Source organism: Centruroides vittatus, unplaced genomic scaffold (assembly GCF_030686945.1).
Source record: "Centruroides vittatus isolate TY-2023 unplaced genomic scaffold, ASM3068694v2 contig_754, whole genome shotgun sequence".
In the NCBI taxonomy this organism is placed as follows: domain Eukaryota; kingdom Metazoa; phylum Arthropoda; class Arachnida; order Scorpiones; family Buthidae; genus Centruroides; species Centruroides vittatus.
The window spans coordinates 1,080,180-1,137,292 of record NW_027122490.1 but is presented as its reverse complement, the minus strand read 5'-3'; the positions used below and the strand labels follow the sequence as shown (position 1 = coordinate 1,137,292).

Sequence of the window (57,113 nt, the reverse complement as noted above, 5' to 3'; positions counted from 1 at the left end):
TAATGTATATTTTTATTTTGAAAGTTTGCTCTTTTATTTAATGATAAAACGATAATAGTTTTTTAAAAATTTGTTCAGAATTAAAGAAATTTAATAAACAAAAACATTAAAAATAAATATATATTTTGTTTCATATAATTCAAATTATTCAGTAAAAGCTAATGGAATAATTCCAAACAGATTCACAGAATCAACCTGAATTATCATCTTGCTCTATGGCAACGATAGATAATACCTCCCATAAGTTATCGTGTAGTACAACTGTCATTTATGATAAATTATCGTGTGTAATTATGAAAATAAGAATGAAACATAAGAACCTGGCATTCGAAATATAGCAACATTCGTTAACTAAGTCATTTTATGTAAATAAGAATCTGAGTGAAAATATCAAATATATAAAATTTATTATTAAAATTAATTTATGTTAAATTATGATTATTTTAATACAAGAATTTGTATCAAAAGTAGAATTTTTAAATGAAAAAAAATTTAAATCTTTTCTTGATTCAGCTATCTTAAAAGAAATCACTTCAAGGATTAAAGGTTTAAATTATGTTTGTAATAGCTTAACTTCATACTTAATAACAATAAAATTGTTAAATGACCTGGATTTAAGAATAATTTAACTTTATAACGTTCAATTAAAGATAACATTTTGTCGAATGAAGATAAGATTATTAACTCAAAATTGAAAAATTAAAAAATGTTTTTAACCTATTTTTTTAAAAAAATTTCCATTTTAGTGTGAAAAATATAACAATTTATAAATATTTGGTTTCTTTTAAAACTGCATTTTCATACAGAAACAATGTAAATCTTTTAATTAATATATAAATATCTTTAATTTTTAAAGACGTGTAATAAAAATATATCTTTTAAAAATTAAATATAAAATGATATTCTTTTAATATAAAAATATATTAATTTAAATTTAAATAGTACTTTTAAAATGAAATTAAGAATAAAATGAGATAATATCTTTTTAATAAAATATTTTTTATTATTATTGTGCTATTGTACTGCAAATTGGTATGGTTACAATAAAAATGTACTATAACTATTATCTTTTTGTAAAGATTTTAAGGTAAATATTTACAGAAAGATAATCGAATAGAAATATATTGATCTATATATTAAAAATCTTTTCTATAATATGCAATATATCAATAAATATAGTGATATATTGTAGGAAAAATGTTAAAAAGTAAATCAGTCAATGTGATATTTAATACAGATTAATAAAATGTAATAATTTTTAAATATGTGTGTACTATTATTTGTAATATAATAGCTTCATTTTTCATCTATTTACATGTGCTAAATAAATTCTATTATTTTATTAATTAATGTAATGTCATCTTACGGATATTCCTAATAAGTTACTATGAACTGCGTAATAACGGTGATTATCTAAGAAGTATCTTTTCTAAATTATAACAAATGCTAATAAAAAATTAAATATCAATACCAGTATAAATTTTAATGTTTTATTTAAATATAACAAATACTAGCCTTTTTTATGTATCAATATATTATATATCAATTATGTTGCTAAATGACAAATTGTATATATACTATATATCAATACTGTAAAGCGTTATCCGTAACTCATATTTTACAAACTATTTGCCATTATATATAATTGATATACTGTATAATGTATGTAAATTTTCATATATATCAAAAATAACATATTATGTATACATAGCATACATTGATGATTTCTATATGAGTTAATAAATGTGATAACTATTATTTGCATTATATAGTTATTTATTAATTAATTAATTACAATATACTTAAGTTTTAAGTGATTCGTTATTTTTAAATGATAATTTTATTTCTTTCAAGTCGTGTTGTGACGTATTCATTAAAACGAGCGATTATTTATTGTGACATCGTCGCAATGCTGGGCTACAATTTTTAATTATACTTTTAATTTATCCAATTTAAAATATATGCTCTCTATCTCAAATTAGTGTAGCAGTATTTTGCCCCTGTACATCATACTTTTCCTTTAACAACAGAGTGGTGCCGGTCATCTATTAACTACTTTCAGGGGAAGTTTTGAATTGAAATATTGTGATTTTCAGTTTTCTTCGGAAGTTCATATATAGTTAATTAGAGCCTTCTGTATCTAAGGTTTCCATATTTGGTCTTGAGTTTCATCTATCTAATTTCGTTCTCGAGGTTAAAGAAAGACAGACGGACGAACGACAGTACAAATGTATAGTTCTGCAATTTTTTCAAATTGTAGCCCAATTAATTTCTCAAATTTGCATAAAAATATAAGTAGGCCTATACAAAATATAAAATAATAGTCTTTTGTAACTGTTCACACAACAGTGATAAGAACTTCATGTAAAAAATTGCATCAGATATTTTAAAATAAATTTTAAAAAATAAAATAAAAACGAAATGTATTATTGTTGTTATTTTCTTATTTTAAATTTTATTCTGCGAAGAATAAATTATCTCAACATCTTTTCTACCTTTATTGCTAATTTTGTAATTTTTTCATTTTATTTTTATTTCCAGACGTTTTTCTACAGAGAAAATCAATTTGAGATATTTATTAATACATAAAATTTCTTTCTTAAAATATATTTCAAAGAAAAAAAATCAGGCGCATTAATAAAACAAATAAAAACAAGACGTGATTTTTAGAAATTTATTTACTTTTCGATATGGCTATAAAATTAGCATTTATCTCAGTAAACTGATTGATATAATTACCATTGTAAAGGAGATAATAGGAATCGATTGTATACTTGTTAGTGAAAGCATCAAAAAAGTTACACCCTTTCATTATTGAAACAGTTATATATACTTTAATAAACAAATGTTCAGAAATTTTTCTAATTTATTTAATATTCATTTTTCACGGGACTTGGTTATTACACGAAATAATAATAATTTATTTTGTAGTAAAAATAATCAATTATTCAAATTATAATTTATACGTTCAAAGCCTAGAATTTAAATTGAATTTATTTTATCTCCTTTTGAACTCCCAAAATATTAAATATATCACAAAATACTGTTTTATTTTTACTCTATTTTAATAAATCCTTACTTAATTATTAAGAAAATAAAAGTTTATATGATTATATTTTACTAAATTATATAATTAATCTAAAATAATCGAGCGGAAATTAATTTACCCCTATTTAATATAATCTAAAGCCGTTGACCTACTTCTTATCAGAGGAAAGAAAAATAAAATATCGAAAAACCTTTTTTTTTAAATTAATTAAAAGGTTTATATATAATAAATATTTCATAAAAATTATATATTGTTTTTTCTAACAAACTTTTATTGACTGTGAGGCATTTGGTGCACTCCAGAAGCAGTCATTAAGCATTTACGTCTGTACATCCAAAGTTTATTAAACTTTCAAATGATGAATTATCGATAAATCGATGATAGTTATTAATTTATCGATTTATTTATATATACTTTTGACTGGAATAAAGATTAAACTTAATTTAATTGTATAAATACTATATTCTACGTATGCAATATCAATTCCTTAACACTATCTAAGTAGTCATCGTAGATATAAAGTTTTGATATTAAATTTTATGGATGTTCATTGGCTATACACGAAATAGATATCTGGTACTGTGTCTTTATTTCGTCAAAGCTAATGAACGATCCATCAATTTTTTAACCAATGCTTGTTTTCATATTCTTAAATTACGTCAAAAAAACAATATGGTGTCTATTTAACCAAACAAGATGAGTATATCTTATCATCTAAACATTTACAAAAACTTACTCGATCTAATTTCATTTAGTAAACACGTTAAATACTTACATAACGAATCAATAATACGTTAATGAAAAATAATAGTTAAACTCTTGAGTACTAGAATTTATTTATTTACGATATATCAGATTTGAATTGGATTGGAATTTAATATATATAATTCCAAAGAGTATATGTATAATTATACTCTTTTTCTCCTTTTTTTTAAAATAAATCTTATAATCCTAAAATGATGATAACTTAATTGCCTTATAAACTTCAGATAAACATGTCCTGTGGTAATGACGATAGTGGTGCACTAGTTCAACACTAAAAACAACAAAACTTGGATTTTCTGGTTGAAACCGGTCACAATTACGTCTTTGGTATAAAAAAATACACAAAAATGTACGTTTTTAAAGTTAATATTATTACTTTTCGCTGTTAAATTTACCAATATCTCAATAATGGCATTTTTATCATATATGTTTAAAAGGAACTTTATACATTTTAATTTTAATTAAACTGCAATTTATCATTAGATTTAATGTAAGGCAGGGGCTTCATTATGGCCCCCTATGTTATATATATATATATATATATTTTACTTTAATAAATCGATTTACATTTTAATGTCATAAATTCATATCATAGATGATACGAAAAAACACAAAAATATATATTAACAGAGAAATTTAAAGCGTGAAAAAATAAAATAGCTTGCGATATATTTTTAAAATTCTATACACGTTTTTAAACATTTTTAAGTGTGCCTATTAAATATTTTATATGAAATTTATTTATTAACCGTGCGAATAACATACTGGTATGTTTTGAAAATACAATGAAACCTCTTTAGATGACATCCCTGTAAGCCAACCCGTTTAGATGACCAAATTTTCTTAGAACAAAATTTTTATTTCACAGGCTCATTGTTTTTAATCTTCCTTAATTAAGCTGACAACCCCTTTACTTTACCAATGACCACCTGGACTTGTAATCCCTTTGAGTGAAATATCCTCTTTGAGGTGATTAGTTTTTGTTATCCCAGATGGGGAGATGAAATTGAAACCATGGACATTTACAATGTACAATGTTTGGCATGTTTCACCGTTATGTCAGGATAAAAAATTGAGATGAACTTTTACACCTAAGTTCAAAATCTCCATTTTCTCCTATTTTGTTCTATTATGGAAAATATACGTAATTTCCTGTCAATATCCTCAACAAATTAGCCTGTACTTTATTCTTATTAAATAATATAACAGAGCCAGTGAATTTAGTCTTTCCATTAATAGGGAAAGAAAACATGATAATTGATGATGACAAATTTGAATGAAATTTGGGCAGTTTTTGGAGTCCATCTGGCCTGAAAGAGTGATCTTGTTTGACCAAATGGAAAGTAAATACTATAGACAGTATAAAAACAGTTAAAACAGAGAAAGCAAGTGTTGTTTCAGATACATTAAATCAGCATTTACGACTGCATGCATTACATTTTCATATATTGTGCACAAAATTATATGTAATGTACTGGTATGTACAGTACATTAAACGATTAGTTGCGGGTATAATTAAAAGGGCTTATCACATCAAGTCGAGAAGGAATGCAATCACTAAATGACCAAACCATTAGTGATTATATTCCTTCCTGTTTTGGTGTGATAAGCCCTTTTAATTATACTCGTAACTGATAGGCTAACCGTTTAATATACAGTTAACTTCGAAACTAGAAGCGTATTTAATTATATATAATGTATTACATTAATAAATATATATTTTTTGAAATATAGTGTTAATACGTAACACTTTTTAAACAGCCTTTGCTGTATTGTGCACACAGTAGCCTGTATAGTATTACACTAGAATACTATATGTACGATGTAGTACTACTGTACAGATAACTATATACAATACTCTATATCCAATATATTTTTTGTCATCCCCTTTAACAAGATCACCCATTGAGATGATCAGTTTTCCTAACTTTTAGGGTGATCATCTTAAAGAGATTTTACTATATATATTTTAAATGATACTGTATATATAAGTAAAAATTGCTTTACATTTTTCCTTTAATTAATTAAATTATATAAAAAATGATTAAATAAATTTTAATATAAAATAAAAGTATATTTTTAAAATTTAATATTAAAAATTATTTATTTATTTATTTATTTATAATATTAAGATAATTTTTCAATTTAATTTTAAATGGTTTCAGTGAAAGGAAGAGAATGATTTGAGGCAATATTCTTCAATAAAGTGCGGTATCTAAAAATGATTTTAACTGGCTTTCATCTGAAAAACTCGAAAGAAATAAAAATATACAGTTGATATTAATTGATAAGAGAGGTCAATATGTCGTCCTCCGTTACTGCACTTGATATTCTAAGAATCTTTATAATCAACAATCTCTGGACTTTCATTAACTACATGTATAAACATAACCTACCTCAGAGAAATCTAAATTTTATAATCTAGTTTCTAGTTATGTTTTTTGGTCTAGCAAAAAAGTATTAAAGTAAAAAAATATATATATTATATATTACTTAATAATTAGATTCTGTAACATCTAATTTATGAGCATATAGTTAGAAAATGGATTTATGGAAGCTTTCAGCACAATCTACCGTTTTATCATATTATTATCTCAAATTGCTTAATTAGAACTATAAATTTTCGTTATACTGTATAGTATAAAATGAATAAATTCTATTAAATTATATTTTTTATTAATTTCTATATCACAATCACGAAAATTAACAAAAAGAACCAGCTAATAATGAATATGTATATAATAAAATTGATTATATATTAATAAATTTAACCTACAGACAATTTGTATATTTTGTTTATAAAGTCAATATATATAAATATCATTTATTACAATAAAAATTTAAAAAATAATTTATGAAATGTCAACAGACGTATCTAGAATTGTTTAATGAGTTATATATATGTCAGCTAATCAAGGTATAAAAATAATTTCGTTTCCTTTACAAAAGAAGATTCACCTTATAATCAGTAGAAATGCCAATCAAAGTGAAATGCGACCAATAAGAGGAATAACGAACTTATTTTTGTTTTTGTTAGCAACAAATCATAAATTGATTCTTTAGCCAAGTCACATATTGAACTTCTACACATATTACACAATCAAAATATCTTTCGTCATGAACTACTTTAAAATGATAATTTTTTTACGATATTCTATTTATTGATCTATTAATATATTGTTACTATAATATTTTAGTTCAGTTACTGATCGTCGTCTTGATATAGTTTTTTTAAATCTCGTCATAGTTACTGTAACCTTAAATCTGTGCAAATTTAATACAATATTTAGTTTTAAAAATTTTTAATTAAATAATTCGGAAATCAAAAATAAAAGTATTTTAATGCTTCTTTAAAGCGAATTAAGTTCATTTTCTTAATAGATGAATTAATTTTGTATCCGGTAATAGAATAATTATTAAAGAATATAATAACTGTAGTTATATTTTCTGACTTTTATTTCTAGTTTATACATTATTTGTAATTCTTTGAAGGATATAAATGAGTTGTGTAAAATCATCCTAACTGTTAACAATTTTTTTTTTCTATAACCTTGCTCTACTTTCTAAATAGTAGTCTTTCTTCAGGACCAGGAACCTTAAATTTCTGAATTCTAAACAGAACTTCTGGAGAAGTATCTGAGTAATCATTCTATTTTCCTTCTAGTAGATGCGGTCAACAACCTGACCTTTTTCCTTCTGCTATTTATCCAGTTTCCGATTTACAAACGATACGTTGATAAAATTCCGAAATTTTGAAGAATAACCGTTTTATTGTATATCCCGGTAATTTTATTATATTTTGTAATCAAATTTATAAGCATCCGAAGCAAATTTATTAATTATTTATCCTATTGACTTATAAAATTTTAACGTGTACTTGTAATACTTTAAAGAATGCGGATGGAAAATAAAAAGCTTGTCAAGAAAATTAATTAGTTTACTGAAGTTTTTCTAATTATAGTATGCGTACACCTTACAATTTTTACGTTAAAATGTACGTTTGGTGCCGTTTTATAAAGAATAACTTTTAAAATTATTATAATTCAACGAAAAGAAACCTTATTAAGCGATTATGCTCGATATCTGATTTAAAAATAGACATTTTGCAAACTCTTGAAATTGTAAAGTTTGTTGCTAGCGGTCACGAAACCTTGTAAAAGAACATCGATCTATGACATGTTGCCAATATAAACTTTGGGGCGGAGTTGTTTGTGAGTATTGTCGTTGAGTTACAAATCTGTGTGTCGGTGAAGCCTTCTACACACGCCACGAATTTAGCAAAGAAGCTTGTTTGTTTTCTCCTTCGGGTTTACTTTCAATTCCAAAACGATTGTGTAATTTACAAATGCACCCTACGATCCGATATAGCATATATATACAGTATATAAAGTGCAAATAGCTCTACTAATCTTTGCATATATATAGGCTAATTTCTATAATTAAAAATATATTACTTGATCATTTAAAACATTAGACTATGTAATCATACTGTTAGATTATTTTAATCGATTAAACTAGCGTGTAGTTTGAGTATTATATTTAAAATATATTTGATTAGATTACGTATCCGTGTGTTCTGATGAACATTTTTCATTAATAAAAATTAAATAAAAGGAAAAAAAAATTATGTAAACAACAAAACAATTGAAGAACTATATTTCAATACGCTCATTTTATAAAATGGCATAAGTATTATTATTATATAAAATTAATAATTTAATAATATTTAATTGAAAACTTGTATTGATTTGTATGAACTCGGTTTTCTCTTTTTGAATTTTTAAAGGTATTGTACAGCCTATATTTGAATGGAAAAATTTTATGCAATCATATTTTTGTTAAATGAAGTAATATACAACTAAAATTTTGACTTTATTTATATCGATTCAAAGCGATACGAATGACTGACATTTTTTTCTTTATTTTTAAACTTGTGAAATAGTTTATATTCAGCAGTAGACTAGCACGATTGTCTGGCACCTCGAATGCTGTCGGTTTTTGAAATTTTGACATTTTTGACGTTGTAAATTATATTTTTAAACTATTGACCAAAGTCAGTAAGAGTGAATCATCGGAATCTACATTGATTTAATAATAAATTTTATTTAATTTACTAAATATATATTACTATATGCTATTCTCCATTAACAGTGCTATCTCTCTATATACTTAATTTTTAAGATAGATTTTTAACATTCAGAAAGTAATATAGAAAGATTTTAAAACTTTCACAGATAATTGTTTAAATTTTGAATCTATTCATTACATTAACACAGAATTTTGGATAGATTTTATGAAAATCTTTCAATTTATGTTGATATAATGAAGTAAACTTCAATCATTATGGGGGGGGAGATAAAGAAGAAATAACAAAATTTTAAATAACGGTTATTTATTTATTTATAAACATAATTAATTATAATTTATCTTGAAAATTTGAATTTCTAATAGATTCAAAGAAATTGTCCTGAAAAATAATGAAATGAAAGTAAAACAAATATTTCGAGAAAGCATTTATTAAATGACACATTGAACTATCCAGTTTTTCTTTAAATTCCCTGAAATTGTAATTAATGTAAAGCGTTATTATTCAATATTATTTTCTAAAAATCAATCATAAAGATATTGTTCCTATCTCCAGGGCCGTTGAGAGGGATTATAGGCTCTCGGGCCTCTTTACATCTTATTCGCTCTCGGTTTTTATTATATTAATTTTATTTATACAGATTCCAGTAATTATAAAGGCCAGGACCCCAGGAATAAAACTCGATTCCCCACCTTCTCTTTGGTCCTGTCTATCGCATATGTAACCAAAAAAGAAAAAAAATATATTTTGTTAACGTTTAGTCTCTTCTAAACGTCATAGCCTATATCAAGAGGTTACTGCCTTCTAACCATTTGGCCTTGTATGTAGGACCTATGTTTGTTAACACGAAGTATTACTCTAAGGTCACTTTGATTTTAAATAAATCATCGTTAGATATATTATTTTTTATTATTCAGAAAGGTTTAATCTAAATATAACTGAAAAATGTATAAGTATTAAGATTTTTTTTTTTTCATCAGTAGGTAATTTATTGATGGAAATTTATAATTAAGTCATTTTCTCTGAAATTTATTTTAAGAAATTCTGCTACATGACGGATATTTTTGAGAAATTGATTCACTATTAAATTGTAAAGATGTGTTGCTTCGATATGTCCTTTAAATACGCAAAAATTATAAAATAGGTATTTTTTTTAAAATGGAAGAATTTATTTTAAAACATTTTAAACAAATAACATACGACAATTGTTAAAAACAAATTTTTTAAAAATATAATATTAAACTAAATAAATTAAATAATTATTATGTTAACAGATGGCGCCACGAGTATAGTGCTATAGGCCAACTGGCAAACTCCTTTAGTTAAAGCATATTATTTGGTTCTATATGTATATATTTTTAAAAGTTATTTTAAGAAATTTGATATTTAAAAACAAAAAAAGGTGAAAATAAATTTACTATGATATCACTCAAATTTGTTTTCTTATTGTAAAATATAGGAATTATGCAGAGGGGGGGAAAACATTAAAGCTGGGTCAAGGGCTTTTCAATGGTTAAGAGACAGTGAATGAATTAGCGGCCATTACTGCATGAAGACGGAAAATAAGCATAAATAGAAAGAAAATGAAGGTTACAGTAGAATGAAAAGCCGGAATAACGCCGTCCGTTCTGTCACAGGGTCACATTAATTAATGTTTAAAGTTATAGATTTGACTTAGAAAGAAATTCTGTCGTCTTTCCAAATGTTTGGCAATGAAAAACTATGAGTAAGCTGTTCTCAGAAATGGCTGAATGATATATTAAGTTACTAATCACCAATAAACAATTCGGAAAAAATATGGGGAAAGGCTGAACAAGTTGGCTATTGTTTAGTCAAGCTAACCTTTCGTAGGATTTTATCATTCTCTAACACTTGTATGCTGAAAATAATAAAGAATTCGAAGAAAATTTCGATTTATATATAATTAAAAAAATCTATATAATTATCTTTAAATCTCCTTTCAAATGTGCGATTAAACGAAAAGAAAAACTACAAAAACACAATTATTTGAAAATCCAATTTTCAAGTGACAAATGTTAAAGTGGGGTACAAAATTAATAATTTACAGATTTAAAATTTCCAATTAATTAAATGTTACTAAATTTTTGTATAAAGTTATAAATATGTATTTAATAAAAACCTTGAGTCGTACTGCCTAGAGCCTATATAATTCATGATTTATATAATTAACCTGAAATAAATCTTTCAATATTTATTTCGTAACTATTCATTACACTGTTTTAGTTTCTTTATACAATACGCAGAATGTTTATCCTTTACAAGGAGAAATTATTTTATGAAAAACTTCGATATCAAGATTTTAAATGATAAATTTCGACATTTTAGAAAGTAGAAAAAATTTAACGAAGACGAATTTCTATACAATAACGTTTTATAATGAAATTTATTTATTTTTAAAACTATCGATTATAAAAAAAGGTAATAAAATATATTATTTTTAAAATAAAATTTTAAAAATAATAAATAATAATTAAACAAATTTATTTAAGGAAGGTTTTAAAAGACAATACTTACTGAGAGAGGAAACAGTTCGATTCTCTTCTATAAAGTTAGAAATATTTGAGTTGATTATATAAAAATATAACTATTTGATGGAAAATTTCCACTATTACGTAAAAATATTTCTCTTTTAAATTTTATATTTCACTAAAAAACATGATGACGAATGATCGCTATCTTAAAACTGAATACTTGTACCATTAGAACAGGACGTTTGAATTCCATACCATTCTTGCAAAATTTGTCTATAATTTTTCTTAAAAAATTAACAAATTAAAACTAAAAGTGTTTATGATGTTTGTTGAAAACCAACATGTATAAGCATATAAAATTTTTCTATTTGAGAGCTTCTTAAGCTCGGAAACCTCAATTTTACTTATAAAATAATCTACCATTGAGCGTATTGTAGGCTATACATTGTTGGAAAAAGTTGTATTATAATTACATTATAGTTTTTTAGTTTAAATTAAAAGTCATTTTATCTTATTGTTAAATGTAAGAAAATTCTCATAGTTTCTTGTGACATATTTTATATAACTTACTGGTGTTATAAATCCATTTTTATATATTAAAAATTGTTTTATGATACTAAATTTTGTACCTTAACACTTTTATAATGATAAAAATTAAATAAATGTAATATTAATTGGTTAGATATCTTTTAATATTTAATAGTATATATACTATATATTAATTATTTTGATAATATGATTGAGTGTATTGTCAAAATTTTATAGGTTAAGATTTTATAAGCTCTTTATATACTTAATGAATAGAATTATGAGTATTAATAGCTCATTATATTGCTTAATATCTTATATCCAGGTCTATGATGAAAATAGCATTATGACTCATTATAAAGATATTTATATTATCATTATATTATGGTTAAATATTATACTTTTTAGTTAGGTGCAGTATATTAAAATATCAATGTAAGCTTTTTCAAATCGCTTAAATATATAACTGATGTATAATATAATTTTAAAAGTTTATCGAAATATCTAACTAATTATCCATTCGTTAAAATAACTTAATATTAACACAAAAATGCATTTAATATCGAAACTGTTGATATATTTAACTAGTATAATTTTTGTAGAACCGTAAAATAACAGTGAAATTTTACGATAATAAAAATATATTATCATTTTATTTCATTTAAAAAACATAAAAATTATAGGTTACGAGAATGTGGTAATAAATTCCACTTAAAAAACATGTTAAAAAATTACATTGAATTTAAAAAAAGATTGAAAATATTATTAAATAATATCTAAAAAAGATTTTATAACCTGAACATGAAAATAATGATCTACTTATGTAAGAAACTTCTGATATATAATCATTGTTTTATGTCCTATAAAAATATTAGCGTGGATCTGAATAGATACTTGCCATACAATTTTATCATTTACAGATGTATTTTAATACGACAAAGTTTATTTTAAATAAATTTTTAAAAATTATTATTCATTTTAAAACGAAATTAAATCAGATAAATAGATTTTCATATTAGTCTTTAAAAGTTAATCAAATGGGTCATTTAATTACAGAAAAAATAATGAATTGTGACAAAAACAGTTATTATATGTAATATTGCTTCATAAACATTTGAATTTCTTGTTAGAATATTCCAAAATGTTACTTTTTTCGGAAGTAATATTCAGTTAGAGAGGTTTGTTTTTTATTCGAAATGCTCTCTTCAAAAAATTCTCTACAATCTAAAAAAAGCAGTGGTGCGAATACTCTGGCTGTTCTGGAATGTTTGCAATGATTTACTTGTTCTAATTCAAGATTAGACTATTCTTAAATATTTACTGAACCTATAAATAAGAAGAATATAAAAATAATAAAATTCATGATAAATTTAACAATTGAAAATATTTACAAACTAAGTCTAAAAGATAATTATTTGAAATGTAAATGAACTAATTCCTGTCTTATTGGCAGTTTAATATTATATTAAAAAATAATATGAGGCCAGTGATAATAAATATAATTATTTAATTGGTATGCGGTAATGCAAAAAAACATAATTACTGTGGTTACCAATATATAAAAAATGAAATAAATAAATAATTGGATATTGTATTGCTTAGATAACACCGGAATAATATCTACACAATACAAATGTTGATTTCATAGAAAGTAAATACCTAACTTTATTTTCATTCCTTGTAGTTTCGCATCATAACGAACTTCAAAGCAATTAATTTTTGTTTTACGAATGTGACAGTTAAATTAAAAATAATATCACAAAAATGAATATTTATATCGATTTGCATGTAAAAAATTAAATTTTTGTTAATGATATATACTTAAATAGATCTACAAACATTGTATTTTGAGGATATTTATAAATATCAATACACTGTTTTATTATAAAAGATTTTTATCAATTAACTCAATATTTTAAATAAATATTTATTCGTTAAGATTAATTAGATTTATCTGTTTTTAATATTTTAAAATACAATGTGTCATAGTGGAAATTTTTTTATTTTGTATTAATAATTCGCTAGATAAAGTATATTTGTTGCATGTAATAGCATTGATAAACATACAGTATATTCATTTCTTAATAATAGTTATTTCAATACAACAGAATAGTAGGCCTATATACAGTAAATTAATTAGTTTCTTAAAATAATAAATTTGCAAATTGGAAATGTTCAAAGTAAATTGACAAGTTGATAAAAATGCCATCAAAATAAAAAAAGAAATAAAAAATAATAATATAGAAAATAATTGAGATGTATTAAATCCCATTTGACGTTATCGAAATCGTTAACAACTATTTATATGATATCAATCATTGGCAAACGTAATAATGTGTTTACGCAGCTTTTTTGTTGTCAACATTTCCCTAAATCATACTGTAGATATGATTTAGCGAAGTGCCAGCAACAATTTCCTCCATTGTATTCATAACGTCTAAGAATAAAAGCTTGAATGATGATAAATTGTTGATTAATAAAAATGATAAATTCCTTCTCATTATACTTCTAAACGTAATAAATTCATATTTTAATATTTCCTAAACTATTATATTTTATTTAAATGCTTTAATTCTTCCATATAATTTTTATAAAGAATGAAAAATCGAAAAGATACTTAAGCTAAATGTAAACGTATGGACTTACTGTAATGTACTGTACGTTGTAATGTTATTATATATCTTCGATTTTAAGGTGAATTAAAAGTTTACGAATATTTTTATTAATCTACATGACATATTTTTATAAATAAATGAAAACGATATAGGCATGCTGCAGCATTATTTTTCTGTTCTTTCGAATACTTAGACCTACGCGTTTTAATTTTAATATTGCATTACATTTTTATTTTAATTTAACGTCTTTAAAGACATTTTTAATTAGTAAATATAACTCGGATTTTAGTTGAATTAAAAACCTGTTATACTAGCAACGCGCATAATTGAATTTACAACAGGATGAATGGGTATGACGAAATTCATTCATGTGCAGGTCGTGATAACTATACTATAACTTGCTCTTCCGCAATAAACGGACTGGAAGGATTCTTTTCACATCGATGTAATTTTCTATCTAGCGACTATAAACTATAACCTAATTTCAGAACAATATTAATTATAATAATTAAAATTAGAATTATTAAATACGCATTATTTAATAAACGAAGACTTACTTTTAAAAGATTTGCTATTAAACTGAATTATATATGAATTTAATCAATTAGGCTACTCTATAAGAATATGTTTTTATAAATATATACTGTACGCAATTTTACTAACTCTAAAGGCAAGTTATCGAAAAACAGAACAATAATTTCCTCTCTTTATGAAGATACCGTGGAGCGCAGGTCCGATTGGGTTATTGGATGCAGTATATAGCGCTTAAGCTTAAAGGCTGACCCTAATTATATCTATCATTCATTTATTTCAGAGATATTGTTCATGTAATACGATGTTTTTAAAAAATAATGAATAAGACCCACTTATTATATTGAAAGAACTACTGAGAAATGAGATTCATTAGTCAAATATCAAGGGCATTGATATTGACTAACGAATGATAATGTCCGGTCTTGTTACTAACTTGTAAGACGGGACGACGGGACTGCCAATGACCTAAATATTCATGATATTTTGACGAATTTATGTCTGTATGATCGTATATTTAATTTCAAAGTTTAATTAATTTTCGATAGTTCAGAAAAGGAAATTTGATCAAGAATAGTTTTAGAATAGTTTTTTTTATTTTCAATTTCCATTTGTTTGCACTATACAATTACGTCTAGCTCGCAAGACATTAAAAATTTGATATAATCATTAACAAATAAACAACATATTAAATGGATAAATCAATCTTATATTTATTTAAACAAAATTCATTTATATTAATGATTTTACAAGAAAGCCATAAAATCTCGTCACATATATGTATTCATCCAATATTAAATATTTTCACTTTATTTTATTATTATTATTTATTATTTTCAGATTTAGCTGGCTAGCGTAATTGCATTATTGAAAGTGATAGGAAACATACTGTAAGTGTTATTTCGTGTTCGTACAAATATCATATGATTTGTATTTATTACGTTTATATAAGGTTCCGAGACTTTACGGCCACTTTGTACGTAATCTCGTGATTACATTACGTACGAACTTTAATCGCTTATCGCTTACTTTGAAAATAAATATTTACTATAATTATATTTTTATTTATTGACCATAAAGAATCTTTATATAGTAATTTTCATATGCATCGAATTTATATCAAAATGTTTGATATCCTAAAAACAATATTACAATCAAAAATTAGCTAGTAAACACGTTTTTCTAATAAGATTAATTTCTTTGTGAAATAAATAATTATTTTTTACGATAAAATTTTGATACTAATAATTGAGAATCCTAAGTAATCAAAGGAATGGTTTGACTTCATATATTTGATCCTTAAATGAGAAAACAGCGCATTCCCTTTACGTTTATACACAAAATTCTTTCTTTCTATTTAAAAGGCGAAAGAAGATTTATTTGATCTAAGCTAATGTCAACTAAATTAGAAAACAAATTTTATAGACGAATTTAGAGTAATTTATCTCTTTATAGAAGAATTTAGAGCTATTCTTCTAAACAACGTCAATTTATCTGGACGGAAGTAGAGACACATATTTGCAAGAATCTAGCAATCGAATTTTTCAAGGAATTTGATGGAAGGCTTTCCTTAAAAAATTCAAAAATATTTTAAAAATAAATCTAATGAAAGAAATTTTGTCTAAATCTTAACACGACCATCTAAATGCTGCGTATCAGCAATACAAATACTCTACTCAAACGTAAAGAGATAAGAATTAAAAAAAAAAAAAAAAAAAACATAGAATAATTGAACAATTCAATGGAAAAGTAGTACTTGTAACAAAAAATTTAATTTGAGTATGTTGTTATAAAATTTAGTGTTTAAAATGACATATTACTACATTTATTATACTGTATGTCTGATTTTGAGCTAATGTTTTTTTTTTTTTCTTTATTAGAATAGAAGGTTTTGTAATTTGCCGGTATAGCCTGTTACTTTTCTAACGACTTACCTTGATCCTTCAACTTTTGATATCACCGAATTAGACAACTGAATAACATTTTGAAATAAACAGCATTAACCGAATAGAATGACTATGTCACTCTAGCCCATTAACCTTCCATGAATCTTAAAAATAGCAGTGTGTTTTGAATGCATTGGAGACTTCATCATAAAAAGTTTCAGAGAGATTTAATAGAAAAAGCTCGTTATTAACAAGAGACTTTTAAAGCTATTTACTAAATAACTTTAAAAAAAAAACTCTATTGTTTTAGTGAATGGCAGAAAATGTTGCTATTTGTGAAAACTTTATTTCTTATATTATTATACTGAAATTCCAATTTTCCATTTTGACTCATTTTGAAATATCATTTTAAATACATTCTCATGTTTAATTATTTATGCCTTTTTCGTGTAAACATTTAAATAATTTATTTAAATTTTCTGTTTACATTGTCAGATAGAAAAATGCTGATTCAAGTCGAAACAAATAATTCATCGGAAAAAATAAATATAAAATAAAAAAATATTTTTTTAACTTGGGTTTTTTTCTGTGATTTTAAGCTTCGTAATGTTCTGTTAGATAAGCTTACATTGTGATCATATACAGTATAAACTTAACTGAAACATTTAAACAATTGAAACATGAAATATTTTCAAAAAATAAAGAAAAAATATGGATAAGCTTAAGTTAAAGTTCATGATTTGTGAACTGAAAGAAGATCCGAAGTTTTAAATAGATATAAAAGAACAATATAATATATAAACAGGATTTAAGGAATTTAAAAAGATTAGAAATTTATGATAAAATTATTTTTAAAAAAATTTACTATATTTATTAGAGAAATCTGTATTAAGTAAAACTTGATCTGCATATAAAAAGAATTAAATTACAAAATTGGCGATAAGTTTTATATGATATAAAATAAGTTGTGTTGAATTGCTAAAAACTAATCTGATAATGCATATTCTTTAGCAATAATATTCTACGCGGTAATGAATGTATTAGTTACGTAGAAATCTAATTTATATAAATATTTTGTTTAGAGAAGTTTATAGTGTCTCTCCCAAAAGTATTATCATATCCCAATTATCAGCGCATCTACAGAAAATTATTTGGTTTTTCTTAAATAAGATGATAGTTGTTGATTATTATTTTTTTTTTTTGACTTAATTTATTATAGATTCGGAAATTAATAAAGAAACAATTATAATAAATAATATTTAATAATTGAAATGGAACTAGGAAAGGAATGAAAGAATTTAAGCTCATACAATACGGATTTATACAGTAGACAAAGTTAAGGAAAATAATTTTAATTAACCATTTGTAAATTTATAAAAGGAACGAGAAACCAACATAAACTATGCACACAATAATGATTCAATTGAACAGTTGTATAAAAATAATATATATGTCATTATTCTAAAAATATTTTAAAATTTCTTTTTCTATAAACGTTAAAATTAATTTATTTTCATGTCATATTTTATGATAAACTTTAGAAAAAAATTAAAATGACTTCTGATTAAATTATACAATATATTTTTAATATTTTCTGAAATATTTTAACAAATTTTTTACTTGTTAATAACAATTACATTACATTACAGTATTTAAAAAAATGAATATTGCATTTAAATATACTGCTTGGCAGTTAACATAATTTTGTTACGTTCCTTGAACTGTTCAGTTCATTATTATTAATTTGCTCTTTAACGTTATTTATGTGCAAAAAATAAAATTAACATTTCATTATCGGAATTGTCGTATTTTCCTGAAATATTTCAAGCGTAAATTGCTACATAATCTTAAAATAAGCTATTAATTAATAACAATAAAATTTATAAAGTAGTTTCTCTATCAGCAATGATCAATATGCTAGAAATTCTAACTCGTCATATAATTAAAAATTACATTATAAAATTATATAAAAATTCAAATTTGTCAATTATTTTGATGTTATAAAAATATATGAACATTTTATAAAGCATGAGGTATTTATATTAATATATCAAACATATTTTCATTAATAAATACCTTAAAAACTATACAGAAACAAAATTATGCCATAAAAATGTCTTAATAAGGAACATGATACTTTTTAATATTTCATTTAATGATTTTTTAAACATAAAAATAATAAAATAAGTACATTCAATAATTATTATATAATAAATATATATAAAAGTAAGTTGAACCGACCCCCAGTATTTACATTCAACTATCGAAAGAAATTTTTCCCCATTGATTGATTATTTCACATACACGTAAAACTTATTATAAGAGAACAACAGGGTCAGTTCAAACAATTTTTCCCCCATATTACTATTTAAAAATATTCTAAATGTAAATCTCACATTAAAAAAAAAAGAAACCCGCATCTTCTAGAATAGGAAATATCATATGATTGAGATTCTTCAGGAAATGAAAAATAATGAAATTTCGTTTAAAAAATAACAGAATAATCCGTCATTTTAAGTGGTAGGATATGTATGTTTCAGAATGATCACGTATCATCTGAATGACACAGAAATAAAATTCATGATTAATGATAATATATAAAATAAACCGTCATTAAACTGACGATTTTAGATAATATTTCCCTCAAATTTTCACGAAATGCTTTGAGAGAATATATATATATATATATGGAATAACTGTTGTTGAAACTTGAATATTAAGGTGAACAATTAGACTGATGATAATTTTTCTTGTTTCACGTGATCCATCATAAAAGCAACAGTTTCTTCATTGCTAGTGACATGTTCGCAAGTAAGATGACCTAAAACATAAAAAGATAAAGAAATAAATAAGAAAATAACAAAAAAAAAAGATATATGTAAATTTAAGCAAGAAGGTAACTAACCATTCTTTTTCTCGAAATCATCGTTGTCATCTGTTTTCTTCAAGCAGTTACGTTTATATATTTGATACGAAGCGCAGCATACCGTCACGGTTGTCAATAACGGTATGGAATAAAGCCAGGGGAAAGCGAGGATATCTTTTTGAAGCTATATATATATATATATATAAAAGAATTTAAATTGTTAAAATTAAGAGATTTGTTAGAAAATATGTAAATTTTATTATACCTTTAGAGGAAATGATAAAGAAATAACAGTAAGGGCCGTGCCAATATTCTGGATGCTGCATTCGATGGCGATCGTTTTTCTTACACAACTTGGTTGTCTGAAAAGTGCAGCCAGGCCGTAACCAAGGAGCAAACCCAAACTGGGCAATGTAAATAGCGCCACGTAAAATTGCCATCCGATTCCGTCGAATATATCAGGAAAGACGATTAGCTCCATAGTTTGACAGATAAAAATAATGGCGAATCCCGCATAACTGCCGATCTGTAAAGTATAAAGAGATATTTATGTCATTTATTTGTCATAAATTTAGTAATGTCGGAAGTTATTATTTTAGAGACACAATGCGTAGCGATTATTCTAATCGTACCAAGCGGTATCACTAACACAGGTCACGTGACAATGAACAATAACACATGCGACCTTCGACGAGGAAATGCACGGAAAATAGTTCCTTTCGCTCACACTAGTAGCGCTAATAGTAACAAAGGTTTTTAATAAACGGGTCAGGGTTAAAACTTTCTCAAAAATGCTAAAAATAAATGAATAAATAATCATTTTATATTATAAACAAATTATTTAATTTACTTATTTTCCGTTTTGATAATATCTTACTACACAATATTAAAAATTACGTGCTAAAACTGTTTTGGGTTTTAAATCACGGGTGTCGCCATCTTTTGAATAATTAATCAACTAAAAATATCTAAATATTCATTATCTACACTCGAAGACAAACGTTTAAATTGAGTTTCTAAATATTTATGAATATAAACCTATTGTTAGAGGTAAAATATGTAAACGGATTGTCCTTCAAAAAAAACTGGTTTAATAGCAAGAAATGCTCAGGGTGAACTTGATCATAAGCAATAATTTGGTTTAAATCTTTATAAAAAATAAATAAATAAATAAATAGATAATAATAATTTTTAAAAATTTCACTAAAATTTAATAATTTGAAAGGGATTGCTCGATTTGTTTATTCCATTAAATTTGGATTATTATCTTAATTCGAATGAATGAAAACTACCTTAGTGACATACGGCGCCATTTTTGGTAATTTCCATCGAAACAACATTCCTGCTGCTACGGGGGTAGTAACGGCGGCCAAAGAAATAGTCATTTTGTCATAAGGAATAACCATTTTGCTGGTTTGCAAGCTGCTACTGTAAAGCCACATGTTAAATGGCATCATTCCCAAAGCCACAATAGTCGAACAGGTGGTCATTGTAACACTGAAAAAAAGAAAAGTTTACATAAAAAAATTACATTCATAATCGATATTTGATTGCATGTATTCTATAATGATATTTCTTTTTTAAAATCAAATGTTTTTAGTTTGATTCAATAGCAATGAAAACTGTAAAGATTTCTTCTTTTAATAAATACATTTCTTAATCATGTTCACGGACCTTAAAGGTTATCAATTATTATTTCAAAAATAAGTTTCCAATAATAAACATTTACTTAATTCGATAATTAAAGTAAATAAACAACAAATATTTTTCACGAAAACAAATGTATAGAAGAAGAATTATTTATGTTTCTAATGATTACAATAGGAATTTTTATCTCTTGAGATATGTTTGTTTTAAAACTTTAAGAAAAACTTATTTTTTTTTTTTAAAGTTTTATTCAAAGTATTTTTTGACAAAAGTAATTTGATTGATATAGTTTACTTTTAGTTGATTAAGTTAAAAATAAAAAATAATAAACAGCGCAAATCTTTGATTGGTACACATAATATTAAATAACTGTTAAGACAGTTTTAACGTACAGTTGTTGCAAAATCATCAAATTAAGAGTACTTAAAAAATAATTGTTATCAATTAAAACACTTAGAAAAAGTAGGATACGAAACGGTCTAAAAAATTAACAGAATAATATCTTACTCTGATTTATATTGAACTATTTAATTTTGTAGATATTTTACTTTAAAATTATTTTTAAAAACGTACATAAAGTTTCAAAGAATTTTCAAATATATATAAATATATTATTTTCTAAAAATTCTAAAAAAATGTATTATATATATATATACTTGACTTAAATATGTGTTTATATATATAATTAGTACATACATAAAGCTGAGTCATAAGTAAAATTTTAAAATGTATGTTAAAGAGCTTATCTACATCATAATATAAAAAGCAAATTATTTTCTTTTTGTCTAAATATCAGAAAAACGGTTAAATCGATTCGAATCAAATTGATTTTAAACGTATAAAAACAAATTGCATTTGAAAAAGACCGTTAAGATATCCCGCTTTCTTTTACTTTTATGCTTGGAAAGTATTAAATAAATTCAATTTTTATTCTTTTACAAACTAATTGATTTTTACTTTATTCGACTCACTTATCTTGTGACGAAATGATTTATATTTTTATAAATTTGTTGAAATTTTTAATTAAAGGTCTGTCTGCTATAATCTTTACTACTTTGTGTTATGTTGAGTTATAAATAACTCTATTTAATATATGTCTTGGTTGAAATAATGAATCATAACACGAAAGGTAAAGAAAAACTCGCTTTATAATAAATTAAAAAATTTGAAAAACGAAAAAACCTGTTTGAAAATTTTTTCCTAATACTAAGTCTACGGTACATGCATACAAAATAATTTATAAGAATTCAGTGCTGTAAAATAAGTAATTCATTTCCTTTCAAGTTCTTTAATAGTTATTTAATTTCATATCAATTAGCACACGTTAATAAAATACGGATTTTCTAATATTTAAACTATTCCAATATTAATAATTCGTTTTCTATTTAGAAATAGTTATCGACATTTATCGTGGAAAACTTAACTATATACGAACGATTAATATAAAATATAAATGTAAGAAATGATTTGTATTTAAAATTATAATATTTTTTTAATATTAGCCTTTCAAATATAATAAGTTAATCCCTTTTGAAATTGTTCTCTTAACTTTATATATATATATAATAGATATATATCTCTTAATTAATTTTCGTCTTATAATTTTATTCAATAATTTAATCATTTCAGTTTTAAATATTTGCAAATAATTTTGAAAAGTACACATAAATAAGTATAACTTGTTGCTAAGAGCGTATTTTTTAACGGGTTAGAAAGAATAAATGCTTCTCTAACATGATAAAGTGCTAATATGTTATATTGTCTACCTTAAATATTTGTTACTCTTACATACCCTGTGTATCTCGGGGTATTAGGGTGTATATATATAAACCATTAACCATATATAGGCCTATATATTTGAATTTATACTGGTTTATGCTAGCTTTATAACCTTATTTCCAGAAGAAAAGTGCAATTAATATTTAAAAATTATAGTATCAATATTGAAAACTAGGATAAAATAAAAATAGTATATATATGTTAAATATCGTGAAATAATTGTAATAATAATATATATATAGTGTGTATATAATTTTAAATATTTATCTTATATAGCCTTATGTATATATATAATTATTACTAAAGAAATTCAGAGAATCAAATATTATATATACGATTTTATGTGATTTTAGAAGTAATGATCAGTTTTGCAACTTTTTTCTAGTTAGAAATAAAATAATTGCCGTTTATTGTATATGAATTCGCATCAAATTAGTTCTTTGTCATACTATTAGATAAAATAACCTTCCTATGATAAAGGACAAAGATTAAATTGCTTTCATTTTCTACATTAACTCTATTTAAACAAATCTGTTGTATTTTAAAAGAAAAAAGAAAAATAAATGCAAAAAGTAAAAATAAACTAGGAGTTAGCGTATGTTACAGTGACTGATTCTATCATGAATTAAAAATCTTGACTAATCGTACTATGATTTCATTTGAGTCGAATATGCAATTTTTTTCTGTTATTATACAGCAATAACAGTTCCAAAGATCTGCGTCATCGTCTGTGATAGCAAAAAAGTTTAAAACAAAAACAAATTTTTTCTTTTACCGTTAATGTCTGTGGCACAATTTAAATTTTAAATCCCTAGATTATGTTTCTTAAATCAAACGTGACGAACAGATTATATAATTACATAAAATTATTTTAATTGAGAAATATTTTAACGATAAGTAACTTATTATGCATATTAATGTTATTGAATTTTTTAATTTTTATTATTTTTCTTTTTGTCTTTGAAGAAATATTAAATGCACAAGGTCGAAAGGAAAATCCCATATAAAACTCCCTTTCTGAAAATTGAAAAATTTATATTCAATCGAGTTTTGCTCAAAATTTTCCTTTTGTATTCGTGTAAAACTTGCTTGAAAGCAATTATCTCTTAAACGATGCTTGGAAATATATAATCGAATTATTTTCTTGAAAGTTATTTTTATATTGTATAAATTATGTATCTTAATGGAAGATGTATGAAACGTTCTTGCACAATTTATATACAAACTACCTTTTAATTATTTAATAAATAAGACTAAGAATACAAATATTACTATAAAACTTTTAATGTTATAAAATATGCTAAATTAAAAGATAATAGAATGAAAACAGCCTTTATCGCAGCATAAAAGCTATTTGAATATATTATCTATATTCATATAGGTATAATCATTTTTAAGTTCCTATATTACAAATAATTTTATTGTTATCCCTAAAAAATAGTATTACATAGTTGAAGTAAAAAAATAGAAGAGATCTTGCAACATGTAGGTCTATGACCTAAAGTAAAATGTCTATATAAGAAATTTGAGTTGGCATAATCTGTTTCTAGAGTACGAATGTACGATTGCATAAGAAATTGCATCTTTTACAGGTAATGGTGCAATAAGGATATTGATATCGTAAAACCGTTATTTTTTGTATTAAAATAATTTAATAGAAAAATAAGGATATATTCTGCGACATTTATTGATGCGTTTAAATTTGGTAATAAAATGAAATGATATTCGATAGATAAGAGAAAATCAAGAAAGTAAGTTTAATAATACATAAGTATATTTATAATCTTTTAAGTTTTAAATTTTAAAGTCATTTATTTAATTACAAAATGTATCAATCTAATAAAATTTAAACAAATAACTTAATAAATAGACCGTATAAATTAGAAAATGATTTTTTTACACCTAGCACGTGAAGTTACCAAAGTTTTGTTTCGGTTCTTTGATTTAAATGACCATCTAACGTTATTAAGAATCGAATGTCAACAAATATCCCATCGTACAGAATTGTTCGCATGGTGAGTCATTCTTTTTTCTTCAATTAACTTAGTTAGAATAACATTTATAAAATATAATAAACGTAACCGATAAATTGAGAATTAAATTTATTGCACGAAGGTTATTACCCTGTGGTTTCTTTCTAAATAACCTAGTATTTTATGTTTAATACACACAAACGTCAACCACCTGATCTTCTCGGAAGAGATATGACCTTGAAAGTTCCCGTTTAGACAGTTTGTTCTTCTTAATCTTTATTATGGTCATATACGCAATCGAATATAAATAAGTATTGAAAAAATATTTTTTGTGGTATATTTTAATTTAATCATCCATTCAATATTAAAAATAGATTTTTAAAAATATTTTCTTATTAAAAATAGTTTCAAAATTTAATTGTTACTGAAGTTCTGCATGGATCTGATGTTCAAATACCATTGAATCCAATTGATGAAAGAATACTCGTGCTCATATTTCATTAGCGATTCAAACTGATACTAAAGGAAAGGAAATGAAGTCCTTCGGGCGAAACTTATATGGTCAGAAGTTCAAGGTAGATTTATTTACTAATCAAGACAGATTTTATAATGGTAAAAATTCAAGGAAGAAAATAATTTAGCGATAAAGTTATTTTCGGACTCGATTTATCAGTTTTGCTTTTCATGACTGAAATAACAGGTAATTGTTCACAGAACTTTTAGAGCGTTTAAGAAATTTATATTGATTCATCAATTAGTCAGACTGTTAGAGTATAAATGAGAATATTATTGATCGTTTTGTATCGTTTAAAATCATTATCTCAGTTTAAGTGTACTTACCTCAAGATACGTCTCCGTCGCAGAAATACGTGAATATATTAGAAGTGACTCCTCCGGGACTACACGACAAAACCAGCATTCCCGTTGCATGAAGAGGGTCTAGTTTCAAGCCTAAGATCAAACAGAAGGCTCCTAAAGGAAGTAAAATGAATTGGCTGCACATTCCTATACAGGCACCAATAGGCTTTTTTATATGTTGCCATACCTAAAACAAGATTATCAAGAAATTATAATTTCAGTTAAAGGGGTTAATATTTGTTAATGACATAGTGTACATATTTCCATATTTGTACAGATACATATTGAAGGTTCATTAGTATTAACAATAGCCTAGAAATGCCATTGTTGTTTTTATTTGTCCTATCTGGAATTTTATGTCAAAAGAACCATATTTTGATAATTAAGAAAAATAATATTTTTACTTTTATATATACCGAGGTTATTGACTGCACCCACGAGGTATAAAATGACCTCTTTTAAAGCTGTAGAATTAAAAGACGACTTTCACATTCGTTTGTAAGAATGTGTAAGTAAATATTTTCGCGATCGGACAACTTTACTAAAAAAAAGTGAATATTTAAAAACGGTTTGAAAAAATATATATTTATGTATATAAATATATATTGATCTTTATTTAAAAAACTAGGTCGAATATTTGACATGCACCATAAATCTCAAATCCTTTTTTCAAATCATAATAAATACTAAAACCTTCCACAGAATTCTTTTAAGTAGCGAAAAAGACTCGAGCCTGGAGTCATTTTTGCTATTTTAGTTTATTCGTTCCTTCCGCTCATATCCCATTTGTTCAAAAAATTCTTCAACCTTATCTATTTATTTTCTGAACCTAATAATATTTACATTAGAAATAATAATCTAATTAACATACAATGGCAACGAAAGTTTCAAGATCAAGGTATCTCGCGAATTAATGTTTACTTTTTATTCATTTTAAATAATCTTTTTAACAATGCTTTAAAAAGTTCTGTTTGTTGCCTTATTTTATTTTCTTTATTCATTAAAAATGCATTTCAGCAAAAACTTTTACGATTTCATTATAATTATTTACTTCCACTTTCTTTATTTAATTAATATGAATTCACTTTAAATCTTTGGTAATCTCTCATGACTTGTAACGTTAAACTACGCGTAAAAAAAATTGAATATGGTGTTAACATTTAATTTAACGGTTTTTATTTATACTAGTTTTTAAGCCATGTCACAGAGAAACCCCACTAACCTTACAATAAATAAATAAATAAATAAAAGTATGTAACAAAAGAAACTGAAATAAAAAAAAGAGTAACTGAAAATAGTTAAGTAAATAAAAATTTAACTATTTGCAAATTTATTATTGAATAAATGAATTAAAGCAAGACTAATTTTCTCCCGTTAATGCTTACAATTTGTTAATTATATTGTATTAAAGTTACTATTGGACATTATCTATAGAAATTTGTTTTTTACTCCAAACCTTACTGATAATTTAACGATTTAATATTGTTACTATTTCACAACATTAGTATGAGTACAGTTCAAGCGTAATTAATTATTTGTTATCGAAGACTACTAATAAACTCATTTTTAATTTATTTTTCAGGGAGTCAATCAATCAGTATAAAAATGTAGATAAATAATTTTTACAAATGTTTTGCACGAAGCAATTTTATGTTCGAAATCTAAAAAACATTTTTCAATTTAATTCTTAAGTTTAATGAGTTTTATAATTAATTATTGTTATTATTTGCCAATGTTACGTCACAAAATACAATAAGTATAATAACAATTTAAATATTGTAATTTATTTCTTATGCATTAATTTCTCACACGAAAGAACAATATAAAAGAAACAAGAATAAATTAATAAATATTCTGTTTCTTTTAGACAAAGCTACAAAATTAAATGTGAAAATTGAGATGCAGTTAAACATTTTTTGTTTAATTCTGTAAATTCATCGAGTTGCAAATTATTGATTACAATTTATTTTTAGAACATTTAACAATAAAAAGTTTAGTTTAAAAATACAAAAATTCTGTAACTTTATAAATAATAAAGAATAATACAGGTAATAATAATAAAAATAAAACTTAACTAACGATTATATAGCAAATGTTTATTTTGAAAGCAAATTCTTTTAAATATTATTTGAATTTTTTTTTTCCTACGGATCCTTAAAGCTGTACGCCGACTATCCAATTATAACAATTTTCTATTATTAATTAAGTCATAAAACTTAGGGAGAAGCTATTAAATGATATAACAATTTTTTTCTATAGCAAAATTAGTTTGATTTAATAAATTTGCCATTGAATGAATGCGAAATGACTCAATCAAGTTCTATTATCTCTTAATTATCGTTCGCAATTTGAACAATAAACTAACATCTTGCAAAATCGTAAACCTTTTGGCCATTTTAAACAAATTCCTCAAAATATTTTTTTAATCATATTTTCCTTAAGTTGGATAATATATACCGTTTATATATAGAATAACGTTACGAATAACGTCTACAACATTAGAGTTGTAAATGGCTTGGTAATTGTCTAAAATTTTATAGAGAGTTGCAGAAACCTGTTTTAGTGTTGAGCCTACCTGAAGGAAGAGCAAAATAGGCAAATGGTTCAACGGACGTTTCTAAGAAGTCATTTCATTTTTTGTTGTGAATATCCAAAATTATAACTTATAACGTGATTTGATTTATTATAAATATATCTCTTTATTTTAAAATAATTTTAATATTAGCAATATCGATTAAAAAGATATGGAGAAAAAGCCTTACCTCGGACACTGTGATGTGACAGCCCATAGAAAACATGACAGCTACTAAGAGTACTACTATTAAAATATCGTGAGCGATTTTCAGGGGTGGAGATCCGACTAATATCGTATTATAAGTCGTACTGTCGTTAACCGTCGATAAGATATTCGTAACATTTTCGTTGAGTATAGTAACTAGTTCCGTAGTAATATTAAATGCCATTTTTTTAGATAAAATGACGAAGGTTGTCTAAGACACGTTTTTGAGTCTTGCTATACTGAATAATTTAAGCGACAACGGTACTGTTTTATACGCGTGCAGTACCACGTGTTAACTGTTACTTTCATGACGCAACACCTGAATTAAGCGGTTTAACCAATAGAATGAAAGAAACTTCTTCATCATTGTTTTTCCAGAAAGAGTTGCATCTCAGACTGGTTATTGGGAAAGGTTTTGTGGATGATTAAAAGATTTTTTTTATATTATATATGTGCACACTTCTGGAAGATGATAACCGCTAAATTTTTTTTTCTGTTGTTTCTAAAATCGTACGTAACCTTAAATAAAAATATCATGTAAGCAAGCCTACAGCACTTAATTTTCGAATTATAAAGCGTGAAATCTCTCGATTTTGACATTGTCTTTGGAAATCGCTCGAGATAATTTATTTCTATGAATGTTTTGAAGATTTAAAACGTCATTTAGTAATTACGATTACTAAATGTTAAAATTAAATAAATTAGTTTGTTTGTTTTTTACAATTATAATCATTTTTTGTTTGATTAAGAAAGAAAGTATGAATTTTTAATGTAATTTAACCGATATTAATTAATTATAATTAAAAAATGTTTTAGACTTGTTAAAATAATATTATATGAATCACCGGCATTGCTAATTAATAAATTTGTAAGTGTAAAAACTGTTATATTTTCAAAAATGTGTAGCTTTTCTTTAGTATTTATTTCAGGGTGGATGTTATATATAAATTCTTAATATTTACCACAGAAAAAAATCTTTTACATTTCAATATATCAAGAATTTATAATTATTAATTGTAAAATTTTGAATATAAATTTTATTAAAAGGTTATTATACATAAGAAAGGATTATAACATGTCTAAAAAACGGCCTTTGGGAATGTAATTAAAATGTAGAGATTTAATTTTAATTATTTTAAGATGTAATCAAAATTTTAAAAAATGATATTAATAAAACTTATAAAGAAAAAAAATAATGTATAAATGAAATTAAAATTTGAATTTGTAACGTGACAACAGAACACAATACTTTAAATGATCGACCTCAATTTTATCTATTATAGGCGTGCCTAATTCTCAATGAAATTGGTCAGTATACGGGAGAGGCAAATGCTATTTTCATGTAAATTATCCCTGGAAAAATTTCGATATCCGAATCAAATTTGAATCTCTCGAGGAAGAAGAAATCTTTATTGTACTATCTGAAATAAAAACCAACTCAAAATAAAATTAAATAAACTGGCTAAAAATATTTAAAAAATGACAAAGATATTTAATTGTTTATTATAGTTTTAATAGTAAATTATTGAATTTAAGAATTACGTTTCATTTCTAACATTGAAGTGGATTTGATGATGGGATAAGGCAATGCAACACTTGGGCGATTTGCCAAGGAGGCATTCTTCCTTGGCAGATGATCCAAATCACTTTTTATGAAAAATTGGCCCCTGTTTAAGTGTTAGACAAGTTAAGAGAACCTGAAAAACTTTACGTGGACAGCCGATTGGTGAGGTGCAAACCTGTGTATTAGTGTTTTATCCACTGGCTACTGGTGGATAAAACACTAATTCATTTTAAAAAAATCTTTAATTTTATTAGTTAGATCTAAGTGTAAGCAATTTTATATGCAGACACACGTTGAGAACAGTTAAGTGAAAAACACGAAATATTTTACAAAAATTATATTTAAAAAAATGCTAACCGATGTTAGAATTTATCATATTGTCTGTTGTTGATTTATAAATGAAATGATTATTTCTTAGAAATTTAATGAAGCTAAGATTGTACAAATTACAGGATTCTATAGAGTATTATATTACATATTATATTATAAACATATCTCTAGCGTTAATTAAAATATAATTAAATGTATTACGTAAATAATTTTTAAACAAGAATAAAAAAGGAAAATAATACAATGACTAAACTTAAATTCTAGTTTACAAAATTCCCCATAGATTTTAAGAAAATACACCTATCTTTAAGTTGATTAATTTAAAAATGGGCGTATTATTTAAAATATAAAGAAATAGAATATTAATTTGAAATAAAGAAAATTTCGGAGAACAGTGCATATATTTATACTTAATTAATCATTTTTAAAAATTCTTAAATTTGTATATCTTTATATTGGAATAAATAATTATATTTGTATTTATTATTATATTAAGTAACAAAATCTCCAGTTTTCGGATACTTTATTTAAGAACTTAAGCATTCAGAATTAAATATATTAATGGGTCTAATTTTTAAATGAATTAACCTTTTCATTGACTTGTTTTCTCCAAAGTTTAGTAAATAGTAAAAATTTAAATGAGAATCGGTTGATAATGAATTAACTGAAGTCCAGAACGTTATGGTTAAATAAGCAAAACTGGCTCTAGATTTTGCTACGAGCAAAGTTGCTTGTCGTCCGTATATTTTTAAAAAATTGATTCAGAAAAGTCTGATTTATTTTTAATAAAAAAAAACACGATTTTTTAAAATTTCAATTTTTAATTTCTTTATTTTTTATAGAACCCTTTCTTTCTCTTTTTGCAAACTGCCAACCATTGAAAATAGGTTGCCTCAAGTAGATGTTTGTTTTGTTGGTGCCTAAACCATCCCTATAAATGTGTGACTAAATTTTGAATTAAATACTGTATTTAAATTTAAAATTTTAAAAATTATTATTAGAAAAATGGAGTTATTATCGATAAATATTATTAAATGTAATCAAAAACCTTAAATTTTAATTAAAGTAATTAGTTTTTATGTAGAGAGATATCTTTTTACAAATTTTTACATATAAGTTTTTTAGATTTAATTTTTCGATTAAAAATTTGGAAAAATACAAATTTTTTATAAAATTTTTTGATAATAATAAAATAATAAGCTTTGTTTTAATGAAATAATTGTTGTAAACTGTGAACATTTTATGGCTTATAATAAATATTATAAAAAAAGTAAATAAACGTAAAAAAATGAAAATAGTTTAAGTCAGAAAATTAAAAATTGTCAATGAAATCGATCCTAGCATATTTTGAAAGATACGATTTTTATTTGATTTATACTCGTATTTATTATAAAAATATTTTCATGGGATAATTATCGATAAACTCGTAAAAATAAAACTTTTCTACTGAAAATTTTCTTTATTCTTACATAGGATAAATTATATTATTAAACTTGTCTTGTATAAGATATAAATTTTGTAATTGATAAGGAAATTCCCTTTTCTCTTAAAATTTCCAACCTATCAAAGGGAACTTCCAGTATTTACAAAACTAGTTTGTATACAAATCACAATTATTGAAATCGATAATAATTTGCCTCTTTTGATTGTCTCCAGGGTCCTATGAGCTTATTTTGTAAAACAGTTTCTATAGATATTCATTATATTTACTTTACAGTTCTTTCTCTTCATTAGAAAATTCAAGTTGAAAAAATGGTGAAAATTTAAAAATTAGATAATGTTAATAAAGTTACCCAGTTTTATCTTAAACATTAAAATTAATTAGGTTCCGAATGTATTTTTTATTCCCGAAACGTTCTATAATTTTCAATTTTTTCACAATATAAAATGTTAAATTTTCAGTAACTGAATCCATTCAAAATTTATTGAAAACATAAAAAAAATTAAAATTTTATTCAGTAGTTTTCAGTATAAATTATAATTCCGAGAGGGTAAATAAATTGAAAGTATGGCTGAATTTGTATTTCTTTAGAAGAGAATAAAATAGGAAAGACTCGAACTGGATAATCGCAGAATATGAAATTTGTCCACTGAACCAGTTTGTATTAAGGTTATCTGTGGATATTCTCGTAATGTTTTTCCAATAGAATATTAAATCTTCTTCGTCTTTCAGATATATTTTACCAATTCTTTTAGAACCAGACCCATAATGAGAAAAATTGGATGGTTCATTTAAGAGCTTCACCCCACCTTAAAAATCCAATCAAATAAATTTAATTATTTAATAATTAAATATTTAAAATGTTTTACAGTTTAATTATTTAGTTATTATAAGATCTATCGTAAAATGAAAATCTTGGACATTATATCTTGAACAGTGCAGACAGTATAAGCTTTAATTAGTTATTTTTTTAGTTACTTTAATCTGCTCTAATACTTCGTGAAAAATACTGATAATGTGATAATGAAGTTGCTATAAATATAACATATATACAGCATAATTAATTTATAAATAGCTTGAAGCAAGATAGTGTTAATTTTGTCTCCTAATTTAAGTAAATATTCATTCAAAGTTAGAATCATTTTTAATTTTAATTCATATTTTGTTTTAGAACAATCATTGATTGCTATGCATCATTTTAAATACTTAGGATCTACTGTTTAAACTAGACATTTTAAAATTAGTCTTAATGTAATGGAAATAAATTTAACATAAATACTTGACAATGATTAGCATATTTTATGGAAATTTATGTCACTAGTAATTTCTAATGCTAAGCATTACTCGTCCTGTCAAGTTGGTTGGAAAATACTGTTATAAGCTTTTCTCATATAATCCAATATTTTGAATGAGGTTTATTCGACTCTAATCGATGTCAAAGTAATAAAAATATTACCCAATTGTGTTTAATTATTTTAAACTGATATCTAATTTAAATCTAATATAAGTCCATTCAAATTCTGTAAAAATTGAAATATGACAATATCAAACATAATGATCACAAGCTATTATATTATAATAATTTCAACATAAAATGAACGTAAACAAAAATGTACAGATTAATTTTTAAGTTAATTTTTATTTCATTTTTCGAAGTAATATAGAAATTTTATATTATAAGCAATATTATTTGTTCCAGAAACCTATTTATCACATCAGGAATTTAGTTAAGATGGCTGAGATTATAATTCAAATTATTTATTTTTGTTGTTTTTCACACGATGTAAATGACCAAAATTAATTTAAATAAAAATTATTATTTTATTGATATTATTAAATTTATATGTTATGTTTTCCTAATCTATCTAATAGAGAGAGAGAAAAAAATATATAGATCTAATCGCAATATTTGTCATTTGGACTTGTTCCAGTTTAATTAAAATATAAATTTTGGCTTGTCGAAATATTTTGCATTTAATTCGACTGATTTCTTAAATAATTAAACAAACTACGATTCATATACTAGTAAAAATAAAATCCTACCTGTAAATTTATGGTTTTATAATACCTTAATCAAGGTGTTTGTTTATTTTACCTGTAACATATTTTAGCTGTCAATACGTAATTGTGATAATAACAGTTTTTATTATTATATTAATTGCTGTTACTATCGATAGTAACTTTATATATTGTCATCATAAATAATAAGTTGTATATAAAATTATATTGTTTGTATTTAGAAAAATATAAATAATAAAAAATGTAAATAGAACTTAAACGATTCTATTTCACGATACATTAATGCACAAATTTATTATATGTTATTCGAATTCTTCGTTGTTTTATAAATTTATTTCATAGTTAAATTATTTTGTTACTGTGGGTCGTAAATTCTTCGTTAAGCATATTAAATATACACTGTCTATATAAAATAATCTAAATTTTAGGACAATTTCCTATTGAAAATTTAATTTTTGTTTTTGTTATCTCATTGAACACATTTTTTTTAAACCTTGTAGCACTAATTAATTTATTTATTGAAGTAAAATTTTATAATTTAATAACTAACAAGTAAGGATTATATCACTAAAATGATTATTGATATAATTGCAACATTATTAATAAACTAGTTTTTATAAATCTGTTTATTGCATTTATAAATTATAGTTTAAATGTGTTATAAATAAAATTTCAAACTAAACTTATTAAAATATGCTTAAAACTTTACCTTATATTTATAATATAGAAAGTTCTTGTTATAAAAATTCCAAAAAGTAGTCAAAAGAGATTTTAAATCTACATCTTTCAAGATTTAATTAAAGTTATTATTATTAAAAAATAAATAAAATTATATTCGTTTATAACATAATTGTTTTGTAAGAGATATTACTAATTTAAATAGCCTATATACAGGACATATGTCTAAAATATATTAGTCTGTGATATGTTTGAAAAATATAAGAGTACATTTATTTACTATTGAAATAATTTATATATTATATGACTTTTTCACATTGGAATAATTTATTCTACAGTAAATAAATGAAGTTGGTAAGTTGTGAAACGTATTAAAAATTCGATGAATAAATAAGTCTATATTATAATAAATATTGAATTTGTTAAACGATGTTTTCGTAACAATAGTAATAACATATGCTCGATTTAGATGCCATTGATCCTTTAGAAAGTATATTTTATATACCATTTAACAGTGCCTTATCATTTTTATCAAATAAAATGCAAAATATTTAAATCTTGTAATAATTATAACTTAAAATTGTAATCAATATTATTATATTTGATTTTCATATTATTTTTGTAATTTAAAACTGTCAAAGAATTTTTTAATAAAGAAGTTTTACTATAAAAAAATGCATTAAGAAAACTTTTCTATTGAGAGCGTAATATATCTGAGTATGTTCTCCGTCATGAACTCATATCTAAAATTAATATCACACTATTGCGATAAATTGCCTCTTTTATCTACAGAATCAACAATTCTAAAAGTGAAATAATAAAGGACATCTGGTCAGAAATTATTAAATCATGTAATAAGAGAAACAAAATCAAGTGAAATTGGTAGCTAGAGATAGAAGATATATTAAATAAATACAGAATTTCATCGGAAGTCTTTATGTTATGTAAAAAAATTTTAAAAATCTCAATACAAAATTACTAACTGATACTGTAAGCACTCAATTATTAAGTACGAATAAAAGGCTGCCTTTAAATCCCAATTCCACCATTGGTTTCAATATATTATAAAATATCCTGTAGAAACTGAATACATGTTTAAGAGAAACTTGATTTGACACAAAGAAAGTCTGTATATAAAATATATCTTATAATTTATACTCTAGGTATCTAATAATAAAAGGAAAATTATTGTTAATTTTGCCACCAACGATATTCGTTAAAACATTCACAAAACGTGTTTAACAAAAATTAAAGGAGATAAAGCAAACAAGAATCTAGAATTTTTGGAAGAATTTAATATAGAAAAACTATAATTTTCTTAAAGAAGAAAGACCAACACCGTTTTGGAAGTTATATTGATATAACTATTTAAATTTGGTAACTATAAAAAAGAACTTAACTTTTAACTGATTCTAAAACTATTATAAATACTATGCCAATTCAAATTAGAATATTTAAGTGTTCTTTAAAGATTAAAAACTAACATGTAATTATTAGTAATTTTTGTTTATCTTTTATTTTATATTTTCCTCCAATAACAAGGAAAAATCTCTTTTGTATGACAGTAAAGAATTATCATTATTATTATTATATAAAAATGTAAAATTTTAATTTTTATTTATTTGAAGATGACATGTTCTTGATAAATTAGCGTATAAAAATTTTAAAGCACTTATTTTATAGTATTATATGCAATTGATTAGAATATATAATATTTATATAGAAATATTGTTTCATGATAACCCATATTTTACATTTATATTTTCAAGGAAACTACGTCATTATTTGCAAAATCGATTGTTTTAATTGTAAATATCATATTTCCAATTCCCAAAAATTATTATCGTGAGGTCGCTGGCTGATTGGAAGGTTATCTGCTCGAGAATAATTTGAATCTCGTTTATCTTGACACCACTCCATACCATCCGACTTTTTATAATGCACGATACGATATAAAACTAAAAATTATGCTAATATTTCAAAAACTTAACTTAAAATATTGATTTTATAGCAAACCAAATATTATGTTTCATTATTGACATAAAAATATTATTATTTATATATGAATTGTAAAATCAATATAAAAAAAATTAATGAAATTCAATGGAAGATAATTATCTCATTTTTGTATGTACAGTACAGTACATAAAATTTTTATATTTTCTTTATTAAAATCAATAATAATATTGATTACTATTTTAATTTATAATTATTACAAAGTTTAAATTTTTTATTTCTATCTACGCAAACACACATACAACTGTACTCTACATACATAAGGTTCGATATCACCAACGATATTCCATCTTCATTAAAATTGGAATTTTAATAAAACATATCAGTATAAACGCACAAAAGAAATTATATTTTACAAAGTCTATGTTTTAAAATAAAATGCATGCATCAGGATCATATTTAGAAATCTGATTTGCAAAGTATTAGTTGTTTAATGGATTTTAATACTAGAATTATTAAATTAAAAAAATAGTTTCTAAACATTTACAAAGTAACATCTTTGATAGAAAAATCTTTGGCATCGATAATTTGCATAATTAATCTTCGGCCTATGATATATGATGCGTAATAGTCGAAGACCGATAAAGAGTATTCATTCTATAAAGAAACCATTTTTTTTTTTTTTTACAAATAAGACTTCATAAGTTAGCTTATTGATTATTATATTATCGTAATTTCGACAGTCTATAGACTACAGAAATTAATAGAAGAAAACGTATAAATGTTTTAATAAATTATAAAATTTTCAAATCACAATCTTGAATTTAGGTGGGAAAAACTAAGAAACATAATGAATAAATGAAAGAATCTGTAATAATACATTATTTCATTTAGTTACTATGTTTCTTTTAGATTTTTTCCCCTTATTTAATGTCTACATTATTTTATTTAGTCATTGTTTTTCTTTTAAATAACAATTCATTTTAATAAAAGGTTAAAGTATTTTCAAACTAAAATAGAAACAAAAACATAAGTAATAGACTTTTTTTTTCTACTGGAGCATATACTCTTTATTATTCCAGAAAATATAAAAATTAAGGAACAAGTTTACAATAACTGGAAATTTTTATTTATTCTTGAGAGGTTTGCAAAATTCAGTTTGACTAGAATTAAATGAATGTTTTAAGAATAGAAATATTCTAAACATTACTAAATTCTAAACCAAGTCTCATTTATTTTTATGAAATAAACTTACAGATTTAATCGCTTAATTACTAGGCAACAAAGTTGTAAAGTGATATCAAACAAATTACAGTGATATTAGATTGCGAAGTAAAGTCTAAACGACTAACGTAAGTCTTTCTTTTATTTTATACTTGTAAAGTCTATTTTATACTGTATAACTTATTACTATTTAATTTTCTATCGCATTCGTTTTGTTTTTCTTTAGCGATATTTTCAGTTTCCTTTAGAGTTATAAGTATATTTGATTCAACATTTTAAAAATAAATAATACTATATAATGACTTAAATTAAACATTAAATTACAAACGGTGGATAAAATTGAGGCATTGTTGAAGTGGGAGAAAGAGACATTCTAAAAAGTTACGGAAAAAATATAAAAATCTTTAGATTTTTCTTGGTATTTTAACAACGCTATTTAAAATTATTTAGTTATTAATGATTTAACAGATAAACTATTTTATAAATGATAGCTCTTTGCTGTTTTAACAACAATATTCAAAATTATCCACTCTTTAACAATAAAAACATTAAAGCATAATTTTAGAAAATTTTATTTCTTACCTGAAAAAAACTAACAAACTAAAACTTTGAAAATATTTTTAGTTTTTTATAGCATGTTTCGAGCAAATTTAAATGGAAAATTATCTATTTGAGAAATTAGGCTTAAATTAATCGTTCGGCAATGTTATGCAATAATACACGTGTCTGGGTTAGTGCTAATTATTGTTTGTCTGTTCTAAAATACGATATATTTTAGAACAGACAAACTTTCAACTAAAATATAAATTCAGGACGCAGAATTGATATAGCCGATATTAATCAATTTTCTAAATTTCTTGGATATTCTACTTACTTAATGTTTATTGATATGTATATTTATATCTATCTATTAATTTTATATTAAGGAATACTTGTTTATGAAAGCGTGCTTAAATTATAGTTTATATTTGAGAAAATTCTTACTCTGCTTATGATCAAACATTACTCGAAACAATACAGTTAAGAGTTTGAAAGGTCTTTGTCTAGATTATAAGTTGTATTTGATAATAAGGAAGTAATTTTACATTTATGTGATATGTTTTCAATAAAATGCAAAATTTATTCAGCTACTTTTATTACGATTATTCAATAGATTCATGTAATATAAAATATTTTATTTTAATAAAAATTTATAATATATGTATTGTGGTTTTAGGTGTTATGCTGTTACTCTGGTTCGTATTTAAATAAACTTTTAAATTTCTTAGTTTACCTGTCATAATGTTCTACATTGCTGTATATTTGCTAATTATTCCCAAAAATATGTTTCTTGGATTTTTGAAAAGTATGTAAGCCCATTTAAAAATATAATTATTTTAAAATTGTGTCAATAATCTGTTTGAATTAGCTGTCATATTAAAAATTCGATTATCAAACAGGTATTTGAGATTATTTGATAATTTGTATTATAACAATGAAGAAAAATATATACATTTGTTAAATTAATAGTGACAATAATGGTTTAATAATCTTCACTGAAATTGTAGTATGTAGCCTGTAAGAATCGAATGTAAATAAAGTGTTCGCAAAAATACAAAAAATGTAAAAACCAAAAGGTTTTAATGCTTGTAAAGGTAGTAGACTGTGTAAATAATGTTTCTTTATAATTGAATGTTATACAATTTATGTAAAATATCTTTTAAATTACTTTAGAATAAGAGTCGTGCTGACGAAGGAAAACAGAAGTGTGTTTATGGCCAATTTCATTTTTCACTATTACTATGTATCAGTAGTAGCGTAAAATAAAATTAATAATTGTAAGACATACATTGTTTAGTATATTTTATTACAGAGAAGAAATAGGATAGAAGATTCAAGATGTAAGTTTAAATTATTCAAATGTAATTTTCAATATAAATCTGTTAACAAATGGTTCACTTTCATCACAATAATATAGTTATTAGACTAGATTTCATAAGGTATTATTAATTTTTCAAAGAGTTAATAGCGAATTTTAATCGAAAACAATGTTTGATGTAAAACTTTAATTGAATTCGTTAATTGTAAAGTTTTAATTTCAAACTATAAAAATATATTCCTTTATATGTTTGAATTATTAAACGAAATGAATATTATTTTTTGGATTGGCAGACAATTAGATCCGGTCTGAAAGTTGTGGACACGTTATGCTTCATACATTTATTAACAGCTTTTGCGAAATAGTTTTGATTTAAAACATTATCGAAATATTTTAGAAAAATCACAAAGTAATTAACAAAGAAAATTTATCGTCATTTGGTGAAAATTCTAAAAATCATCAATTATAATTTTTATAACTCCAATAAAATACAGTAAAAATATAAGAAAAAAAAAAATTAGAGTTAGAAGAGGAAATTATTTCAGGCGAATGACTCTAGAACAAATCATTAGCAAAATATCATTAGCAAGTGCAATTTTATGTTTATCAGACAGTCAAAACTTATTTATCTTATTTCGAAAAAACAATTTACTTTCAAACACAAATTCACCTATTTATAACTTAAGTTTATCCAGTTTCGAAAATATAATTACTCGGTATTCAATAAAAATTAATGACTCCCAATGTAATTTCATTTTCCACAGTACAAGTGTGAAATATTAAATTACTTCTAAATAAGAAAATAAAATAAAAAATAATACTCAGTAAATAGTTGTAATTGAATATTGAGGCTATTCGAACATTCGTTTTACAAAGTTATTAGATTTTCGTAATTTTATTTCAAGATGGATTTGTGAAATTTTGTGAAATAATACTTCCAGATATAATTTTTAAGCATAAAATCCATCAGTTCTTAATAAACAAATAGAAGAGATTAGCGAAAACGATATAAATTCATAAAGAATAATACGGTAAATATAGAATTTAAAATTAAGTTCCAGAGAATTTTAAAAAATTCATTTCCTTTAAAGCTTTTAAAGCTTTTCGAGAATTGCACATTTTTAGACTCTCGGAGCTTTTGAAGCTTTTAAACATCATTTAAATTTATTTTAACTTTATTGCCATTAATCTTATTGTATCTAATGTATCCTTTATTTCTTCAAGTCTTTTTCTTTTCAGTATCACTTGATTTGCAAACAAGAAATAACGAGAAAAATAAACCAGAGAAGGAAGAGAATCTCTTTCTCTTTGGAAGGAACCAATTCTATTTTTCGAAACTGAGAAGTAATGCAGCGAATTGTTTTAATCAATTGAGTCAAAATTTATAAGACAAAGGAGTTAAAATGGACATTTTATTACATGAAAGTTTTGAAAATACTTCACAAATAAAAATTTAATATGTGTAAAAATTACTGTTTTTGTATAATTTTATCTATATTATTTTATTATTATTAAAAACAATCTCGTATACAAACAAATGGTAATAAATAAGGAAACAGCAATAAATATTTTACGATAAGCAATGTTTGTTCTTATTAATCAAATAAATAATCACGGATTCAGTTTTATTTGTTAAGCTAGCATGTATGGAAACACGAAATCTATTTACGTAACAGTAAGATGAGGATAGAACATAAATTTCTCTATTACGAAATCAGGACAACTTCGGCTACCTGATTTCCTAAGAGCCAAAAAGAAATATCTTAAAACAATCAAAGAGATCAACAGATATTGAAGAAGATATTAGCTAACTGTTGAAGATTTGCTTATTGGTTTCTACTCCAGTTTAAAAGCATGTTGGGTGGTCATCAGATCTTTTGAACCCTGTTTCTTGTGCAAAGATTAGAAAAACATGGTACTGTATTTATTTGTACTTTTATTTATAAATGATTATCACAGAAGAGAAAATAATTTATGATTAATCTACTGTCCTGCATCGTCTCTAGGCCTACTATTCCACTTTATCCAAATACGCGGTAAGACGGGAATGTTTGCACTTTCTTTTTTTCTGTAATATTTAATTATTAAATATTTAAGTATTTTAATTGTTATATTTTGATACAGTTCTAAACAAAATTATAAACTAGTCTATATTTTCTCAAAGAATTTAACACATATTATCGTATAGCGGTTCAAATCAATTCCGTCTTATCTTGTCCTCTTTTTTCTACATACTCTTATTTATTATCTGACCCATGGAATAAATTCTTTCAAAATTATTTTCTTATTATTAAAGGACAGTATCGTCATTTTGATTTTAGACTTATGAATTGTTCCCTTAAGCAAAATATGGTAACGGGCCCTCCAATGCTTAGGACCTAGTCCGTCCACATTATAATAATACAGGAAATTAAACATTTTTAAATTGTTAGAAAATATTATAAAGAAGTATATTTCACGTTCTTTCAAAACTGCAACAGAGTGCAGCATTTTCAAAAAACAAACAATAACAGCTGAAAAAAATAAATATCTATTCATAGATTTTTGTTATTAACTTATTATTATTTGTATAAAATACGTTCTAATACAGTTTAGAGTAGGTGTCATTTTGCAATGTTGCAAAGGATAAAGTGTATACGTAAAAAATTAAATAATAGACGTTTATTTCAAATTAATCGTTCTTAGACATAACAAATATTATATAATTAAAAAGTTCTTATGTTTATACAGTTATGTAGAAATAGTGCCCTGGGTCTAGTCTGGCTTCTTATGTCATGGGTTTTTAACCGCGCTTAACTGCGCATAGCAGTCACGCGACTGCATACTACCCGAAAATAAGAGCACTATTTTCACATACTCATTATTAATTAAGTCATAAGTTTCAGAGGAATTTTTGTTGAGAACTTTTTCAAAAAACATATTTGTTTATTCCTTTCTCATCACTATTAACGATAGTAATGATATGCATGATATAAAGTCCGTAACACGATTCGTATGAATGATGAACTATATGTAAATGAGCTTGTAAACAGAAGCATACAGATTGACTCGTGACAGTATTGTTGAATTTTGCGCCATATAAGTGCTTTTAAATGGTTATAATGAACTTAATGTTAAAAGAATTGTCAAATTTTGCTAATCGAAGACAAAACAGATTGCAGAAAACTTTAAGCGTGCAAAACACAAATATTTATTATTAAAAATAATTTTTTTTTAGTTTGAACGAAGTTATGAAATTTATTTCATATTAGAATGTAAAAATGATCATATTTAGTTATTTACAATAGAAAATTATAAAAAAAATTTTTAACATAAGTTTTTAAATTATTATTTTAATATATTTTCATCAATTAATCTTTACAATTTACTTTCATTTAGACTAAAATAAGCCACAAAAATCGGTTCATTCGAACGTAAATAAATTAGCAAAAGCAGAAAAAAAATGAATTACTATTAGAATCAAATCGATGTTTTGATTAATAATATGTAACGTTTTAAATGATAATAATGTCACAGTTATATTGCTAATCAGTATAAATACAAATACAATAATAATGAATAAAAATATATGTAGACTTTACAAAATACAAATGAATAAATAAAAAATTCATGTTGTATTGTCTAAACAACTATAAATATGTCGATGATATAAAGCAGGCTTATTAATTATTTTTTGTTAAATGGAACATTGAATTGTATTATAAATTGCGGAACTACCGAAATGAAATTTATTACTTTTGTAGTCCTATAAATGGGAAACAGATATTGCACTAATGTTGACAATATTCGAGTAATCATTTATGTTATATTTTTAGTTTTATTTTTATTTTTTTACTTTTCTAAAGCATAAAAATATTTAGGCCATCCTTACAAATTCTGCGTACTACTTAATGTAAGCCGGTATTTATTTGTGATACGACTTCTTTCTGTAATTTGCTGCTTACATTTCTACCCGGTAGTATTACTCTTATACTTTTAAGTGTTAATAATAATATAAAAACATATTAAAAACACAATATTAATAATTTAATTTTTCTTATTAAAATAATTAATAAAATTAATGCGTTTATATACGTAAAATTTAGGGAAATAATTTGCTCAGTGATATGGATAGTATCAATTGTTAAATAGTAGTCTAATTACAAAAATTTTTGCACTCATTTTTTATATCAAACTATATTGAAATTAATACACGAATTTAAGTCTAAATAACAAACTATACGCTATATAAAACTACTATTAAAGATCTAATTCAGTAATTAATAATTTTTGCAAAGATTAAGAAATTTTCAGCCGAGTTCTTTTTAAATGATTAAGAGTTTGATTACCGTAATGCTATAACAAGTTTACATATATAACATTTTGATTTGTTTAAATTGGAATTGATTAATTAAAAATTATTCAGTTGTGATTTCTATTTTGCTGTTTGGTTTTATTGCACATTTCTTTCACTGCCGTGTAAAATATTATATCGTTTAAACGGGAGAGTGTATAGATATGGTTGAAAATGAAAATAAAATTGAGAAATTGTACATATAAAACAAATTCATTTAATTAAAATTTAAAAATAAATATTCATGAATTTACAAAAAAGTTATATTGTGAAAGAACCGAAATCAGACAATTGCTCCTAGATATGGTTTCTAATATTTAAATTATCTCTGAAAGTGAATAACCGATGCAATCTAAAACAGGTTATTCATTGAAAAAACTTCTAGGTGTCTGACACACATCATAAACAGAAAAGTCAGCAATCTTGTTATCCAATTTCAAAGATTGCCCATTTCATTTTTACTTACCGCTTCAAATATATTTATATTAAAAATATAATGTATGGATAAATTCTCTCAGATAGAATTATTGATTAAATGGTAAGTTTATAATTTACATAATTAAGTAAGTACAGTATATTGGTGCTAAAATTCGTCGGGCTAAGTAACTTTTATAAATTAGTTTCACATAATTGACAATACAGAAAATTAAAATATTCGTAAAACATTTAGTTTCCTTAGATATTCAGAGTATATTTAATAATTAGTATGATAAAGATTGGTGTTAAACATAAAGCATAACTTATGAATTAAAAAATAATAATAATAATAAACATATATATGTAAAGAGAGAGAGAGAGGGAGAGGAATTAAAATAAATAATTCCGAACATCTGAAATTTGCGCTGATGGTGTACTGAAGCTCTATTAGATCTAATAAAAATTGAATTGAAAGGTGTATGTATTATTTTCACATTGTTCCAATCAGATGTAAAGTCTTCAATACTGGTTAATCTCACTAATGCCATAGTTTAATCTTTCTGCTTCTATATCCCTTTTAATCTGTTTATGTTTACACAGATAGTGGCTCCAATGTAAAGTATGGTATTATTAAATGTTTTAATTTTGTGTATCGTCAATTATATGAAAGCAATTTACGAAACTTAATTTTTAATATATTAATTTTCTACATTATAGCATTTCAGATTTAATACGGAAATTATATAAACGATTTCATAATTAGAAATTTAATTACGCATATATCAATATATAGAATATAAATAGACTTCTATATATGTATATAAAGAAGTTGTGAGATTGTTATATATATATAAAACAATCTCACAACAATTTTATACCTATAGATTAACTTTTTATTATATTTAATTTATAATTAATTACAATAAGAAATATTATACATTATTTTTATATTAATGCATTAATGTTTAACTGCTGTAATTTATTTATTTATAAACTTTATATATTAAAAAAATATATAATTATTATTGATATATATCGGACTTAAATTTATAACAACTGATTTAAAATAATAATATAAAATTCTACATATTATTTTTTTATAATATAAAGATTTTCCAATAATATTGGTAAGATTTAATATTTCAAAATAAAAAAAGAAAAATAACATCTTATGAAACGTATTCAAGAAAGAAAGGTTTTTATTTTGAAGGTTGAAAATATCCTTGATAAAGAGTGTTTGCTCCTTGACACGGAAGTCAGTTAATGATTTCCACTATTTATAACTAGTTTTTAATCGTGAATGACGTCATTTCTACAATGAATTTTTTATCTTTAGAGTAGATTAATACTAAAAAGTTTTTCCTTATAAGATTAATCGTGTACTTCCATTTAATTTATTTAAAATTACATTTTAATTTAAATGGATACAATAAGATTTTAATCAAATAGAAATACAAACTGTGCATTTTTTAATGTTTTTGTTCGCAATATTTATCTAAAATTAAATCTAAAATTATTAATATATCTAAGTGTATAGTATAGATTTATTACGCAAATAATTTATGCTTCACTATAAATGATTTTATTATTCTACTTCTATTAGAAATTGCGTAAGTTTTATTTTAAAATATGTAGTGCAAAGCTCAAATTAATCAAATTAAATAGAATGAACTATAATTTTATTTTAATTTTCATGTTAATTGTTTTTCTAATAATAACGAAAACAAATAAAATCAGAATGAAAGAGAATGGCATAAATCTGAAGTATCTGAGGTATTTAAAAACATTAAAAGGCGACAACTTCCTGTTAAACTTTATTGTCTTCATTATTTATAATCTTTATTATTTGAATTATTAAAATTATACCTATACAAAAATAAATATAAAATGATAATGTTAACATCAATACAAATAATGGGACTTAAATCACTATTACAAGATGCCCATATTTTGCAATACTTCAAGTATTTGACTACAAATTTACTTTATAAAATAGAATGTGTAAGATACTAATGGGCGTAATTATCATTTTTTGATCGTGAAATATTAATTGTTTAGTGAGAATTTTATTTCACAAAATTAATTACAATTCTAAAGTTAATAACAGAAAAAAAAGGTTTCCTTTTTAATATTTCTATAGTAAATTTAAAAATCGAATAATTCTATAAAATAGATTAAATTCATCATTTAATATTCTTATTAAAATTTTTAAATAAATGAGTTTTAGGAATGATTCATACAATCTTAAATGTCAATCCGTCTTTATATTTTCATATTGTTATCGACTTTTAAAAACAATAAGAAATTGTATGAATCAGCTTTTTTCGGAGATTGACTAATAATTAGAATTCGTTTAATATCATGTGTTATATCCTTAAGAATTGGTTTAACACATCGCTTCAATCTCTACTGTATATACTATTAAAATGAAGGGTAATTATAAAATTAGATTAATTGGAGTTACAACTATAAGATGTTTCAAAAGTCAACAGAGGCCTGGACCATTTATCATTTGTTATCCTCAGTACATTAAAAAATGAAAGCAACGTTAAAAAATTGTATATTTTAAGTAGTAAAATTTCACCAAAAATAAACTGTTTTTCTTAATACTCAAAAAAAATTAATTTAATGAATAATATGTAAAAAATATTCTTGAAACTCTCGTCTGCAAGGTCTTGTAAAATGATGGCTTTCCTATGGTAGGATCTGTATAACAATAATTAACATATTACGAAAAAATTTGAATGCTTTAATATTGAATATATTTATAAAAATAAAGATTTATAATACTATAATATATATTTAAGAGTTTATTCTAGAATAAATAAATTGATTTATAGAAATTAATAATAAAAATAATCAGTTATAGAATGATTTAAGAAACAATTTATTTAAAGCTATTCGCTTAGAAAAATCTAAGTTAGGTTAGACAATTAAAATGATTTTAAAACAAAAGTCGCAGAAAGTGACATATGTTCTTAAGGACAGAAATTAAGAATAATTATTTTATTTATGGAAAAAATTCTTCTTTTGAATTTTGCTCATCTATTGAGAAATCTGTACTAATTCTACATTTTAAGTTTTCCCTATTACGTCAAGGATTCGAAAGTCGTTTTATTTTCCCGGCTGTTAAAGTAATAAAAAAATAGTATAGTAATCGGTCAAATTTTGGTCCTTCGGGATTTGTTTCCCCCCTCTTTTTCTATTTTTGTATTTCTCGACGTTTTAAGATCTCTTGATTAACTAGTTGGAATGATGGCGGCAATGGATTTTGGTAAGGAGAGTGTTTTCAACGGTCTTTTTTCTTTTAGGTGTGTCTTGAGGTAGTTTATGTCTATTAAGATTTTTTGAATCTCACCTTTCATCCTTGTGATGTGTTCTGTGCCCATTACACTGGTTGAGGTACGCAAATGTTCTTTTCCTTTCTGTTCTTTCTGGTGGTATTCGCCGTTTCTATAACAATGGCTATTGTTGATTTTTGTGAAACCGTGTTGTATTATTCTTCGAAGTATCAAACACAAATTCGTGTTAATAACAACCACTTGGCTTTCTACGCAAATCTCTTGATTAATATAAAAATAAAATAAAATTTTATATTTATCTATGTGTATTTTGCTTTATATCTCAGGACCTCACGAACCAAAAGTTTTGAAATTTGGCAAGGGAGATAGATAGAGGAGAGTAGAAGTCATAACTCGAGCCGAGTCAGACTTCATGAAAATTTTACTCATTATTGATATTTACAATTTTATAAAACTCGTCCTACTCTAAAAAATAAAGCATTTGCTTTTTTTTCTAACTTTTAGAAACAATCGGACTTCCTTCCTGGTCCCATTAACCTCCTGTTCGAGTGCCGGAAAAATCGTGCAAGAGTCCTTACCAGCTTTTTGTAATTTGCAGTCACGAACAGTCAATAAACGACAATTATATCAGATAATTATATAATGTGTGTCTTTATTAAGATACATATAATAAAAACAGCATATAAATAAGTAATTATTGTATTATTTTATAAAGTATTATTTTTAGCTTATAGCATTTGATATTGGCTTATTATATGTAATAGTTTATTTATTTATTGTTCTTTTTTATGTATAATAATTTGTAAAATGTTATTCATAATATTATTAAATATTTAAATAATACATAATATTAAATATTTAAAAATGAATAAAATCTGACCATTCTCCCATATTTTTTTTTATGTTATGTTTTAATTAGCTTCCTTATTTATTTTCAATATAATTAATTTTTCTCATACTCGGCATTTCGTATATTTCCTAGTATTTCATTGAAAGAAGTGTATGAGTGTTACTCTACATGTCAACTATCGTGGTTTCTTCCTTTAAAGAAATCTTCTCTGTATGATTTCAGTCTGACTTAAAAAATTCTCAGGATTTAATTTAGCCTCGGGCTTTGTAGTTTCATTGCGCCATGGATTAACTATAATCAATATTAGTCGTAACATTTAACAAGGTCAAGAGAATTGCATCAATATAAGGAGTGTAAATTGTGATACATTATACAAAAATGTATGTTTTTTTAGTATAGAAAAAGTAATTTTTATTGAAAATATTATTTACTAATTTTTAAATCAATTACTTTATTTAATTTACTTTAAATAATTCAAAAACTAAAATTTAAATCTGAAAAATAATTTTAGATAATAATTTGAAGTTTTTACAATTATTTTTAACTGTTCCTAATGAAATTTTCAGTTAAAAATTTGAAATTAAACTTAACAAAATAGAAAATCGTATTATTATTTTATTTAACACTTCTTTTAATAACAAAACTTGTTTTTTTCTGTAGCATAAACAAATATGTCAAATGATACAAAAAATACATCCTTGTATTTTATCCTTGTATATAGGCTATATTAAAATATTCCAGTGCTAAATTATTGATTAAATTGATAAATAATCTTATAACTAAATATATTTTATATTATAAGATCTAGGCTTTCTTATTAAATAACATATATAAGTTTAAATGTTGTTTTTGTTGTTTAGCTTTAGTTGTTATTTTTTTTCCAAGTGAATGAATTATTTAATTTTTCTTTAATTTAAAATTTTAGAAGAAAGTTGCTAATTTGATTTTTAAATCTTCCACTTATATTATATAAATATATATATATAATCGCAATTTTAAAAATTACATTTTATTTAGAATTTATTTAAAAACCCTTATAAGTTTATTCTATATTATGAAATAATTATAGAACATTTTCAGATATTTTGAAAATAACGATATAGCAGTGTTTAGTATGCAATATTATTGTTATTATTATTTATGAAAAAGAATTGCTTTAAAAATTTGCTAACGTTCCACTTGGATTATTCTGGATATTCTTCGTGAGAGTAAAAAAATGTATTAAATATGAATATTAATTAGTAAACGTAATAACTTCATTAAATTCGCATCATCATTAATCAAAACTTGTTATTCATCACAGGTACAGTATCTTTATTAGTTCATTTACACTTTTTATATTGCATTTATAAACTTACTTTTATTATATTTTAATCATTGTATTTGTAAGTTCCTTTATTCTTTTATTGTATATTTGAAAATAATTTTTAACATGAATCATTACTATAGAAAGGAGAGTCTCTGATATTTTTCAATATTGTTGTAATAAATAATAACTACATGTACAGTACCATCAATAAATATATATTACAAATAGGTTTTTGCATCGCTTGCGATTTAATCTGAAGATAGAGAATGTATTACTACAAAAAAATTGTAATGTAATATTTATTTTCGATGTTAATCATTGAGTAAAAATTTCGCAATCAGAGAATAATAATTATGTAAATTTATTTGTAAATATTCAACATCTTTTAATCAATACTTTATTTGAATGACTAAAAATATTTTTCTCTGTTATGGTGATTTTCCAGCTTTGAAACTTTTATTGGCAATAAAACTCAAGTTTAATTTACTCCATAAAAGATAAATGCCGTATAATTTTGCTTATTAAATCTTATGTTTATTAACTCTGCTCATTAAAATGTTTAATTTTTAATTATAAGTTATATGAATACGTATACGAATATAAAATCTGAAAGTCTAAACAAGTTTTTAAAAGTATAAATTAAGATAAATGATTGTTTAAATTTAAATTTTTATTTAATAAAAGTCAAATTAAATTTATATTCTAAGTTTTTATAATAGGAAGACAGTACAAGAAAAGAATAGTCGCACCCAAAATTTTAAAACCGCATCCTGTAGTTCAGAGAAATTTTATATATTGATAATTTATTGATGTGCAATAGTTTTTAGTAATAAGATACGTAGATAAAATATTTGTCATTTGTCAACGAGAATTGCTGAAAAATTTCATAATAAAATAACTGGGAAATTACCATTCAAGGTTATCAATTTCAGTATAATTTTTGACATAAGTTAAAGCATTTTTTACATAACATTAATTTTAAATTAACATTACTAATGATCAAAATTTACAAATTATAATATATGAACACTTGAAATAATATAATTGAAAGAAATAATTGTAATATACGTTATATATAGTATGAAATAAATTTATTACCATTTAAGTTATATAAAAATAATAAATGGCGGAAAATAATGGAGTTTAATAAAATATTTTTCAAAGTTTCTTAAATATAATGGAAAATTTTCCTGTTAAATTAATAGGAAAAACTTTAATTAAAAAGTAGAAAAATCAAGATAAAATTTAAATTTTATCTTAAGATAACACAAAATTGAAATTTGACTATCAAAGGTTTATTTAAATCTTCTAGTGATAGTTTTCGGATTGTAAGAATTAAGAATATATTACTTATTTATATATAAGTACATTATAAGACAACGAATTTCATGAAAACTTTATTGACATTTTTTCTAAATAATTTAGAACAAATATACTAGACTAATTTAGCCTCAATGCCTATAACTAATACTGTATTGTTCTCCCACAAGTGGGACGACAATAATAAATCTGTGCTTTCAGAGTTCAATTTAATTTTTTTAATTTAAAAAAAAAACTATAATTTAGAAAATTGTAAAAAACTGTTTATGGTAAAATTAATCACATCAGTGCAGCATAACATTTACTTGTAGTAAAGTTAAGAAAGAATTAAAATTACATTGGAATTTTAAAAGGTGTTAATATTTTATTTGAAAACAAAAATAGAAAAATTTTTAAAATCTTTACAAAGGGTATGTCGAGCTTATTATTTGTAGATATTATTAAAAAGTTATCGGTTTTCATTAATTAATTTGAGGTTTCTAATGCTATTTATTTATATTATCAAAGAGACTAATTCAGTGAATTTTCTCTATGAAAAAAAACGGATTTCAATAATTAATTAAATTAAATAATTTAATTATCGAAAAATTATGTAAATATTATTTAAATAATTATCTTAAAAAACTATTTCGTTATTCATTAATTTTTATATTAATTATGTATAGGATAATAATCCTATTCCTTTATCGTTGCCGAGAAAGTTTAATTTAAAGCAAACGTTTTCGACCTATTCCATAGGTCATCATCAGGTTGAAAACTGACAATTGGAACATTTCCGTTCCAGAAGATCGAATACAAATATTTAAATTTCAAAAATTGGCAACGGATTAAAAAATAATAAACGAATAGTGTACAGTGGTGCCTCGTATAACGTACGCCTCGAATAACGGACGCTGCGAACAACGGACTTTCTGTTTGGCCGTTACGTGATTGGAGCAACGGACTTGCTGCGAACAACGGACTTTTCCGCATAATTGGTGATTGCTCCATGGGTGCGTTCTTTAATAGCGGTCGCTCTGCGTCTCCGCTACTACGGGAGTGCGCTGCTGTTTGTAGGCATTTAGAAACGATGGTGAAAGAAAAAGATAGCGGCGCCCGCACTATCGATAGTATCGTGATGGAGGAATCTATAATTTTAAAATATGAGCTTTTAAAGGCAAAAGAAGGGTCGCAATTGTAAAATTTAACCATAAAATGGATTATTTGTTGAAAGAGCATTCAAAATAGCCTCGAAAAAAATTCGTAAAGACACTTACATCACCGCATGCGCTAACTCGCGCTTTCACAATTTCTAAATTTTCATTCATAAAACCACATAATGGACCCGGAAACGAAACTATCTGAGCCATGGAGGACGCCATGTTGCTTTCCACCGTAAACTACTACTACAAGCGGCCGTTTTCGCCGTTCGACGGCGCGCACTCCCACCGGAATTTAGGAACGCGTTCCTAAATTCCGGATGTCGCTCGCGCAGAGTTACGCGGAGGAATAAAAGAACGCACCCCATGTTCATTTTTTTTTATGATACAGTACGGTTATTTTATGCTGCGGAACGAATTAGATGTTTTAACATGTATTTCTATGGGAAAATGCATTTTGTATAACGGACGTTTCACTTAACGGACGTGCACCTGGAACGGATTAAGTACGTTATATGAGGCATCACTGTATTATAATAGTTTAATATTAGTTGATACTTATAAAAATCATAAAATTCCGTTCCAGAAGATCGAATACAAATATTTAAATTTCAAAAATTGACAACGGATTAAATTAAAATAATAAACGAATAGTATAAAAATTTGTGCTGATGAATTCAGAAAAGCATTAGAAGATTTAAATAACGAAAAGAGACATCTAATACAAATTCATGTATCATCTGGTGTTGAGAATGTTTTGTCAGGTGTGAGATATCAAAGGCTTGATCCAAATGGTCCAAAATTGACAAAAGTTACTAAAGCTAATCCTTTAGTTCCAAAATATTTTACTCACTTTTTCTCTGATTTAACACTTGATAAAGAAGAGGAACTTATGTATAGTGAAGATTCCTGTTATTTAATGGCTCATAATGGTTGGGTTATGGGTGATGATCCCCTTAGAAATTTTGCAGAGAAAGAAAGTAATGTATATTTACGGAGAGAATTAATTGCTTGGGGCGATAGTTGTAAATTGAGGTATGGAAAAAGCCAGAAGATTGTCCATATCTATGGAAACATATGACAGAATATGTAACACAAATTGCCAAAATGTTTCATGGAATAAGATTAGATAACTGCCATAGTACACCATTACATGTTGCTGAGTATTTGATGGATATTGCAAGACGTGTTCGACCAAATTTATATGTTATTGCTGAATGAATTACCTCCAGTGAGTCCATTGACAATATCTTTGTTAATCGACTAGGTATATCTTCTTTAATTAGAGAGGCAACGAGTGCATTTGATTCACATGAACTTGGACGTTTAGTTTATCGCTATGGTGGTCAACCAGTAGGAGCTTTTATTCAACCTCCAGTTCGTCCCTTATGCCCTAGTATTGCTCATGCTATTTTCTTAGACTTAACTCATGACAATCCGTGTCCTATTCAAAAATGATCCGTCTATGATCAGTTTCCAAGTACAGCATTGGTATCAATGGCATGTTGTGCTACTGGTAGTAATCGTGGTTATAATGAATTAGTATCATATCATATTCACGTAGTTAATGAGAAAAGACCATATGCTATTTGGAATGATTCTTCTCAGCCAATAGAAGGAAGTGTTGGATTGAAATCTGCCATCATTGCTGGGAAGAGGGCTCTCAACACACTACATAAAGAATTGGGAGCTTGTGGTATTTCTCAAGTTTATGTGGATCAAGTTGATGAAAATATACTTTCTGTAACTCGCCATTGCCCAGCAACTCATCAGTCTGTAATATTGATTGCAAGAACATCTTTTAGTCAGCCACACAATCCAAAAGAAACAGGCTATAATAAACGAATAGTGTATTATAATAGTTAAATATTAGTTGATACTTGTAAAAATCCTAAAATTCCGTTCCAGAAGATTGAATACGAATATTTAAATTTCAAAAATTTAATAATAAAAAATTTAATCGGATTAAAAAATAATAAACGAATAAATAGTGTATTAAAATATTTAAATATTAGTTGATACTTATAAAAATCCTAAAATTCCGTTCCAGAAGATCGAATACAAATACAGGTAACCCCCGTATAACACGGGAGTTACGTTCCAAAAAGTTGCCGCGTTATGCGAATCCATGTTATATGAAACAAAGAACTAGTGCGAAAAGAGGGGGTTAGGTTCCAAAAATTAAAAAAAAAACATGCTGTTAAATCTTTCTTTAAATCGGATTTATGATTCACAAAAGGCCGATGCAGGCATCGGGGCATACAAAATTACAAATAAAAATAATAGTATACTGAATATTATACTGTAAAAATATAAAATATATATAAAATAATTTATATTGCTAATTTAAATTTATTTAAATAATTGCTAGGGGCGCTCCTAGTGGCCATTTTTGGCATACAGTGATAGAATCCAGTTTTTCAGCTTTATATAGAGGATTTTTTCATGGGTAAAATACTTAAGTAAATATTTTACCAGAGATTATTCATCCTATATAATGATCTCAGCATGAGAATCACCAACTGGTAACAGTTTTTAATACATTTCATGTTGTACAAGAGTTTTACTTAATTCCCGAACCGAGTTAGAGTGAACCCGTGCTATAAAAGCACCGTGTTATACGGGGGATGTTACCAATTCTCGAACCGTGTTAGAGTGAACCCGTGTTATAAAAGCATCGTGTTATACGGGAGATGTTCCCAATTCTCGAACCGTGTTAGAGTGAATCCGTGCTATAGAAGTGCCGTGTTATACGGGGGTTACCTGTATTTAAATTTCAAAAATTGACAACGGATTAAAAAATAATAAACGAATAGTGTATTAAAATAGTTAAATATTAGTTGATACTTATATTTAGGAGTATTTCTGAATTTATTTTAATTTTTATTTTATTCTTTGTTTTTATTAGATATAATTTTTATACACTATTCGTTTATTATTTTTTAATCCGTTGTCAATTTTTGAAATTTAAATATCTGTATTCGATCTTCTGGAACGGAAATGTTCCAATTGTCAGTTTTCAACCTGTTGATGACCTATGGAATAGGTCGAAAACGTTTGTTTTAAATTAAACTTTCTCGGCAACGATAAAGGTGTTTGATTATTGTTTAATATTTTGCTGAGCACGTTCTATATAATAATATGTATAGGATTACAAATCATTTATAAAAAGAAATTTATACATTTGTGATTTTATAACTTGAAATTAAAAAATAATAATAATATCGCGATAAAAGATTTTGTATTCTAAAATTTTTAAACTTAACATATATATTAGTTCAACAGTACTGATTAAAAAGTTAAAATGTAGAACTTATTTCTGATCTAAACATTTAAAATAAGTAGCTTTTATCAAAAATAAGCTTATATATAGGTTTGTTTTGATTAGTTAATTGTAAACACTGTGAAACGGTTAATTTTAAAATACACGCTTAAATTTAAAAGGATATTATCCTTAAAGACTTACTAAACACTTTGAAAATGTTACAAAAAATCCTACAGTTCTATAATATAAATACAAATCGACTATCTTTTAAACATTTAAATATTTTAGCATTTGTAACAGATACAATCTGTTTTATAGGAAAAGATATTACTGAGTTTCATTCCGTAATTTCCGACTTTTTTCGATAAAGTTTGTTCATTAGTTTTTCGATTACTGAATTTACAAGTTTTATAATCTTGTATTTAAGAAACTTTAAACTCAAAAATACATAAATTCTGCAAATCCGGACTTTCTGGATTTGGAGAATTTGGGAGATTTACAGGTCTAGAATTTTTTTCAAATTGCAGTCCAATAAAAAATATTATGAAATCTATACGGTTTGTATATAATAAATATAACTCTAACTTAACTAAATATAGATTATATATTATCTCTTAACTTATATGTTATCAGAACAATAAGTATTATTTATTTAATAATATAGTATATTTATTTATTTAGTATATAATAGTATATTTATCTAATAATTATATAATATAATTATATAATATAGGACATAGTTGGTAGACTATAGACATGCTTATACGTTAATATGACAAACTAAATATTAAAAAAATATATCAAAAAAAATATATTAAAAAAATAATTCAATAAAATAAAAATATGTACAGTACATAAAATATTAAATGTATGGCTATGCAGAGACAAATCGAATTCATATTCTTCTCGTAACAATTTCGATAGTATATAGTTAGTGTTAAAGGAGCCGATATCGAAAAGTTAATGGTGTTTTTATATGGAATTATAAAGATTATAAAAAAGTACAGCCGGATAAATAAGTAGATACATACTAGCTTATCGCTCTAAGGGCAGAGTTTGAGCCCAGATCAAATTTATGGATTTTCGATCCCGTTATGTCGGACCGCGTTGTTTGCTATTGATCACTTACTGTGAGCCTAATTGACTTCTTGTTGAGAATTAAAAAAAAAAAAAAATTCTACGGTGTCCTCAGGATAAAAAAGTTTTTAAAATAATTCTAATTAATTTTTAATGTGTTTATATTTGCGGACGGAT

General features: G+C 24.3%; 1 pseudogene; it reads right to left on the bottom strand.

The window, feature by feature from the left end:
- Window positions 1–18,527: 18,527 nt before the first annotated feature.
- LOC136981404 (ileal sodium/bile acid cotransporter-like) lies at window positions 18,528–29,082 on the bottom strand (annotated as a pseudogene).
- Window positions 29,083–57,113: the final 28,031 nt, after the last annotated feature.